Source organism: Lepisosteus platostomus, unplaced genomic scaffold (assembly GCF_059453375.1).
Source record: "Lepisosteus platostomus isolate fLepPlt1 unplaced genomic scaffold, fLepPlt1.hap1 Scaffold_96_H1, whole genome shotgun sequence".
NCBI classification, from domain to species: Eukaryota; Metazoa; Chordata; class Actinopteri; order Semionotiformes; family Lepisosteidae; genus Lepisosteus; species Lepisosteus platostomus.
Genome location: NW_028291708.1, coordinates 109,226 through 181,314, shown reverse-complemented (window position 1 = coordinate 181,314; position 72,089 = coordinate 109,226). Strand labels below are relative to the sequence as shown.

At 41.6% G+C, this 72,089-nt stretch overlaps 9 non-coding genes across 9 annotated transcripts; 7 read left to right on the top strand and 2 right to left on the bottom strand.

The window, feature by feature from the left end:
- The first annotated feature begins 3,699 nt into the window (after window positions 1–3,699).
- On the top strand, window positions 3,700–3,773 carry trnan-guu (transfer RNA asparagine (anticodon GUU)). Its single transcript has one exon. It is a non-coding gene; the product is annotated as a tRNA-Asn (tRNA).
- Window positions 3,774–21,974: 18,201 nt separating this feature from the next.
- trnan-guu (transfer RNA asparagine (anticodon GUU)) lies at window positions 21,975–22,048 on the bottom strand. The gene has a single exon. It is a non-coding gene; the product is annotated as a tRNA-Asn (tRNA).
- A 1,574-nt stretch (window positions 22,049–23,622) lies between these two features.
- On the bottom strand, window positions 23,623–23,694 carry trnaw-cca (transfer RNA tryptophan (anticodon CCA)). Its single transcript has one exon. It is a non-coding gene; the product is annotated as a tRNA-Trp (tRNA).
- A 6,761-nt stretch (window positions 23,695–30,455) lies between these two features.
- On the top strand, window positions 30,456–30,527 carry trnaw-cca (transfer RNA tryptophan (anticodon CCA)). Its single transcript has one exon. It is a non-coding gene; the product is annotated as a tRNA-Trp (tRNA).
- Window positions 30,528–32,136: 1,609 nt separating this feature from the next.
- trnan-guu (transfer RNA asparagine (anticodon GUU)) lies at window positions 32,137–32,210 on the top strand. Its single transcript has one exon. It is a non-coding gene; the product is annotated as a tRNA-Asn (tRNA).
- A 1,440-nt stretch (window positions 32,211–33,650) lies between these two features.
- Window positions 33,651–33,722, top strand: trnaw-cca (transfer RNA tryptophan (anticodon CCA)). The gene has a single exon. It is a non-coding gene; the product is annotated as a tRNA-Trp (tRNA).
- An 11,602-nt stretch (window positions 33,723–45,324) lies between these two features.
- Window positions 45,325–45,397, top strand: trnak-uuu (transfer RNA lysine (anticodon UUU)). Its single transcript has one exon. It is a non-coding gene; the product is annotated as a tRNA-Lys (tRNA).
- A 2,432-nt stretch (window positions 45,398–47,829) lies between these two features.
- Window positions 47,830–47,901, top strand: trnat-cgu (transfer RNA threonine (anticodon CGU)). Its single transcript has one exon. It is a non-coding gene; the product is annotated as a tRNA-Thr (tRNA).
- Window positions 47,902–58,094: 10,193 nt separating this feature from the next.
- trnan-guu (transfer RNA asparagine (anticodon GUU)) lies at window positions 58,095–58,168 on the top strand. Its single transcript has one exon. It is a non-coding gene; the product is annotated as a tRNA-Asn (tRNA).
- The last annotated feature ends 13,921 nt before the right edge of the window (window positions 58,169–72,089 follow it).

Sequence of the window (72,089 nt, the reverse complement as noted above, 5' to 3'; positions counted from 1 at the left end):
TCGACGGCCTGGAGATACCGGGAGGCACGGGGGAAACCCTGAAGATCTACCAGTACGCCGACGACACGACGCTGTTCCTGAGGTCGGACAGGGGGTTGAGGAGGGCCCTGCAGGTCATGGAGCAATACTCCAGAGCCTCGGGGTCGAAGCTCAACCGCCGAAAGAGCAAACTGAAGTTCTTCGGGCCCTGGAAGCACAGGACGACGGCACCGGACGGTCTCGAGCTCTGCATGGAGCCCCTCAGAATACTGGGGGTTTCCTTCCAGAGCCGGGACAACGAGACCAACAACTGGACCGAGAGGATCGCCAGGGTGGCTTCGTCTGGGGCGGCAGGTACGAGTTCATCACGAGAAACCGGATGTGTCAGCCGGTCGAGGAAGGGGGTCGAGATGTCCCACATTTCCCCCTGAAACTCGACTGCATCTTTTACTGCAACCTCTGCCGGGCGCTGCGGGAGCCCATCGGCCACAAGTACCAGTACTTTGTCAGGCTGTGGCTCTCCATCCCGATGAGGCACTTGGTCCAGTGGTCAAACACTGGGCCCAAGGCAGAGAGGCTACCAAAGTTCTACACCCACGCTGTCAAGTGGAGCTCTGTACAAAGAGGTGAGGGGGCATCTGGTCACTGACGAAAGGCTGCAAGTTCCCAGACAAGTCTGGGAAAGGATGCAGCCTAAAGAACTGGACAACGAACTGAAGGACCTCAACTGGATGGCCGTACACAAGAGACTGGCTACCAGAGAGGTCCTCTACAGACACTTGCTTACCAGGAACCCGCATTGCCCCCGGGACACGTGTTTCGTCGAGGAGACTCAGGAGCACGTGTTCTGGAGCTGCCCCTTCGCCAAGGCGGTGTGGGGCAGAATGGACAGCACCATGCAACTCCTGGGGACGGGTTGCGGTGCTCAGTTACCAGTATATTCTGCTGGGGCTGGCACCTACCGGACTGGACAGAGGGACGCAGTTCCTGATATGGCTTCTGCTGACCCTCACAAAAAAAGGCCTGTGGGACGCGAGGAACAATCTCATCCGGCACAACATCGAGTGGGGAGCGAGAGAGCTGGAGGAGAGGATCCTGGCGGACCTCAGGAGAAGGATGAAGCGCGACGTTGCTAAATGGGGTTTCCCCACGGCAAAGGAGCGCTGGAAAGGCCTATGGACCCTGTACAGGGATTAATGGTTTACAGCAAACGGTAGGGTTTGGAGGGACTCTCATAATAGCGCAAATCCGCCCACCCTTGCAAAGATTGATAACGGACAATCACCGCCGTTCCGCCGTTGTTTTAATTATGTGAAGTGATGATGTGTGAGATGTTTTCTTTTTGAGATGTGTTTTTTTCAGAATAAAGTATATTTTATAAGAAAAAAAATATGCGAGCTTACTGCCTCCTACGGGCTCTGTATTTGTTAGCGATACAAGACCGGCCGTGGAGAAATGAAGTGAGGAGGGTGTGTACATTAAAAGGCTCATAGCGTCCCTGGAAGGGCTCAAACCACCACCCTTTTTGTTAACAACTGAGCCACAAAGACGCATGTACAGCTTAACACTTCCCGGTCTCAGTGAAAGTGATACACTCCGTAAAATTTCCAGAGATTCATTTATTTTAAAAGGAAAATCACTAACAGCGGCCGAGATCTACTGGAGTTTTTTTCATTCTATACTGCGATTTCTGAAGGGTACCCTGTGAAAATACGAGTTTTGACGAGAAGGGATGGACATATAAGGTCAAAAGGCTTGGGGAATTGAACTTTAAGGTGAAGACTGCGGGTTCAGTAGCAGCAGAACCTGATCAGTATCAATTGACTCCGATATACTTTGAAAATGAACTTGGGGATTTAGAGTCAGACGTGCTACCGTTGCACCATGGGGTACTTAATTTAAAAAAATAGAAAAAACAATCAGTGTTCCTGGATCTGTAATTGAGAACAACACCTACACAAGAGCTGCGCATGAAGAATAAAATGTGGTCTGGGAAGAAAAGACTCTTTGGAAGAGCTGCGCTCTTCACAGATTTTTCTTTGTGAAGCTGATTTGTCTCCTTTGGGGAATTCAAAGGCACAGACAGCCGTGACTTCATGGCCCAATGGTAGCGTGTCTGATGCCAGATCAGGAGGCTGTGTGTTCAAATCATGTCGAGGTCAGCTGTTACTTTTTCAGGTTCTGCTGGTCCTGAACACGGAATTCACACCATGCAGTTGAGTTCTATCTGTACACCACATAGATAATCTAAACAAAATAGAGCAGTACAGGACACGCAGTGTGGAGCTCACACAGGCTTACAGTCTCCAGCATTGGAGTGAAGGGGGAAAAAAAGAACTTTGTTTGTTTTTTTTTTTTAAGTGAAAAGGCACAGTTCACATCTGCTTAACATCACGTCCAACTTTAGAGACAGCTACATCAGATAATGGAATCCCGGAAGTTTCAGATAACTTTTTTTAATACAGGTTCAAGCAAACCTGAAAGTTAATGTGTTTCCGGACACCTTTGTTTTATTAAAAAGTGTCTGAAGCCTGAAAATGTAATTTGAAAAAAAAAACCGCTATTGGACATTAGCAGCTGCTTTTAGTAACGATTTGCTATTTCATGCTGGAAAACAAAGGAAACAGACCCAACGTTTGCTTTCAGGTGCGGTTCATTACATAATATACATTATTACTGAGGAGCTTGAATAAAATTTACACGAGCCAGGTAGAAGTCGAACCTACAATCTTATGATCCGAAACCAGACGCGTTGTTTATTAAACCGCTGGCATTTCACATGACCTGAATTCCCCCATAGGGTGCTCAGCGTCGCTACTAGTTATGCACCGCTCCGTCTAAAATTTCAAAGTGAGAAACATGTGTTTTCTGATTTTTTATGAGTTTTAAAATATAATCTCTTTAAATCAGACAAGGGGTTTATGTTTCGCACTGAAATTCCGATTGACTGAGAATTCAAAGAAAGACTGTTTTCTTCCACAACACCGTATAATTATCACATCCACCAAACTCTCCAAACCTTGCTGGTTGAGCAATTGCTCCGATAAATTAGGTCACGTATCATGTTAAATCATTTCTTCTCAACAGAACATTTCCTGGTGCACGTTTTCTCCATGAAAAAAAAGACATTTTTCCCTTGCACGATTTCTCGTTTTTTATCAAAGCGTACAGAAATAAAAAAGAAGAAGAAATAGTGTCGCAAAAGAACTCTGTCGCCCTTGGGAGATGTCAAACGCATTGGACATGAAAAATGCCGGATAAAAGCCAGTTCTCTTCGTTTCTCAGTGTCGGGGCTGCTATGTAAAAGAGGCAATTTGGTCTGAGAGCAGGCTCAGCGCTTACTGAACGCAGATGTCTCAGAGCGGTGTGTCCAAGTGGCTGTAAAAGGTGATGGGTGTCCTGTCACCGTAGCCTAGTTGGTTAAAGCGCTTCTCTATTAAACAAAAGAACCGAGATTCAAATCCCAGCCGTGTCTTTCTTCCTATCTTGCAGTACAGAACGTACCATTTCGGGCAATCACAAAGGGCTTGATTTCGTTAAATGCATGTGTTCATTTCCTTTCTGGAAAACTTGTTTTTTTTTAAATTCACACAGCTTGCGATAAATGAAATTCAATTCTTGGTTAACAGTGCAGAAGAAATATTACCATCTGGAAAAATAAAAGGTAAGAGATTTTTTGTAACCGAAAACTTCTGATTCGAGAAAAGACCACACCAGTCAGTCTCTGTGGCGCAATCGGTTAGCGCGTTCGGCTGTTAACCGAAAGGTTGGTGGTTCGAGTCCACCCAGGGACGGGGTTCTTTTGCAATGTAAACGTTGTCTTTAGTCGATTGGATTTTTCAGCGAAACCATAACCATTTTAATATTTGCAGGAAATGCGAGTGTTTAACACGTGTCAGGGTCACCGAGAAATGTCCAATAATGCCCAACATTGCAACTCCCCAGAAAACCATATTCACCCAAAACAAATTATCGTCGAATCTTCATTTATACTCCAGTTGAATCCTCTGCTGAAATATTTTAAAAATACAATGCAGGTTTGTTTGAGACTTGACAAGCATTGTTAAGATAGCACTGTGCAGTTGGATTTTGATATTTTGACATATTTACCTTAATTTAAAACAAATACTATACAGTCTATTGTAATTTTAAAATATGTGAGCCGAGGATGCAAAAGGGTGAAAGGGAAAGGTCAGAGGGTATAGTAAAAACGAGGTTAGGATTGGTGGAGGTGGTAGGGGTGTTGATGGTTTTTCTCTGTAGAGGATGATTGAGTTTTTTATCCTTCTCTGAAGTGAGAAATTGGAAGAGTTGGGAGTTGAAGGATCTGATGAGGTTAGTTATAAAAGGAAGTTGATGTGGAGCTGTTAGCTGTAAAACTTCCTAACATCTTTGATGTTGTCATCAAAGATAAACTGCAGTAAGCAAAGATAAAGAAAATTATCTTTGTTTACTGACCTGTCTTTCTCACACCTGAAGAAGGCTCCACGGCCAACATGTTATGTTTCCTTTCTTCTCTTTTCAGCATGGAATAACCTTTTACTTGTTCATTTGCAGCCTACGCATGCTGACACAGCTACTCACCTGATATATAACATTCCTATAATCGCAACTATGAATGTCCACTGTGGGTATTTTTTCCATTATTTATTTTGGCATTGAAGCATATTTTATGTAATACCGAAGTGTCATAATCACTGAAAAACATTTTTTCATTTAGAAAGAATTTAAAAAATATAAATCACTATGAATTACATTTAACCTGTTCTGATCTAGGTTTTCTATATACTTTACCATGCCATGTTCAGAATGTCACAACGCAGAAATGCAACAGAAGTTTTGTAATTACAAATCTTCTCTTACCTTAGTGTCAGAATACTAAGATGTTTTGGTAACGAGTAAGGAGGGAAAAAGTAATTCAGCAGAAGGGGTGCTATTTTGTTGACTATAAATCCTCACATGCCATGTTCAGAGGGTCATATTAAAAAAAGGTACAGTAAATTTTCTTATACTTCATGATTTTCATAATTTGTTACATTGTGTCTCACACCTTTGTGTCAGAATTCTGAGATGTTTTTTTTCTAAACGGGGGCCATCGCAATACAACAGAAAGAGCAATTAGCTTTTCCCTATGAATTCTCTCATACCATATTCAGAGGGTCATATTTTAAAAATGGTACAGCAACATTTCCTGAAGTTCAGGATTTTGAGAGTCTGTTACATTGTGTCTCACACCTCAGTGGCAGAATTGTGAGACGATTTTATAATCAGGAGGGAGGGTCATAGCAATAAGCAGAAAGTGTCATCACCCTTTGCTCATCCTCCGTTAACCATATATTCTCATATGCCATGTTCTAAATGTCCCATTGTAAACTGCTATAATAACATTTCTTGCAAAATGCAAGATTTTGAGACTTCACGTTTTGCCTTTGTCTTATTTACTTGTTGTCTAACATGCCAGTTTGTGTTATTGTGAGTTTTGAAAATTGGTTTTCGATTTTCTGAAATGTGTTTCATATAAAAATGCAATTTGGATAATCATTACTTACATATTCCCCTTTACTGAGGATATGTGCAGTAATCCACTCGGATTAGTATTTTTAAAAATTACTATAGAGAGCCATCTACAGGCGAAAGGCGGCATAACATCACAGCAGCAGCATTTAAGGTGGAACAAAAAACGCGAATAAGAAGCTGGCGAATAAGCAGCCAACTTCAGCCTCGGTAATGCAATAGGATTGGGTGAGGTAGAAAAATATTTCTTCCTCTGAATCCAAACATTTTTGTAGGTGTTCTAGGACTTCTCGCCTCAGATAAAGCTGCCAATACATCACTTATTTCGACTCTATCAATATCAGCAGTGTTATCAGTACTGAGCCCTAAGTGTAGGTCCTGTCATCATATAAAAACTTGAATGTATCGACTGCATTCACCTGAAAAAATCTGATAAAATTGAAAAATACATCGGAAACAAATTTGCTTGTTTTTTTTCAGATCCAGAAGAGAATCATCATGAGACTCAAAACAGACCTGTTAGTAGTATAAAGCGACACCTTTCGTCAAACTTTTGACAGGTACCACGCCCCCTTTTCCAGCCAATGGTAGTCTGCGGTGGTTGGCTGTCCCGCCCCCTTGCCAGCCAATGGCGTGTTGTTATTTGTGCATGTCCCACCCCCTCAGGAGCCAATGGTGTGTCGTTGTTGGAACTCCCGCCTCCCCCCCAGCCGGTCGGTCCGGAGCCTCAGGGTCCCAAAGCCCCAAGGCAGTGCATCCCTCGCTTTAGGTGTGTGAAAGTGTGTATTGGTTTGTAAGGGGACCATGTCTGCCGTGGGGTTGAGTGCGCTCTATTATAACCCTAGGAAATCGGGTAGTTACGGCGGCGCAGGGAGTCTGGTGCGGGCCGCGAGATCCCGGGGTGTGAGCGGCGCTAGCTAGCCGTGGCCGGGTGGCCGAGTGGTTGTCCGGCCAGGCTGCTTATACGCTGCACAAGCTGAGTCTCAAAAGCAGCAGGGGTGCAAGCACACACACACACACTGACTGCGTAAAGTCTCACGGAAAGAATTCGCAGGACAAACACCATGTGAAATGTGAACCGCTTTATTTCAACAGGGGGTTTTCAAACACAGAAACAGCGCAGCAGCACTTTTTACACAAGTTACAGACTCCAGTTTGCAAGTATGTGAAATGTGAACCGCTTTATTTCAAGTGGGGGTTTTCAAACACTGAAACAACGCAGCACACACGCGTTACTGGCTCCTGTTTGCATTCAACAATTAAATGTTGGTGCGGAAAATTAGTTCGGTACACGTAACCACCACCCCAACATTGCTGAGAAACTTTGCGGCATCTGAAAAAGCATTCATAAACCCCTTCCGCTCCCCGTGTCTAAAGCCATGCGAACCACACTGGGCGATCTGATCTAGCAGGGCAAAAAAATTTGCCTGCGTAATCAGCGGGATGGTGTTACCACAGGTTCTGTGCAAAAGACGCTGTATTTTGGAATACACACTGTAGAACCCCCCAGTGTTGTTTTCTGTTTGGGAGTGTTAAAAAACCTTATTTTAAAACTGCTTAGCTTTTAAAGTTAAAAGCGACTGGTCTGTGCGCGGGTCTATAGGCCGTTAACCACGCCGCTTGACCCAGTAGCGCCACCACAGCCGTAAAGGAAACCGGTGTAACAACATGTCCGTGTAACTTGTTCCGTTCACCTGCAGCCCTGTGTGTAAGGATGCACCACATGTGTGGCGTTTTTATCATAGTTATCGTAGTTTTCTGATTTTAACAGTTTAGATTTCATTGATTGTTGTGTTGAAAAGTCTTTTATTTTTAACACCGTGTAGTTTTCTGATTTTGAGATGTGGATTATTGGCGTGGTAATAAAAAATCTTTTATTTTTTCACACAGCCGCTGTATCGACGAGCGGCAAAACAAATGTGGCGGAAACGTTGGACCCTAAGGTGGTGACTGCATCGGAGACGGCTGTTAAGACCCTGACCAAAGCCAGACGTGTCAAGCCTGCGGAGAAAAATCATAACGCGCCTAAAGACTTGGTGTTGGGTGATGTGCTAGATTCAGTGCGCGGTATTACACAGTCACTATCAACGGCGATCAGTAATGAGGTGGCCAAAAAACGAGCTTTAGAGCATCTAAGAGCGGTTTTAGCCGGTGTACAGACCTTGTTTCCAAAACAGATCCAGGTTTTCATCGCTAACCTCTTAGATATAATTTCTACAGAAGATGCCGCTCTAAGCTCAGGATTTCAGACCATGATGATGATATTTCATGCTTCATTGGTGCAAAACCCCGGTGATAAATGACTAAACATGCGGTCTAAAAAGTGTTTAAAAGACCGAGCACTTGCCAACAGCAAGCGTTTGTACATAAATAAAAGAATTAAACTGGCAAAAGCATGTTTGTTGCGTCGTCAAAGATTCAGAGAGAGGCATCAGATTTCCCAAGGGCCGCCCGAACCACACAATGAGAATGCCGTGGTAGAAAATAACTTAAGGCCCGAGGTTGTTGTAGCAGAACAGGATGTCGGTAACCGAGAACCGGTTGTACTGAACGATCTGAATCAAGTTGGTAGCGGTGCAGGGGCGAATAGAGACCCCTTAGTTTTCCTGGACCGTATACGTAGTTATAACAGGTCTTATAATAATTTTAGAGCAACAGAGCACCATGAAGAATTTCGTTTTGTTAATCTCGACAGAATAACCTCGTATGTACAGGCTATAGACGCTGTGCATGGTGCAGTCCAGAGAATATTGGATGAACTTTCTCCAAACATCGGGGCAAATGATTTTGTATAGCTGCGTTTGACTGCGGGTGGTTTTAACAAGCCCTTGTTCTCACGCAGGAGACATCCCGGAGAATTAAATGCTGCCGATTTTTTAAGCCACATCTCGGACCTCTTACAGAGCCACACAGAGGTTCTCACCAATGATAGCCACCGCTTAGTGGTGACGATAGTTAGGAATATGCAGGGGGGTGCCCGCCGAAGATTTAAATCCGTTCTGTACAGCCGGGTAATTGCTCAGAAAAAAGCGCACCTTATCGACTTACATTACACGGACGGTAATCTGTGTTTCGCCGGGTGTGTGTACGGTTTGTTGAATGAGGGTTGTACCGATGGGGAAATGTTACAGGGCGCTAAACGAATGCACAAAGAGTTGGGTTTTCCAGAGAATCGGAAAATTAGTTTGTCAGACATTACCGCTTTTGAAAAACATTTAAAGGTGGTCATTAAAATTTTGTACCACGACCAGGGTGATTGGAAATATTTTACAACGGGGCCCACACCACCAAATTTCTAAAATACTTTTTGTTCTACTGCATGAAGAGCATTTTTATGGGGTTTTAAATATTAAAGCTTTTGTGGGGGCGGCGTATTTTTGCACTAACTGCCATGCGGCGTATAGCCACAAGAACGCACATGCCTGTGTTAAAGCTTGTAAAACCTGTTTAGATCCCCACTGTTGCAAAATTGATGCCGAAATTCAGAATTGCCCGGCCTGTAAGGTCTTTTGTCGTAGCTCTCAGTGTTTGGCGAGACACTTGCGGAATGTGGCGACGGGTGTGAGTAAGTGTGAGCGCAGGGTCTTTTGTGAGAAATGTGGGGTTTATAACCTCGCAAGTCCCAAATGTAAAGAGAAACTGCTCGCGTTGTAACAACGTGATCGACACCCCAGACACAGATTTGTGCTACATACCGCCTTTGGACAACCCCTAAATTTCAAACAAGTACATTTTTTTCGACTTTGAATGCAAGCAAGAAACGGGGACACACATACCAAATTACGTCCACGCCCTTCATATTGACAATAAACGAAGCTGGGAATTTTATGGTGAAACTTGTCTAAAGGATTTTGTGTGTAAATTTATTGATAGACGTTTTGAAAACCATACGTTCATATCGCACAATGGCAAGGGATATGACAATTACCTAGTAATCAGACAGTTGTTAGCTGAAAAGATGGACGTTGAACTAATTAATCAGGGTGGCAAGATAATGTGTATGACTGTAAAAAGCTCTGAACATCAGATTTATCGATTCTTTAAACGTTCTACCTATGAAATTAAGCAAACTGCCGGCCGCCATGGGGTTCCCTGGGGCTAAGGGGAATTTTCCACACTTGATGAACACTTCAGAAAACCAAAATTATGTCGGACCGATGCCGCCGCCAGAACTTTACGGCGTTAACTACATGCTGCCGAGCGAGAAAGCCGAGTTTTTGGTTTGGTAAGAACAATGCAGGGGAAGTGTGTTTAACTTACAGAGAGTTGAAACGTTACTGCCAGTTGGATGTGGCAACTCTAAGAGAAGGCTGTATCAGGTTTCGGGACGAGGTCATGAATATGACCAGACAGACACGCGTGACTGAGTCAGGGGCCGCCTGCCTTGTGTGCATCGACCCCTTTCAGTTTGTGACCATCGCTAGTGTCTGCATGGCTATGTTCAGACTTATGTTTTTACAGGAAGAGACGATTGCGTTGCTACCCCATGAAAATTACCACCGGCAGCAAAAATGATTTTCTACACCCAGCATTCAATGGCTTATGTACATCGAACACACAGAGCCCGTTAAAATCCAACACGCGTTAACCACGGCCGGTGAGTTCAAGGTTGGCCCATATTTTGTGGATGGTTATGCTGTAATTGACGGAGTGCCGACAGCCTTTGAGTTCAACGGTTGTTTTTTTCACGGTTGTAGCGTTTGTTATTGTGAAAACGATTTTAATCCGCTGACAAACACTACTTTTGGTTGGTTGTACAGAAAGACGATGGTTAAAATTAATTTTCTCAAAATGAGGTTTTAACGTGCGTGTTTCGTGGGAGCAAGAGTTCAGAGACATGCTTGTTGAAAATGGAGACTTGGGTAAATTTCTAACAGCTGCGCAGTTACCAGAGCCTCTGCAACCGCATGAGTCGCTTTTTGGGGGGAGAACAAATGCGATTTGTTTGTATTACACAGCGCAGCCCGGTGAAAAAATTCATTACTATGATTTCACCAGTCTGTATCCGTTTGTGAACAAAACTAAAAAATAAAAAATACCCACTGGGGCACCCCCGAATAATATATAACAACTTTGGAGATTTAAAACGGTATTTCGGTTTAGTGAAGGTGAAAGTTTACCCACCCAGACGTTTGTACTTTCCAGTTCTTCCAACCAAAATTGACAAAAAACTGTCAACACTGTCGTACATGTGGTGAAACAAAACAGACCACCCCCTGTGAGCACAGTGATGAAGATCGCGCCTTGACTGGTGTCTGGTGCACCCCGGAATTACAGATGGCCTTAGATCTGGGGTATAGAGTGTGTAAAATGTACGAAATTAGGCATTTCGAAAAGGCCTCACACGATCTTTTTACCGACTACATCAAACTGCATCTGAAAGGGAAACAGGGAGCTTCGGGGTTTCCAGAGTGGTGTACGGATGTTGCGAAACAACAAAGATATATCAGCGAATATTATGAAAAAGAGGGTGTCCGGCTGGACCCCGGCAACATTAAAAAGAATCCGGCCAAAAGACAGCTTTCAAAAATTGCCTTGAACAGTTTGTGGGGGGAAGTACAGACAAAGAGACAATTTACCACAGACCACCATTGTGAGAAACCCCGATTAATTGTTCAGGTACTTATTTACGCCATATCATGAGCTGACCAGCGAAATCGATGCTGGACAACACATCAAGTTTGTATCAACAGGGCCCAAGTCGTATGGGTACAAGCTGTCTGGTGGGAAAGCCTGTTCACATTGAGCGTAATAATGGTGAAAATGTTAACTTTGAGAGTCTGCGGGACTTGGTTTTTGACTATGGCGTTAACCCTTATGCTGAGTGCCGGGAATTTAAACATTTCTATTCAACAGCCGATGATCGTGCGTGTTAAAAAGGATTGGCACATTGAGAGCCGGACCTTAAAGAAAACCCAAAAGGTGGTGTACGACAAGCGGGTGCTGCAAGAAAATTTGACATCATTGCCCTACGGATATTAACACGATGGATGTCAGGTTAAAACACCCTTTTTCAAGCATTTTGTCCAGACCCTCGAATTGCGGTAAAAGTTATTTTATAAAACAGCTCTTGGAGAACGGTGATACCGTTATGACTCGTAAACCCGAAAACATAGTCTGGTGTTACAGCTGCTGGCAACCTCTATCCGCTGAGTTGCTTGTGAAATTTCCATACATTCAGTTTATAGAAGGACTACCGACGTCGTTTTCCGACGACCAGCTACTGCCACCGGGTAGAGTAAATTTGATTATAGTTGATGATTTGATGGAGTCTGCGTGTGAAAATAATGAGATAGAAAAAGCTTTAACCAAATACGTACACCACCGAAACCTCAGCATCATGTATATGATCATGTATATCATCCAAAATGTGTTTTGTCAAAGCCGGAAAAGTAGAACCGTAGCGTTAGATACAAATTTCATGGTGCTGTTTAAAAACCCTAGAGATAAACTACAGATTATAACCCTGTCCCGGCAGATGTACCCTGGTAAAGCCAAATTTTATTTGGAAGCGTTCAATGACGCTACTAAAAAACCTTTCGGTTACTTGTTGGTGGATTTAAATGCCGACACCCCAGAAGACTATCGCTTGCGAACAAGTCTTTCCCCCCCAGATGTACCCACGTCTTATGTATTTAAAAAAAAAAATTAAAGTCAGTGATCTTGCAACCATAGACTCAGTAAAAAAAAAACACATTCGGTCCGTCGACATGTCTTCACGAGTTCAGTGAAACCTGACTCTTACATTTTCTGGTGAAAGCCAGCCCCAGTCAGCGGAAACCTATTCTCTGTGGGGCTTCAGGTGATCTTGTACAGGCAATAGCTAAAATCACCTTGAACACCTTGAAAGGGAACATACCGTTATCTGCTTAGCAGTTTGGGACCCTGAAGAGAAAGCATAAGCTTTTAAAGACTGTCAAAAGGGTCTTCCCAGTGGGCATTGATTCGTCGAATATACGTATATTTACGGCGAAATTACGTCTATACGTATATATACGTCGCCAAACCATCGTTGAACTCACTGTAGTCTCTCATGTTCACCAAGTCGGCCTGCCACTGCCAGTCCATTTCAGGTACCAGCGTCCTGTTTCTCTTAAAGCTCACACGCCGCCACACGTGGCGCTCACACCTGGGGAAGTCATGGCCCTCAACAGACTCCCCACGCTGCCGTAACTCCCCGCTTCCTTAGGGTTATAATAGAGCGCGCTCAACCCCGTGGCAGACATGATCGCCTTCCAACCCTCGTCACTAATATGTGCTTTTTCGAGGGGAATGCGGTGGCGGGTATTTGGACCTTGAGGCTCAGGACTGCTCAGTGGGGGAAGGCGGGACATCCGCTCCACAATGACACACCATTGGCTCGGGTGGAGGGAGGGACAGCTGACCATAACAACACACCATTGGTTGAAAAGGGGGCTGGACATCCGCCCACCACAGCCTCCCATTGGCTGAAAAAGGGGGCATGGTATCTGTCAAAAAGTTTGACGAAAGGCGTCGCTTTATACTACTTACAGGTCTTACTTAATATTATTTTGATTAAAAATAGTATTTTAATAAGCAATAAATGGCACATAAAATAGTTTGAAAGAGAAGACCACATAAAATCAACTACAAATGTGGGAACTTGTAAGATTATAAATTGCATGTAGCACATTAGCAACACTACAGTAATGCTAATATAACAATAGTATAAGAAAATCCTGATCCAATTCCTTTCAAATGTTGATACAAAATGTGAATGACTTCAGAAGTGGGTATTGGGTCTCCTGATGGAGATCAGAGATGAACTGAGATGTGTGGGAAGGTGTACAGAACCGTTAGACTCCCAGTTCCACATCAAGAGGCTGAGCACAATGGATGAGTTCTGTACACACGAGTGAGTCCTTGCTGCTGGTATGATATTACTGTATATTCTCTCTGGTGTAGAAAATATTCACTAGTATTCTAGGTTACAGATGGGTCATAATTTGACAGCCTACATTTGATTAATAGGATCCATCTCTGGCATACTTTCTTATTTTTAGTTTATAATGTATAATATTACTTATCTTTTAATGCCAAAATAAAGTGTTTTACATAATGTTCTATGTTCTAAAACGTTACTACAATTTAACTTTGAAATATGGTGACTTTGTATTCTAAGACTGAGCAAATACTGCAGAAAAGTGCAGTTAATATGTAAAAATGTGTTAGTTCCATTGAGTAGTCATGGGTAATGTGTATGTCTGATTAGTTGATTGATGAAGATCCAGTAGTAAAAAAACTTCTAATATTATTTCAAATATATTATTTCCAAATAAACCAACTTTGGAGAGTAGGTGGCAGTGATGTCAGAGGGAGTGTGTTCACAGTGTTGTCAAGGTATTGCTTATTGATTTTTAAGATGTTTTTACATTACATTTTTACTTTGATCAAGTTAAAATATGCACAAAATTTAGTTTATAGATACCTATGTGCTAAGCACTGAATTTGCAAGGTGTAAAGCTGCAAAACTGTCTTTTAAAGTATAAGGATTACAGTAGTACATTTGATCCTAAATATTTGAGTAAAAAAACATTGACTGGAAACTCACTTGAAAAACATCTAAGCTCAGTGAGAATTTGTTTTTCAGACAAATGACAAATGAACTGATGATGGAATTCAACTTCGCTGGCATAAACTGGAAAGATCAACGACAAAAGAGGGGCCTGGGAGAGACAAATCTTTATAGAGTAATTAAAGGTACTCTTATTTTATGTTGTACTTTCAAACTTTGGGTACTCTTTAATTAGGACAGACTATTGGTCCATTATTATGATGCAAGCTAAACTTAATACACTGATTAAGCTTTGAGCTTAGTAAACCTTAATGGTTCTTTCTTGAGATTAATCATAATTTATTTGAGTACTAATATTATAAAATTTTCTCCTAGCTGCAGTGCTGAAGTCCCACCCAACAACAACAGAAAATGAAATAAAGGAGCACAAAATGCTTTGTTTGAAGATTGCGTACGCAAGGCAGGGGGCCTGGAAGTATGGACACTGAAAATGATAAGTTGCTGGTTCTAACTGTTAGGACAATAAGAGAGGGCTTTGCAAATGGTGAACAGTAAAAATTGGTCTTAACTTCACATTGTAATCATATTTTCTTGGAAATATAGAAGTTATACGTTTCAAAATTTACATCTGAATTGAAATGTGTTTTTGACTTAAATATTAGCATGTTCAGGTAATTAGTTTGTGTTTGTCTTTACTATTTATATTGCCATGTTACAAGAATTTGTAGCTAAAGTTCACTAGTTGTGTCTTTTTATAATTAGCCTTTGTTGATTACAATATTGTATATCATGTATAATTTGAACTACATATTTTTCAGGTGTTTGATTATTCTGAAAATTAACAAATTCCTACACTAAGTCATTGGCTTGATTTATGCCTTGATTTAAAATCTCTTTGATGTATAATAGTCCTCTAAAGTTATCTGTATAATAGAACTCCAACCATTTATATATAATGAACATATAATCATAGATGTATAATTGACGTATAACAATATACGTATATTAGAATTTCATTCTAGACAAATTATGGACCACATTTATACGTCTAAGGTATTCGTTTAATAGACTTATATTCTACATCTTTTGCCCTCTGGGCCAATTGCTGTTCATGAGCTCCTAGATCCACTTGTTCCCAGTGGAACCAGCCTGGAGCAGCAGAACAGAGGTTTTGTTTCATTATATTGTCTGCCATTGTAAAACAAGTTATCCCTTAGGGATAAAAACTCTCTCTCGAGTCATGTGTATCTCCTGTATTTGCCCCATATTCCCAGGGCTCATCTCTCAGCTGAGTGATCAATAGCTGAACTCCACATTGGGGTACAACAGAGCCTGCTGTGGAATTGGGCAGGGGAGGGCCGGTTGTGCTCCTGAACTAGTCCCCTCCTCTCCTACTCTCGTATTTGAATCACAGTCTATAAACTCCAGCCCTATTGCTTTTTTATTTATTTTGTTTAAAAAACAGCTCTGGTGAGTTATGTATTTAACAATAACATTTCACAAATCTATCCAAAACAATTCTGGTACAATTCTTTTTTTACTCGAAGGTCTTTAGCTTAGTGGGCAAGACCTGGGTTCGAGCCTATACAGTGAGGCATGAACTAGGGTGGGAGTGGCAGGGGTACAAGCCCTAGAAACCAAATCCCTTACAATAAGAGAAGGGCAGACAGTTAAATGGGGATAATTTCGAAGTTGCAAATATGAGATACCATAGCACGGTTTTTTTCACTCCCTGGCGAGACGGGCTTCCATAGTTATGTGTATTCTTGATATATCAGAAGGGGGCACTCTTCTCTTTACCGCACGTAGTCCCGAATACCGTGTATGGAGTTTGCGTGAGTGAGGTCAGTAACGAGCTTGATCAGACCCAATCTACTGCTTTCATCCAAAACAGCCCTTTATTTGGGCTTCAAACACTTAACAACATTGACATATTTAGACAATGTCTGCCTGGAATTTCCTCCCCCTTAAACATTTGTTATATCTCTGCAGCAGAACATAGCAGGAGCCTGGTTCAGGTCTTAAATTGAAGCTAGCCCCCTTGGCTTTGAGTGTGAATAGTCAAATTTCTTAATGTGCCCACTCAGCAGACAAACATATGAAAAAAAAAACAGCTGGTGAACATGTTTTTTTGGTCTTCAGAGGTCATATTTTTCAACTATATGCATGTCAAGGGCCTGGGAATGATTTGAAAACCTTGTTCTAGGTAACTACTAGATTGGATAAAAATCTGGGACAAATTGATCAATTAGAAAAAATTCTACATCATGTTTTGTGAAGACTGGACCTGGAATGACATTAATAAATTAATACAAAATCATGAAAATAAGAATAAAAACCATTGCAATTGCTATAAAAACCTTTAGACACTGCTAGAGAGCCTTTATCTGCTGTTATGCAATGAAAACAAAACCTCAGTTAACTTCTGGTGTGGAAAAAAAGGAGCACTGATAAGAAACTGATACTGACACGCTGGGCTGGCCAGGTGTTTTTATTGGGATTCTGCTAGTTCATTAATTTATTGGTTTATTGCATAGTACTGTCATGTCTGTGGAAACAAACTTTATGGTTTTGTTGTGGTGATATTGGAGAATACGTGCATGTGAGAAAATTTGTAGAGCGGTTTCAAACAAACGTTATCTCAAATATAAAAAGTGTCACCTGGGGAGACAGGAGTACCTCCCCCGGTGACCTCGATACGGACTACCTCCACCTGTTACCCCTCACACTCAATGTTTCAGAAAAAGGGTTTTAATTTAAGCTTTGCCCAGCAGTGTTTGAGCAGAGAAAAGAAACAGAAGCGGTATTCGCGCCGGTCTAGCACAGTAACCACTAACTCAAATAATTCAATAATAATAATAACAATTATAATACTAATAATAGCGAAAGAACACCGACTTCTTCTTAAAAAAAACTATTAACATAGTGCGTTTCCAACACTGGCTGGAGACTCTGTGTGTCCGGGCTCAGCGGTTATATAGGACAGGACTCGGCGAGCTGCAGGTGAAACTCATTGCTCTGCGCTCCCCGTGCGGAATGCGCGTCTCCTCCCTCCAGACTCGTCACACCGCCTTCATACTCTTCAGCGGGGGAAAAAAAACAACAAACTCACCTTTACTGTCTTCATACATGCCTCTTAAATCCCAGAGTCAGTACTGGGTTTCTCTGTTCGAGGTTACAAGCAGAAACAATAAAAGTGCTGAAAGCAGGAAGTTATTTTTGCTCGTAGGCATAAACGTGTAAAAATACATTTTCTGATTCCTAAAACCTAATAAAATCCACGTACAGTAAGTCTCCCTTTTGTTCCCAACGCACATAACTGAATATAAACCAGTCAAGTTCAGGTATTTTTCTGCTGAATATGAATACACTAGTTCTGGCGCAGCTGTTACAACAAAGATACTTACGAACTATTTTTTTCATACGAGCTACTGCCGTTTTTAAATGGAATATTTTTTCAATTCGCTAAATCACACGAAACACCAACAACACTCATCGTAAGCATCTGACCAATCACATTCCTGAATTTTAAAAGTATTTAGTATTTATTTTAACTTGTTTTTTTAAAAAATATACACCTGTTTTACATATTCTTGCCATTTTTGGCATATTGTAAGTGGTTTGTAACTTCAAATTGATAATTCCTGATCTTTATAACTGTATCATTTCTTTTTACCTTGTTTTAATATGTTTTAATTATTTTTGCATTTTATAGAACTTTTTAATATATTGTGAGCATTTTAGCAAAATTTTTAAATAGGACTATCAATGCTCCTGACTTTTAAACCTGTATTTATTCTGACATTATTCTCTCCAACTGCAGATGAGGAGGGATGCATTTGATTTTTAAATTGGTTGATTTTGGGGGAAAATGTACATTAATTTCTTTGTACGTATCAACAGTGGGAAACTTGGCATTTTGGGATGAATTGCAATCTTTACTGCAAGGCCCTGAGACTGATATAGAAATGATGTGAGATTTAAATGACACGTTTGATAAATCAGACAGGCCCAGTACAACATCTAAAATGGCAGAACCCTCTAAAGTACTGAAATATTTTAGGCACATTCATAATCTACAAGATGTTTTGTGGTTACTGTGTCCTGCTACCCTTTCATATTTTTTAGTGTGCATGAATGTGTCCCACTTCTTTTACTAGTTTTTAAGGAAGATTCTGAAATATCTGATTACGAGATCAAGCCAGAAAAAAAATGATGACAATTAGTAGGAAGAAAGATACAATGTATTGACAATGTAATATGCTTTAAAGGATTAAAAGGAAAATAAATACTTTATCTATGCAAACTAATTCAACTGAACTCCTCTAAACACTATAGCCCGAAGAATTGCCGAAGCACAATGTATCACTTTGGGTGACACTAAAGGAAGAGGAACACAACACTCAAAACCACAAACAACTTATTTTCAACAGCAAAAATATGCTTGAAAATATTTGACAAAAAAAAGAAACCTTACACGCATGGAAACCAATATTTATCTGCTAGGGTAGAATGCAGCAGAGAACAGTAGGGCAGAAGGTTAGTGTAACTCTATAGTGCATCACAGAGGCTGGTCTCTTCCCCTCATTATGCAGGCTGACTTGTTCACAGTGAACTGTCCTCCAGCGATCCTCCTCGTCAGCTGCAATCACTGACATCAGACATGATGTTAATACTCTGACAGCACTTTGGCTGATTTAGTTAATGCGTTTTCCTATTAAACAGGAGATCTTGAGTTCAAATCCCAGTGGTGCCTCTCTTCCTGTCTTGTCTTATAGAATGTATCACTATGGATGATCACGTGCGGCTTGATTTTGTTAAATGCAAGTTTTCATTTTCTTTCTAGAACAACTTGCTTTTCATGAAATTCATACAGCTTGCGAAAGATGAAACACAGATCTTGCTTATCAGTGCAAAACAAATATTACAGGCCGGCAAGAATAAAGTCTTTTTTTTTTACCAAAAGCTTGCAAATGGAGAAAAGGGTTGCACGTGAGTCTCTGGGAGCTGTTAATTGAAAGGTTAGTGGTTCGAGCCCATTTCTCATTATTCTACTTAATTGGATTCCTTAGTAAAACCTTAACCCACTTGATATTTGCAGGAAATGCAGTTGTTTTGTGTGTCAAACTACAACAAGTAAACAAGTGAGTACATTAGTCATTATCACTGGGAATGACCAGTCATGGCCAGCATTCAAGGGAATCATATTCAGCCATGGACTTTGACCTTCAAATGGCTGGCGGGAGAATTCATTTATACTCTCGTTGCACCCTTAGTTAAAATATTTAAAATTACAATACAGATTTGTTGGAGAACTTGAAAAGCAAAAAAGACAGTTGGACAGCATGATTATGTTAGGACTGTACATTTGTATTTCAATACTTTTGTATATTTATCTTAATTTTAATATAGATGTAACCATAAATGCTGTTCTATATATATATAAAGATTGTTGTATTTTATAATATTTTAGCAGAGGGCACAAGGGGGTCTATTATACCTTGCGAAACATCCAAGACAACTATAATAGAGGCTCATATTTTTTTTAAAAAGTGCTTTAAAAGAAAACCAAAATTTGTATGATATCATCCCTTAATACCGACGTTCAGTTGAAGGATTTGAAGAAGCAACACAGATAGGTGAGTACATTGATTTTGGACCCATGTTTGCATCTGAATAATCTTTCCTCCTGGAAAGAATTAAAAACAGGTCTGTTTTGAGTCTCATGATGAGTCTCTTCTGGATCTGTAAATTTGTTTCCGATGTATTTTTCAATTTTATCAGATTTTTTCAGGTGAATGCAGTTGATACGTTCAAGTTTTTCTATGATGACAGGACCCACACTTAGGGCTCAGTACTGATAACACTGCTGATATTGATGGAGTAGAAATAAGTGATGTATTGGCAGCTTTATCTGAAACGAGAAGTCCTAGAACACCTACAAAAATGTTAGGATTCAGAGGAAGAAATATTTTTCTACCTCACCCAATCCTATTGTATTAACGAAGCTGAAGTTGGCTGCTTATTCGCCAGCTTCTTATTCGCGTTTTTCGTTCCAGTGCTGCTGCTGTGATGTTATGCCGCCTTTCGCCTGTAGATGGCTCTCTATAGTCATTTTTAAAAATACTAATCCGAGTGGATTACTGCACATATCCTCAGTAAAGGGGAATATGTAAGTAATGATTATCCAAATTGCATTTTTGTATGAAACACATTTCAGAAAATCGAAAACCAATTTTCAAAACTCACAATAACACAAACTGGCATGTTAGACAACAAGTAAATAAGACAAAGGCAAAACGTGAATTCTCAAAGTCTTAAAATCTTGCATTTTGCAAGAAATGTTATTATAGCAGTTTACAATGGGACATTTAGAACATGGCATATGAGAATATATGGTTAACGGAGGATGAGCAAAGGGTGATGACACTTTCTGCGTATTGCTATGACCCTCCCTCCTGATTATAAAATTGTCTCACAATTCTGCCAATGAGGTGTGAGACACAATGTAACAGACTCTCAAAATCCTGAACTTCAGGAAATGTTGCTGTACCATTTTTAAGATATGACCTTCTGAATATGGCATGAGAGAATTCATAGGGAAAAGCTAATTGCTCTTTCTGTTGTATTGCGATGGCCCCTGTTTAAAAAAAAAACATCTCAGAATTCTGACACAAAGGTGTGAGACACAATGTAACAAATTATGAAAATCATGAACTATAAGAAAATTTACTGTACCTTTTTTTAATATGACCCTCTGAACATGGCATGTGAGGATTTATAGTCAACAAAATAGCACCCCTTCTGCTGAATTACTTTTTCCCTCCTTCCTCATTACCAAAACACTGACACTAAGGTAAGAGAGTCAAAATCACTCACCACGAACATTTGTAATGACAAAACTTCACTGTTGCATTTCTGCGTTGTGACATTCTGAACATGGCATGTTAAAGTATATAGAAAACCTAGATCAGAACAGGCTAAATGTAATTCATAGTGATTTATATTTTTTTAATTCTTTCTAAATGAAAAAATATGTTTTTCAGTGATTATGACACTTCTGTATTACATAAAATATGCTTCAATGCCAAAATAAATAATAATGGAAAAAATACCCACATTGGACATTCATAGTTGTGATTATAGGAATGTTATATATCAGGTGGGTAGCTGTGTCAGCATGCGTAGGCTGCAAAGGAAAAAGTAAAGGATTATTCCATGCTGAAAAGAGAAGAAAGGAAACATAACGTGTTGGCCGTGGAGCCTTCTTCAGGTGTGAGAAAGACAGGGCAGTAAGCAAAGATAATTTCCTTTATCTTTGCTTACTGCAGTTTAAAGACGTTAGGAAGTTTTACGGCTAACAGCTCCACATCAACTTCCTTTTATAACTAACCTCATCAGATCCCTCAACTCCCAACTCTTCCAATTTCTCACTTCAGAGAAGGATAAAAAACTCAATCATCCTCTACAGAGAAAAACCATCAACACCCCTACCACCTCCACCAATCCTAACCTTGTTTTTACTATACCGTCTGACCTTTCCCTTTCACCCCTTTGCATCCTCGGCTAACTTATTTTAAAATTACAATAGACTGTATAGTATTTATGTTTAAAATTAAGGTAAATATGTCAAAATATCAAAATCCAACTGCACAGTGCTATCGTAACAATGCTTGTCAAGTTCTCAAACAAACCTGCATTGTATTTTTAAAATATTTCAGCAGAGGATTCAACTGGAGTATAAATGAAGATTCAACGATAATTTTTTTTGAGTGAATATGGTTTTCTGGGGAGTTGCAATGTTGGGCATTATTGGACATTTCCCGGTGACCCTGACACGTGTTAAACACTCGCATTTCCTGCAAATATTAAAATGGTTATGGTTTCGCCGAGAAATCCAATTGATTTCAGACAACATTTAGTTGACAACATTGCAGAAGAATCCCATCGCTGGGTGGACTCGAACCACCAACCTTTCAGTTAACAGCCGAACGCGCTAACCGATTGCGCCACAGAGACTGACTGGCGGATTCTTCTATCGAATCACAAGTTTTCGGTTAAAAAATAATAATCTTACCGTTTATTTTGCCAGCCGGTAATATTTCTTCTGCACTGATAACCAAGAATTGAATTTCATTTTTCGCAAGCTGTGTGAATTTCATCAAAAACGGAAAAAAAGTTTTCCAGAAAGAAAATGAACACCTGCATTTAACGAAATTAAGCCCTTTGTGATTGCCCGAAATGATACGTTCTGTACTACAAGATAGGAAGAAAGACACGGCTGGGATTTGAATCTCGGTTCTTTTGGTTAATAGAGAAGCGCTTTATCCAACTAGGCTACGGTGACAGGACAACCATCACCTTTTACAGCCACTTGGACACACCGCTCTGAGACATCTGCGTTCAGTAAGCGCTGAACCTGCGCTCAGAGCAAATTGCCTCTTTTACATAGCAGCCCCGACACTGAGAAACGAAGAGAACTGGCTTTTATCTGGCATTTTCATGTCCAATGCGTTTGACATCTCCCAAGGGCGACAGAGTTCTTTTGCGACACTATTTCTTCTTCTTTTTTATTTCTGTACGCTTTGATAAAAAACGAGAAATCGTGCAAGGGAAAAATGTCTTTTTTTTTTCATAGAGAAAACGTGCACCAGGAAATGTTGTGTTGAGAAGAAATGATTTAACATGATACGTGACCTAATTTATCAGAGCAATTGCTCACCCAGCAAGGTCTGGAGAGGTTGGGGAGTCTGGTGGATGTGATAATTATACGGTGTTGTGGAAGAAAACAGTCTTTCTTTGAATTCTCAGTCAATCGGAATTTCAGTGCGAAACATAAACCCCTTGTCTGATTTAAAGAGATTATATTTTAAAACTCATAAAAAATCAGAAAACACATGTTTCTCACTTTGAAATTTTAGACGGAGCGGTGCATTACTAGTAGAGGCGCTGAGCACACTATGGGGAAATTCAAGTCATGTGAAATGCCAGCGGTTTAATAAACAACGCGTCTGATTTCGGATCATAAGATTATAGGTTCGACTTCTACCTGGCTCGTGTAAATTTTATTATAGCTCCTCAGTAATAGATGTATATTATGTAATGAACCGCACCTGAAAGCAAACGTTGGGTCTGTTTCCTTTGTTTTCCAGCATGAAATAGCAAATCGTTACAAAAAGCACCTGCTAATGTCCAACAGCGGTTTTTTTTTTTCAAATTACATTTTCAGGCTTCAGACACTTTTTAATAAAACAAAAGTGTCCGGAAACTCATTAACTTTCAGGTTTGCTTGAACCTGTATTAAAAAAAAAGTTATCTGAAACTTCTGTGATTCCATTATCTGATGTAGCTGTCTCTAAAGTTGGACGTGATGTTAAGCAGATGTGAACTGTGCCTTTTCTCTTAAAAAAAAAACAAAGTTCTTTTTTTCCTCTTCACTCCAATGCTGGGGACTGTAAGCCTGTGTGAGCTCCACACTGCGTGTCCTGTACTGCTCTATTTTGTTTAGATTATCTATGTGGTGTACAGATAGAACTCAACTGCATTGTGTGAATTCCGTGTTCAGGACCAGCAGAACCTGAAAAAGTAACAGCTGACCTCGACGTGATTTGAACACGCAGCCTTCTGATCTGGAGTCAGACGCGCTACCGTTGCGCCACGAAGTCACGGCTGTCTGTGCCTTTGAATTCCCCAAAGGAGACAAATCAGCTTCACAAAAAAAAAAATCTCCTATGAAGAGCGCAGCTCTTCCAAAGAGAGTCTCTTCTTCCCAGACCACATTTTATTCTTCCTGCGCAGCTCTTGTGCAGGTGTTGTTCTCAATTACAGATCCAGGAACACTGATTGTTTTTTCTATTTTTTTAAATTAAGTACCCCAAGGTGCAACGGTAGCACGTCTGACTCTAAATCCCCAAGTTCATTTTCAAAGTATATCGGAGTCAACTGATACTGATCAGGTTCTGCTGCTACTGAACCCGCAGTCTTCACCTTAAAGTTCAATTCCCCAAGCTTTTTGACCTTATATGTCCATCCCGTCTCGTCAAAACTCGTATTTTCACAGGGTACCCTTCATAAATCGCAGTATAGAATGAAAAAACTCCAGTAGATCTCGGCCGCTGTTGGTGATTTTCCTTTAAAAATAAATGAATCTCTGGAAATTTTACGGAGTATCACTTTCACTGAGACCGAGAAGTGTTAAGCTGTACATGCGTCTTTGTGGTTTGGTTGTTAACCAAAAGGGTGGTGGTTTGAGCCCTTCCAGGGACGATATGAGCCTTTTAATGTACACACCCTCCTCACTTCATTTCTCCACGTCCGGTCTTGTACCGCTAACAAATACAGAGCCCGTAGGAGGCAGTAAGCTCGCATATATAGCTCTCTGTGTATATAATGAAGAAGCAGAGGTTAGTTTCTCATCTGCGCGTTACAGAGCCTTACGCAACTCGTAGTGTACCACGGGGCATCAATCATTCCAGGCGGAAATGGACTCCTTTTTGTTTCTCGAGGGATCATATTAAACATTTCATTAGTATCGAGAGGAGGATCACCATGAAACACAAAAACAAACAGTTTCATTCTGTCTTTTTTAGAAAGTAGCGTTTGTGCTGCATTAATTATATTTTCGTGGAAATATAGAAGTTGTAAATGTTAAAATTTATATTTGAATCGAAATGTGGTTTTGAGTTAAATTTTAGCGGGATCATGTGATTAGTTTGTTTGTCATTACTATATATATTGCCATGTTACTAGAATTTGTAACTGAAGTTTACTAGTTGTGTTTTTATGATGATTAGCCATTTGTTGATTACAATATTGTATATAATGTATAATTTGAACTACATATTTTTCAGGTGTGAATAATTGTATATTTTAAGAATACATTTCTAAAACAAATCATTGGCTTTATTTACTAGTTTCTACACCTATAAAATATTTATTTGATGTATAATAGGCCTTTAACTATATATGTATATTAGTCCTCTAAATTTATCCGTATAATATAACTCCAGCCATTTATGTATAATAAACATATAATCATAGATGTCTAATTGACGTATAATGATATATGTATATTTGAATTTCATTCTAGACCAGTTACAGAGCACATTTATACGTCTAAAGTATGCGTTTAATAGCCATATATTCTACATCTTTTGTCCACTGGGATGTGCCGATTTTAATTTAACAAAGCTAGATACACATTTTCTAATGCAGCCTTCATTACAAGACAGTTTGTTTCTCGAAAGCGTGTTATGTAAAAAAGAGAAAAACGAAAATATATAGATGACAATCTTTCAAAGCTGAAGATTTTACTTTTGAAAAATTGACATTTTATGTATGCAGATGCATTCGCTGGTTCTAGAACTTTGCTGTGCTTCCTGAATCATTTTCAGCGTTATAAAGTGGGTGTAGAGGGAGCGATCACTTTGTAGAGCAGTTGACAGGCTGGAGATGTTCAGACTACTCTCGTTATTTCTCAAATGCTTACATCATTTTTCTTTCACGCTAGGACGCGAGTGTGTACATGGGCTTGGTTTTCGTTTCACTGATTCTCATTGAAGATTTGGGAATTAACGACGAAAGATTCAGTTTGGCAGAAGGTTTGGTTCACAACGATCTTGAAGACACGCCATGTAAGGCAGAGTGTGATGATTTGTACTATAAAAGACCAAGTGCTCAAAGTGACGTCTGCGTTTACCATTTAGACTTTTCCATCTCGGGCACACTTTTAGAAAGCAAAGATAGAGTAGTTGTGTTGAATCACACTAAGACATCTGTTAGCAGAGTGGTGCAGCGGAACCGTGCTGGGCCCTTAATCCAGAAATTGACTGATTGAAACCATCCTCAGCTATGTACATTTTATGCACGATTGATAAGCACACCATCAGTTTAATGAAGTACATTAAAACTGATTTTTCTCTCGTGTGTGTGCAAGCTTCACACTTACAGTACTCTTTAATCTTTACCAATAGCAGATGCCCAAATGTATCTTTGGTTGTTCTGAGATCCTTGATAGTTTCCTCAAATCCTTCAAATGAACATCCATATCAAAGCAATTATGTTTAATTTTATTACAATTAAGGTACATATACAAAATATCAACACACAATTGTATAATGCTCATTTAATAATGATTGTCAAGGATTGTCAAGTTCTCCAACAAATCTGTGTTCTAATTTTAAAATATTTTTGCTAAGGATACAACGGGTGTATAAATGAATTCTCCTGACAGCCAGTTGAAGATAAAATTCCACATGTGAAAATGGTTTTCTTGGACATTGACAGGTACTTAATTGTTTACTTGTAGTTCCACACGAGTAAAATCCATATTTCCTGCAAATTTCAGGAGGGCTTGCGAAGAAATCCCATCAAGTTTTAGCAGAGGTTATGGTTACAGCGGAACAGTCTGAAGCTCGTCCCTTAGTGGGTTTGAACCACCAGCCCTTCATTTAACAGCTGCACAGAGACACACTCCCGTTGCTTTTTGCTGTTCACACGTTTGTAATTAAAGAATTATAAAATACTGACATTTTCCTGCCAGCCGGCAGTATATCTTCTGCACTGACCATGAATAACCAATAACTTTATTTCATCTTTCGCAGTCTGTAATCCACAGAAAAGGAAGTGAATACTTGTATTAAGCTAAATTAAGATGACGGAGATGCACTGCCGTTGTTTTTCTCCACTTTTCGTTAAAAGGAGAAAAATCACTGATATTTTCTTGCGGTATTTCTTCTGTCCTGATTAGCAAGACTTATATTTTATCTTTCAGAAGTTGTATGAATTTCTTGAAGTTCAGAAACAACTTGTTCCACAAAGGAAATGAACACTTGGTTCAAAGTAAATCAAGACATATGTATCTCTCACCGCGTGTGCTCTTATCTGTCCATCTCTCTACTTTTCTCTCACTCTGACAGTCTGTGCAGAGTTTCTGAAGGGGATGTAACACCACTTGGCAAAGAGAAAAATTATCAGAGGCAGAATAATAAATCATTATTCTCTTCTCAGTCTGATTCACAGCTCAGAGACAATCGGACAGAAGCTCCATACTTCTTTTTATCCGTCAATCCAGAACCAGAGGACGTTCAGACAATCCTGGAACAGCCTGGACTCAGGTCACATCTCCCCATTTTCTCCTTCCTCACAGCCACTTAGAGACAGAGAAGAGCTCCTGGTTCTCCTCTCTGTGAACTGGGCTCAAGACTCACTGATCTGTCAGCTGTGGACTCTGTTCCAGGTCAGAAGCAAGAAGCTTCTATTAACCCTTTCCAGGACCTCCAGCCCTTCAGTATTACTTTCTTTACTGTATGTCAATCTCCAAACATGTTTTATAAATGTTTTCTAACACACGTGAGTGTGGAATTATCTTTTAATGTAATAAACACAAGTAGTGACACTCTGGTCAGTACACTGTATATTGATTATTAGTAGCCGATGGGCCAATGACCGTGTCTACAGTAGTGACCAGTTGACCAGTCTATAGCTCTCAGCAGTGGGACTCAGATCACACAGAAGAAGACCTGTCTGTGTGTGATTCCACACCAGCCCAGGGAATCACCAGCTCTCATATGTCTCTCACAGGTGTCTCACAGTCTTATAAATTTACAATTAGATGAATTATTGTAACAGTTATACATTTAATTTAAATAATCAGACTACCTATGGAACTGAGAGCAGGCTGGAAATAAAACCAGGATACACATTTTAACCTCCAGGATCAGGTTCCTGATCCTCCTGGCTTCTATACTCTGATGATTCGTTTAAAACATTTAAATGCACTTATTACAGGGACTTGTACTCGTTCTCTACTGCTCCACACAGGTACGCCTTGTAACACATTCATCTGCGAAGTAAACTATTTTTTTTCCTGTTTAATGAATTTCATTCCTTGGTTTGTCACTCTCCTTTTACAACTGTTATGATTTGCTTCTCTTCACAGCCCGGTGTATTCTTTTTTGGGGGGGATGTTATATCTGTAAGAAAAGCCCCCCAGGCTCCGGACAGGAGTCTCCTCCAGCGGAGACGCGCTCTGCTCTGTTAGAAAGAGCGCTGTAATGTCACAGACACCAGCCTGAGCACCTGGATCAGAGAGCAAGACCGCGGGAGGGTGCGCACGGAGGAGAGTTATTGATCATTTATCTATCGAAAACCAATTAATTCAATTGAAAAACCGTAGAATAAACGATTAACTTCACCGATTGGTGAGTACTGGTTCTTTTTCTGTTTTTGATCCTGTTTTAAATATCTAGAAAACAGTCAATAAAGACTGTATCGATCAATTACCACAGTGTGTTTAGTGTAAAAAATGTTCAAACCGAAATTAAACAATGATTATTCTTATTATTATTTAGGTAACTGTATCCTAGAGCTAAAAAAATCTATTCCAAGTTGATAAATGTATGTACAGTGCCTTGCGAAAGTATTCGGCCCCCTTGAACTTTTCAACCTTTTGCCACATTTCAAGCTTCAAACATAAAGATATAAATTTTTTATTTTATGTGAAGAATCACCAACAAGTGGGACACAATTGTGAAGTGGAACGAAATCTATTGGATTTTTGAAACTTTTTTAACTAATAAAAAAATGAAAAGTGGGGCGTGCAAAATTATTCGGCCCCTTTACTTTCAGTGCAGCAAACTCACTCCAGAAGTTCAGCGAGGATCTCTGAATGATCCAATGTTTTCCTAAATGACTGATGGTGATAAATAGAATCCACCTGTGTGTAATCAAGTCTCTGTATAAATGCACCTGCTCTGTGATAGTCTCAAGGTTCTGTTGAAAGCGCAGAGAGCATCATGAAGACCAAGGAACACACCAGGCAGGTCCGTAATACTGTTGTGGAGAAGTTTAAAGCCGGATTTGGATACAAAAAGATTTCCCAAGCTTCAAACATCCCAAGGAGCACTGTGCAAGCGATCATCTTGAAATGGAAGGAGTATCAGACCACTGCAAATCTACCAAGACCTGGCCGTCCCTCTAAACTTTCAGCTCAGACAAGGAGAAGACTGATCAGAGATGCAGCCAAGAGGCCCATGATCACTCTGGATGAACTGCAGAGAACTACAGCTGAGGTGGGAGAGTCTGTCCATAGGACAACAATCAGTCTTACACTGCACAAATCTGGCCTTTATGGAGTGGCAAGAAGAAAGCCATTTCTCAAAGATATCCATAAAAAGTCTCGTCTAAAGTTTGCCACAAGCCACCTGGGAGACACCCCAAACATGTGGAAGAAGGTGCTCTGGTCAGATGAAACCAAAATCGAACTTTTTGGCCACAATGCAAAACGATATGTTTGGCGTAAAAGCAACACAGCTCATCACCCTCAATACACCATCCCCACTGTCAAACATGGTGGTGGCAGCATCATGGTTTGGGCCTGCTTTTCTTCAGCAGGGACAGGGAAGATGGTTAAAATTGAGGGGAAGATGGATGCAGCCAAATACAGGACCATTCTGAATGAAAACCTGTTGGAGTCTGCAAAAGACCTGAAACTGGGACGGAGATTTATCTTCCAACAAGACAATGATCCCAAACATACAGCAAAATCTACAAAGGAATGGTTCACAAATAAACGTATCCAGGTGTTTGAATGGCCAAGTCAAAGTCCAGACCTGAATCCAATCGAGAATCTGTGGAAAGAGCTGAAAACTGCTGTTCACAAACGCTCTCCATCCAACCTCACTGAGCTCGAGCTGTTTTGCAAGGAAGAATGGGCAAGAATTTCAGTCTCTCGATGTGCAAAACTGATAGAGACATACCCCAAGCGACTTGCAGCTGTAATCGCAGCAAAAGGTGGCTCTACAAAGTATTAACGCAAGGGGGCCGAATAATTTTGCACGCCCCACTTTTCATTTTTTTATTAGTTAAAAAAGTTTCAAAAATCCAATAGATTTCGTTCCACTTCACAATTGTGTCCCACTTGTTGGTGATTCTTCACATAAAATAAAAAATTTATATCTTTATGTTTGAAGCCTGAAATGTGGCAAAAGGTTAAAAAGTTCAAGAGGGCCGAATACTTTCGCAAGGCACTGTAAGTAACAGTTTACATGTATTTTTTCCCGTGTTTATAAATCATAAGTATGGTAACCACGGGGACAGGCGCCACGTCACTGTGCGCGTCTAGGTGTATCTCGTTCATCACAAAGAGCGATGTAACGTCATGGGTAGCAACAAATACTAATACTAGTGTATTCATATCAATATTAATGAGAGTACAACTGGTTGTTTTAATGCTAGTGTTCATGTGAGTATTAATGATGATAGCGCTACTGATAGTTTTAGTTTTAATGTTAATATTCATGTAAATATTATTTATAATTATAGTGTTACTGTTAGAGAATTAACAGTAGTATTATTAGTTTTAATACTAGTTAGTCTAGCATTACTGTTATTCTCTTTGGGGGAATTAAAAGGACTTGTCACGAGTGACCGCGTGGCGCAACGGTAGCGCGTCTGACTCCAGATCAGAAGGTTGTGTGTTCAAATCACATCGAGGTCAGCTGGTGTGTTTGCAGGTGCTGCTGGTGCTGAACCTGGAAATTATACCATGCAGTCAGGTTTTCTCTGTACACCACATAGGTAATCTGAATGAAATAACAGTGCAGTACAGAACACCCAGATAGGAGCTTATGCAGCAGGTCATCTTGAACACGACAAGAGAAAAGGTACACTGCACATCTGTGAAACATCACGTCTGGCTTTAGAGACAGTAACATCAGAGAATGGAAGTTTCAGACTGCTTTTTTGTTACAGGTTCAAGCAAACCTGAAAGTTAGGGAGTGTTTGGTCACTTTTGTATGACAAAGTGTCTGAAGCCTGTAATTATAATTTGCCCTTTTTTAATTGTGGTTGAAATCCACTCCCATGTACCAAGACCTTACAGTATATTCATGTTTACTTAAATGACTAACTTTTGGACTATTGGACATTAGTTGGTGTTTTTTTTTTGTAACGATTTGCTATTTCATGCAGGAAAGAAAGGAACCCAGACCCAACGTTTGCTTTCAGGTGCGGTTCATTTACATAACGTACATCTATTTCTGAGGAGCCTGATTTGAATCACAAAACCCCGGTAGAAGTCGAATCGACAATCTTATAAACCGAAATCAGACGCGTTATCCATTAAACCACTAGCCCATCACGTAAATTAATTGCACCATGGTGAGTTCAGTTCCGCTACTAGTAATACCCCACCCCCATCTTAAATTTCTAAGTGAGAAACGTGTTTTCTACATTTTTTTTTTAGTTTTAAAAAATCATCACTTTTAAGCAGACAAAGCCTTTATGTGTCGCTCTGAATTTCTAATTGATTTAGAATTCCAAGACAAAAGCGTTTCGTTCCACAACGGCGTGAAATGATCACGTCTTTCACTCTACTTCTCTCTAGTGGTAAAGCAGATCTTGCTAGGTGAGCATTTGCTCCAGTAACTTAGGTCATTTTTCATGTTAACTCACTTCTTCTAAACACAACATTTCCCGGTGCATGTTTTCTCCATGAAAAAAGATATTTTTCCTTACATGATTTCTCGTTTTGTTTCATCAAAGTGTACAGAAAGAAGAAAGAAAGGAAAAGTGTCGTTAATGAACTCTGTCCTCCTTGGAAGATGTCAAGCGCATTGGACATGAAAAGTGCCCAATAAAAGCCATTTCTCTTCATTTCTCTTACGGTCAGGACTCCTGTTCCGTGTAAAGGAGGCAGCTTGCTCAGCCAGCAGACTCAGGGCTTACTGAATGCAGATGGCTCAGAGCGGTGTGTCCAAGCGGCTATAAAAGAGGAGAATTCTGCCGGCACCGTAGCTGAGTTGGTTTAAGTACCTGTCTCGTTGACTGGAGATCCTAGCTCCACATCCCAGCTGTGCCTTTCTTCCTGTCTTTTTGTGCAGAAACTACCATCTTGGACAACCACATAGGGCTTGATTTAGTTTAAAGCATGAATTTATTTCCTTTCTGCAACAACTTGTTTTTCAAGAAATTCATACAGCTTGTGAAAAATGAAATGTAATTCTTTGCTATCAGAGCAGTAGGAATATTGCCAACTGGCAAGAAAATGCAAGCAATGTTTATTTTTTGACCGGAAAGGTGCGAATGGAGAAAAGCTTCTCTCATCAGTCTCTGTGGCGCAATTGGCGAGCGCGTTCGGCTGTTAACTGAAAGGTTGGTGGTTTAAACCCACCCAGGGACGATCTTCTTATTATTGTCAATGTAAACACTGTCTCCGCTAAAGCTGAAACCTTAACCCTCTTTATATTTGCAGAAAATGCGAGTCTTTTGCCCGTGTCCAACAACAACACTTGAGACCGGGGAAGTCCAATAGTGATCAACACCGCAACTCCCCAGAAATCCATATTCACTCTTGGAAAAGTATCTTTGAATGGCTTGCAGGAGATATCATTTATACTCCTGTTGCGTCCTCTGCTAAAAGAGTTTAGAAATACAACGCAGATTTGTTTGAGAATTTGACAAGCACTGTTACAGTACCTTAGCACTGTGAAGTTGGATGTTGATATTTTGATATATTTACCTTAATTGTAACATAAATGTAAACATAAATGCTGTACAATCTATGCTGTACAATCAAACACAAATATATTTTGAGTCTCATGCTGATCGTCCTGTGGATCCAAAAGAAAATTTTAAAGCTGATACATTTTCGATTGGAATTTGCATCTAGCTACAACGTCCCTGGAAAAGAGATTTTATGAGTTGTGTGCAATCGGTATCTTTTACTTTATGTATGGTAGTGGAAATAGTTTTAAAAATGTTTTCTAAAGAAGATTGTATTGCCAGGACCTGCCTTTAGCGCTCAGTAGCGATGACGCTGTTGATATAGATGGAGAAGAAATGTAAGATGAATTGATGATCTAAGCTAAAATAGCCCTAACACGCCTCCTGTAACAGTGTTTGTATTCATAGCAAGAAATATTATTTTTCAAACCCGAACGTTGCTTTTGCATTAAGTGTTATGAAACCATTAGCGGTTTCAGTAGCTTCTGAAGACCGCACTTTTCCAAACTGAAGCCTATAAGAACATTATTCAAGATACACCATGGCCCAGAATCGTGCATTGGGACAAAGATTAACATCCATTTAAAGTACTCCCAAATAAAAGATTTGACCGAAAAATTAAAAGAGTAGGCAAGTATTAAAACAAAACCATAACTTCTTGACTTCCAATCTCTTTCCTGGTTCAGGCCATGTAAAATGACATATTCAGTGGACTCATGCCGAGGTTGTGAGTTTAAGCCTCACCTGGAGCAGCCTGGTTTTCTGTCTTGACAGGTAAACAGTTTTTTGTGTTATTTGCTAAATGGAGAGAGGATTCTGTGTTAATTGTGCTCCTCCTGGGAGAGGTCAAGATGAGAAGTTCACCAGGCTGGTGGTAAATATCCTGTCCAGGAATATCGGGGCTGTAGGGGGTCAGATCTATAGATGTAGTAAACACATTAGTGGAGACAGTGTGTCTGCTCTCCGTGAGAGAGCCGGGCGGGAGGAATAATCTGTGGTCTGGGATGAAGAGACCCTCGTTGGAAGAGCGGCGCTCCTCACAGGAGAGAATGAAAACAATCTTTTTCAGGGACGCTGATATTTCTCTTTGGGTGAATTAAAAGCACGTGTCGCAAGTGACCTCGTGGCGCAACGGTAGCGCGTCTGACTCCAGATCAGAAGGTCGCGTGTTCAAATCATGTCGAGGTCAGCTGATGTGTTTGCAGGTGCTGCTGGTGCCAAACCTGGAATTCACACCATGCAGTTGGGTTTTAGCTGTACACCACCTAGGTAATCTGAACAGTACAGAACACCCAGTCAGGAGCTTATGCAGCATTTCATCTTGAACACGACAAGAGAAAAGGCACACTGCACATCCGCGAAACATCACGTCCGACTTTAGAGACAGTGACATCAGAGAATGGAAGTTTCAAACCGCTTTTCTGTTACAGGTTCAAGCAAACCTGAAAGTTAGGGAGTGTTTGGTCACTTTTGTATGAAAAAGTGTCTGAAGCCTGTAATTATAATTTGCCCTTCTTTTAATTGTGGTTGAAATCCACTCCCATGTACCAAGACCTTACAGTATATTCATGTTTACTTAAATGACTAACTATTGGACTATTGGACATTAGTTGGTGTTTTTGTTTTTGTAACGATTTGCTATTTCATGCAGGAAAGAAAGGAACCCAGACCCAACGTTTGCTTTCAGGTGGGGTTCATTTACATAACAGACATCTATTTCTGAGGAGCCTGATTTGAATCACACAACCCCGGTAGAAGTCGAATCGACAATCTTATAAACCGAAATCAGACGCGTTATCCATTAAACCACTAGCCCGTCACGTAAATTAATTGCACCATGGTGAGTTCAGTGCCGTTACTAGTAATACCCCACCCCCATCTTAAATTTCTAAGTGAGAAACGTGTTTTCTACATTTTTTTTAGTTTTAAAAAATCATCACTTTTAAGCAGACAAAGCCTATGTGTCGCTCTGAATTTCTAATTGATTTAGAATTCCAAGACAAAAGCGTTTCATTCCACAGCGGCGTGAAATGATCACGTCTTTCACTCTACTTCTCTCTAGTAGTAAAGCAGATCTTGCTTGGTGAGCATTTGCTCTGGTAAATTAGGTCACTTTTCATGTTAACTCACTTCTTCTAAACACAACATTTCCCGGTGCATGTTTTCTCCATGAAAAAAGACATTTTCCCTTACATGATTTCTCGTTTTGTTTCATCAAAGTGTACAGAAAGAAGAAAGAAAGGAAAAGTGTCGTTAATGAACTCTGTCCCCCTTGGGAGATGTCAAGTGCATTGGACATGAAAAGTGCCCGATAAAAGCCATTTCTCTTCATTTCTCTTACGGTCAGGGCTCCTGTTCCGTGTAAAGGAGGCAGCTTGCTCAGCCGGCGGACTCAGTGCTTACTAAACGCAGGTGTCTCAGAGCGGTGTGTCCAAGTGGCAGTAAAAGAAGAGAGTTCTGCCGGTGTCGTGGCTTAGATGGTTAAAGCGCCTCTTTAATAAACACGAGATCCTGGGTTTAAATCCCAGCGGTGCCTTTCTTCCTGTCTTCTTGCATCGTTTACTGTTATAGACAACATGCTTCTGCATTAAGTTTAATGGAGGTGTTTATTTCGTTTTTGGCACAACTTGTTTTTCAAGAACTCCACACATTGCGAAAGCTAAAATGCTTATCTTTGTTATCAGTGCAAAAGAATTACTGCCAGCTGGGAAGAAAATGACAACGATTTTTTTTTACTTTAGCCAAAAATCTGTGAATGTAGAAAAATACGACATGTGTCAGTTTCTATGGCACACTCAGTCAGAGTGTGCTTCAGTTAAACACAACGTTCGTAGATCAAACGCACCCAGAGACACACTTCGAATTAATCCGATCTAAACATTACCTTCTCTAAATGTGATTGAGTTTCTTTGCACGTCCTTAGCCATCTTGATGTTTGCAGAGATTTTCAACTTTTGACAAGAGTCAAACTACAAGTAAGTAGTTGAGTACCTAAGTCAATATCAACGGGAATGTGAATATAAATGTAAACATCAATATTTCTGCTGTCTCCTGAGAAACACAAGTATAGAGTCAAAACACAACAAATAATGCTAAAAAAATATTCAGTTAACACCCAGATGTGACAAAACACATTTAAGACGTATATCCCCTTTAAATATGTATTTCCTTAATATCAGTTCTCTTCCCTCCCCAGGATACCTGCAAATTCACTATCGCAAAATAAAGGCTGTGTGTAAGTCTTACATGTGTTCTGTCACATCTGGGTATTAAATTAATAGATGTGTTGTGTTATTTAATATGATTTGACTCCATGCTTGTGTTTCTCAGGAGACAGCAGAAATATTGGGGATTTGCGGCTACAGAAAATAATGTGAACTTTACAGGCAAAAGTTAGGTTACCTTAAAGAAACAAAAAACGTATTGTCAACGTGATTTTTTAAGACATTTGTTCGGAATAGTGTATCTTCTCGTGTCTGTGGCTGTTGTCCTACAATAACGGTGGTGAAATAGCAGGAATGTGCGGAAAGAATCGGAGATTGAACAGAAGACTCATCCAGTCGATAGTAAGGTTGTGTAGGACCGCACACCCTACGATGTCAGTGTTGAGTAGTGTGGTTTAAAAGCTTTTTCACGAACCAGGAAGGAGTACAAACCTACAGTCTTCTGATCCGTAATCAGACACATTATCCATTGTGCCATTGGCGTTTGTATTGCATTCCCATCCAGCACCACATTGAGTTCAGAGCCGCTACTATTCATGTTTTGTAGGTGTGTCTAGTTACTACGTCTTTCATTATGTCTGGTTTAAAATAATGTATCGAGGGATATTGACGGTAATATCATACGGATTTTGGTTTTCTTTTGATGGAAAATTGTATTAAAATACAACCCTCTTTCACATTTGTATAATACTTTCCCTTGCATCCTCAGATAAAAATTCTAAATACCAAAAAGTTACAATATATGGAATAGCATTTATTTTAAAATGTATTTTAAAATTTGCATTTATTTAGAGCTTAGTAAAGATAACATTGCTAATATTGATGGAGTAGAAATGTAAGATGAATTGATAGCTTTTTCTGAGCTTAAAAAGTCCTACAACGCCTCCTGTAACAGATAAGGACTCATAGCAAGACAGGACATGCTATTGCATTGCGCATTTTGCAGATACGACCAGTTTCTGGTTCTGGTGAGTGCATTTTTTCCAAACTGAAATTAACAAGAACATTTTCAAGATGCGCCATGTCCCTAAATCGTTCATCAGGACTACTATTAATATCAGGTGAAAGCAGTACAAAGCATAAATTTAACCTAAATATTAAGAGACTATATCTGTCAGCTACTGCTGTTATCACGACCACCAGGCAGTCAAGACCAAAGCGTAAGCGAGCTAATCAGCCCCAGCAGCGGGTGATTATTAACAAACACCGCCGTATGAGTTAAACCACCTGCGCACACTCACTGTGCGGTGCGCACTGCTATTTAAACCATCTTCACCTGCTTCCCTCTGCTCGGTATTGAGTCTACTCCTTGAGAGCTCTACCTGGCGTTTTTCCCCGTACCTCGTTTATTCTGGATTTTGGATTCCCCTTCTGCCTTTTCGACTTTGCACCTCGCCTCTCGCCTCGGACTGCCTGCTACCGGAGAACTTCCTGGATTACGACTTGCCTTTCGCCTTTTGACTACGACCTTGCCTCTCGTTTTGGTTTGTTCGCCTGCCTCATCTATCACCCGTGCCTGCGTCTGCACAGGATCCGTGTATCTTCCCACCAGGGATTCCTAACAGCTGTAAGCCATGTTCAGCCAATGCTAGAAATATTACTGCTCTACTACAGTAGCTAAAGAAAGCAAGTACAACTTAGAAACAGATCACAAGTCGAAGACATAAACCGACAAGGATGGGATTCGAACCCACGCGTACAAAGCACAACGGATTAGCAGTCCATCACCTTAACCACTCGGCAACCACATCATGAAAGCTGCCCCCCCCGGGCATGATTTTGCTCGGCGACCAGGCTCAGCACATCGACCTCAGATGTCTCAGAGCGGTGTGTCCAAGCGGCTGTATAAGAATAGGTAATAGGTTTATTCCATGCTGAAAAAAAGAAGAAAGAGAACACAACGTTTCGGCCGTGGAGCCTTCTTCAGGTGTGAGAGAGACAGGGCAGTATTCAAAGGTAAAGTAGCGGGAGAACAAAGGTTTGAGGGTGGGTACCCACCTGTATAAGAATAGTGTTCTGCCGGTGCTGTGGTAAAGCTGGTTAAAACACCTATTTCATAAAGAGGAGATCCTGGATCCGAATTCCAGCGGTACCTTTTTTTCCTGTCTTGTTTTACAGAACATGTAATTTGGGACACTCAAAGAGGTCTTGATTTGGTTTAATGCGTTTATTCATTTCCTTTGAAGAACAACTTTTTTTTTTTTAAATCATATAGCTTGCGAAAGATGAAATGCGAGTGAATTTTTTTGTTCACCAAAAGTATGTAAATGAAAAAAATCAAGGTGTAAGCATTTCTGTGGTGCAATCGGTTAGCGTGTTTAGCTATTAACCCCAAGGTGGGTTTTTTGATCCCACCCAGGGACGCACTTCTTCCTATAGTAAACATCATCACCGCAAAAATTTAATTGTTCCGCAAAACCTGAACTATTTTGATATTTGTAGTAGTAAACAATTGAGTACCAGAGTCAACATTACCGGGAATTTCCAATAATTTCCGATATTGGCAACTTGCGAGAAAGTTAGTATTCACCCATGGAATTATATGTTCCAGTGGGTGGCGGGAGAATTCACTTATGCTCCCGTTGCATCTTCAGCTAAAGTAATTTAAAATACAACGCAAAATTGTTTGAGAACTTGACAAGCAAAAACGACAGATCGCCGAAGTTGTATTTTAATATTTTCGTATATTTACTTTAATTTGAATATAAATGTTAACATAAATGCTGTTCAATATAATGTAATTTTGTTGTACTTTTGAAATATTTTAGCTGAGGATGCGAGGGGGGCTATTACACCTTGCCAAACATCTAAATAATTGTAAAAGAGGCTGGCATTTTAATAAAACGGGCGATCAAAAGAAAGCTACAAATAGTACGGTATTATGCTCAATATCCCTCAATATTGAAGGTCAAATGAAGAACTTGAAGAAACTCTCAAAGAATCAACGGCAATAGCAGAGGATGTTGATTTTGAACCAATGTTTTCACCTCAATTATCCAGCAGTCATTGCTTGACAGACTTCCTCAAGATATTCGGTGTTCTATACAGAAAATCGAAAATTAAAGGGCTAATGTGCCAAGAGGGGTGGTCCGAGGCAAAGACTGCGTTAGAGGAAGACTAAGCTCCGCACGATAACACGTGTCTAATACTCGGCCCCTGAAAAGCATCATATTCGTTGAACTGCCTACCAGCTGTGACTCTTGCACGAATTTCGCAGTACGTGGGTACGAGCTTATAATTCAGGAATAACAATGGTCAGACGTTTATGGTGGGTTTGTGTTTTGTATTATTTAATGAATGGAAAAAAACATTTTCAAAACTACAGCTCGAATGGAATAATAAAAAAAGTTTATTTGCCTGTTTGTTGTAACAGCTGTGCCAAAAATATTCATCTACAGATGCAGCCATTCAAAGTGCGCGGTACAGACACGTACTGGAGGTAATTGGCTACGGCATCGCGCATCGTGACACAAGATGACGCGGGGTACCGCGGTATGTGATTGGTTGACTGACAGGGGCACTCGTGGTCCGTTGGTCTGTCGTAGAAAGATTTACAGTAAACGTCTTTACTGTGTCCATTGTAGTATTTAATATTTATATGGAATTTTACCTCTGAAGGGAAATCTTAGTGCCTGAGCATAAAAAGAATAGGAGCATATTGCAACGCGTGTGAAGTCCATAAACGATATTAATTTTGGAACTTAAACATACAGTATATGGCTGGTCTCGGTACTTTAAAGAAGACATACACACCAGTATTCCATTTCTCCCTAAACATTTTAAGCATCGAAGACTTTAACTAACGTGATACCGGAGACAACAAGCATACTTTTAGAATTTGATTAAAAGGGAATATAATATGGAATCGCGTATCTCAAGAAATTAATAACGATATAATTATATTCATGTTGCAAAAAAACTGCAGCGGACATAAAAACTCCCTTGCTTTTAACAGAGCGTTCCATAATTTCTAATTACGAAAATGATTTAAACTGCGACACTTATCATTCACCAAGAGCTCGAAATATCACAAGGATCCTCTAGAGCACAGCAAAGACTGTATCAAAAGAATCACGTATCTCAAGAAATTAATAAGATATAATTATATTTGTGTACTGCGACAGGGCTGTTTCACCTCTGTCTTCATGTGACTCGATTCAAAAGCCATTTAGCAAAGAGGGGATGAGAAGAGTGACAAACTAGTATACAGTACAGTACTTCAGATCTTTTTTTCTGAACCGGGGAAAATCTGATCATGTTTCTCTATAACAATAATAAAAAAACATTGCCACACCCGGACTGTTAAACCAACGCATTAGCACGTCAAAGCCCATTGAGGAGCCGGGCGCAATAACTGTTTTGTCGTCCCCTGATTTACTGATCGGCATTAATTACAGAAATCGAGTTCCTCCTCTTTGCAGAGGAACTGGTCCTGCTGTCGCCCACAGAACAGAGGCTGGAGCAGCACTGTCAGACCTGGGCGCTGACAGTCAATCTGGACAAGACCAGAGTTATGGTTTTCCAGAAAAAAAGCCAGACCCCCATTAGTCTTCCTGAGATCGTCGGATTATGAACAAATAAAAGCATCTTATTAAAAACGTGTTTGCTTTTGTCTGGGTATTTACTTTGTAATCTGTGGTTTACATCTACTGTATTATTTTGAGATGCCACTTTTAAAGGTGATATGTAAAATAAAGTTTTTTATTATTGTTATAGAGAAACATGATCAGATTTTCCCTGGTTCAGAAAAAAGACGATTAAAATCTGTAATCTTTCCAAGAAGTTTCTGCTTTGTGCTAAGACATTAACAAGTACAACCCCCATCTCTGCGGGAGGGCTGGCTGTGATGAATTAAACCGGTTTCACAGGTATTTTCAAAGTAGGAAGTACAGTAGGACAGCACAAAAAAAACAGACATTGTGTGGTACAGCACGGAGCTCAGTCAATTCAAACAAGTTCAGTTTCAAAAGAACTGCAACGGACATAAAAACTCCCTTGCTTTTAACAGAGTGTTTCATAATTGCCAACTACAAAATTTATTTAAACTGCGACACTTATCATTCAACTAGAGCTCGACTATCACAAGGATCCTCTAGAGCACAGCAAAGACTGTATTAAAAGAATCGCGTATCTCAAGAAATTAATAAGATATAATTATATTTGTGTAATTCGCATAATTATATAATGCCAGCAAACTCTTGTTTTTATGTCCACTATAACTACGCTGGGCAAACGTTCCGAGGTCAAATTCTTCCAGCAAGGGGGTACCTTTAAAGCGGAGACGACGGCACCAAAATTTTTTGGCGCGCCTTCTCTTTAAAGCCCTGGCCAAATATGAAGACAGTACGTACAGTTATAATTCAAACGGAATTAAAAACTATACATCCCAGTTACCATGGTGGTGCTTGTGATCATTGCGTTTGACCAACGAAACAGGGCGAAAAATCAGTCACATGACTTTGGGGCAGAGTTTCGAAATCTTAACCTATCAGCAACAAAGCGAAATTTACACGATAGGCTACCTCAAACTGTCAGTTACACGACTGTGTATGTCGACATTATGAAAAAAATGTTTCAGGCATTGATGTGAAGGACAAGAGAGCTTTCACTGGCCGATTATCATTATTATCATTATAATCATTATTATTAATAATGATATTAATTTAAGGGTCTAAATATCTAAACATATGTATCTGTATAGCAGGTAGTATCACTGTATTCCACTTTCTTTGGAAAAACAGATTCACAACGCAAAGCTGTATTGCTGTGTAAAAAAACCCGGTTTGTAATGAGCTGCTGAGCTAAGAATAGGAATGTTCCTGCTGGCAGAGGGGGTGGAAAGTGCCTGCGGTCATTTAATTAGTATTGCAATTCGCACTGATTCCCTTGCAAAGATATGGACTTAAGAATATTCGTGCCTGGTCAAAAAATGGCATTAAGCACTTAAAATTAATATGGTTAATAATAGTAAACTGTAACATGCTGTAACAACATCGGCTAAACTGCGAAGAAAATGCTTTCAGAGAAAATGTTTCAGGTGTGAAGAACATAGATCTCCAATGCAATTTCAACCAAACCTGTTCCCACACACCCTGCCCCCACTACCATTAGAATATACACAAAGCACTCAAATCTTTCGAGCTAATGATCAGGTGACCCGAGAGAGAGCGAGAGAAACACCAAGGGGTGCAGAACCAGGGAACTATTTACATGGAAAACGGGCGATCTCCCCAGACTGTCTGCCCGTTTCACTGTTACCTGGATACCTCTTTATTTAACTCACTAACACTGATTTTTAGTTTAGAAGGATTCAAGTAGGGTTTTAGATGAAAGGCAGCGACCTTAATCTCTGACCAAGGTAAACGTTTCATTTTTTCAAAGAAATGTTTGTTAAAAAATAAAGTCATAGTTCCAAGGGATTCAATCACAGACCATGTGACATGGGAGTCAGGAAACTAACACACAGCACCACCGGATTTAATAACGCTATAAAAACACTATAAAATAATGTGACTAGGCACAAAACAAGTTTACAGCACAGTACAATAATAAATGCTGACCATGACTTCAGAAGCATAAATTGCCTTACACTCAATTTAAACACAAGCTGTCTTTAGCCCTCTAAGCTGGTTCATACAGAAATGTAGAGATCCAGGCTCAGAACACACAGCTTCATTAGCGAATACATATGCAGGACAACTAGAGAAGACGCTTTACAGAGGATGGATTTTTAGAAACATCCCATCAGTGACATCACTGAAGTCAACTCCTAGGTACTGTAACTGTCGTGTGGATAGTTTCACAAGAATCAGACAAAGGTTTAAGCATCGCTTGTTCTAGATAAAACTGCAAAAAAAAAACCAACAACCCATAATGTACTTCTTTGCGGCTCTGTTTGCCCAAATCATATATTCACAACGTGAAATCTAAAATCCGCAAAATCCGCAATATGGAAACAGAACCTGTGTAATTGTTGATAGATGATGTACTCGTAACATTTTTACAAGACGAACTACAACATTTAAAAAATGACTTGTATGTACTTGATATCTCTAATCAATGCACGGTGACATTGTTAAAAGCAGAGTCCCAGCACAAAATGAAACTAAAATGCATACCGTTTTGCGCTTCTTATTAGTTGCTCAAAAGTAATTTGACCGTATGAAATACATAATATAAACCTAGAAACATATATGTGAGCAGTATTTACGCACTGTAGTATCGGTGTTAAGACATACCTCTCAAATACTGTAAATCAAGTTAAAAATATCTCAAGACCGATTCTGGTCATAATGAAACCATGTTTCGTGAATGTTTTCTTTAAAGTACCGAGACCAGCCATGTACTGTATGTTTATGTTCCAAAATTAATATCGTTTATGGCCTTCACACGCGTTGCAGTATGCTCCTATTCTTTTTATGCTCAGCTACTAAGATTTCCCTTCAGTGGTAAAATTAGATATGAATATTCAATACTTAAACGGCCACAGTTAAGACATTAAATATACATATACATACTGTATACAGTACAGTTTTCATACTGTAATATGTTTACGTTCCTAAATCAATCTCTTTTATGAGCATGTGAAAGGCATGGTGAATCGGAGATTCTCAAAAATTACTGTACTTTGCATGATTGGAAACAAATGCGTGATTGCGAAATGCTGTGGTGTTACTTTTAACAAGACGGTCAATGAAAAAAAGAACGTTGACCAGGGCAATACTTTGAGTTTACACTTACAGCTTGTCCAAGGTCATTCATTATTAATACTATTAGTAATATCTTCTTTAAAGACTTTAATGGCCACAGCTCAAACATGAGAGGTTGAGCTTTATTAGCTCCACCTTGCCGAAATTCCGGATACTATTATTTTGCTTGTCATATTATAGGAGAATTTACGGTAACTCGTGGTATTTACCAGTAGCTTGCGGTAGACTGCGTACAGCGTACCGCAAAATAATGCAGTATCCCCCGCGCATTTTGAATGGCTGCATCTGTACATGCGAAGCATGCGCTCTACCACTGAGCTACATCCCCGATGGAAAAGGTAATGGAACAGACTTGTCCAGATGCTCACTGATCACAATCCACCACTCACGAAGAATGCCTGCAGTTTCCCACTTTCGCGTTTCCTCTACTACAGAGTAAATTCATGGGAATGAAGAAATAAGGAAGGAAAAATAATCGCATTAAAGCTTCAAGAGACTGGGAACAAATTAATCTATTATTTTTGTATCCAGTCACACGTGCGACGGTGGTTAATTCCCAGAAGTGCTTTTTTTCTACCTCCTTACTCGACTGTCTTTCAATTCTGTTTTATTTGAAAGCTTTTTGCATCTTTTAAGTGCTCTTGATTAAACTATGCATAGAAAAACAGCACTACGGATGATTTTCATGGACCGATGCACACTTGTTCTGTACAACTCAAGTGATAAAGCCCTGTCTGCAAGTAATGTAGAAGAAAATAAAAGGGTGAAACAATGCCCCAGCCACAGGAATGGTAACGGGAAGGATCGTGTTCTTATTTGATAAGTCCTTTTGAGATGTCTTGTCAATGCACACAGGCGTTAGAGCTGAATAATTTACTTTTAGTGGTGTTTTTAAACAAAGATGGAACATGTTATTTCTATACCAGGAAGAAAGGAGCAGACTTTAACTTTAAGAGGCAAAAACGACACCTTATCAAAGCTAATATTAATTAAAATGACATCACAACAAAAGTGGAGCCTTGAGTGAATAAAATTAGTTTTCATTAGTTGTGTCTCCATAACTTTGTAGGTGAGAGAGAGGATTGTGATAATTTGCAGGTGCTTCTCGGAAGTGCGTTGGTGGTACAGGCGCCTTCCAAATAATTGAGTCGGGTTTGAATCCCAGCCAGTACAAACCCAAATCTTTTCAAGATAATTTGTGGTCCGCTAACACATCTTTTGAAACACTACAACAGGTAACACCCCGTGTGAAACATCATGAACATCTGTTAAAGCCTGAGTTTTACATACTCTAACGTAAATAAACGTTAGTGTCTTCCGGTGTGTGAGCCAATTTCTCCAAAAAAATATTTGTTAGTCTGCCGGGAGGCTGTGCAAGGTGTTATAAAATAGAATTTCCAAAAGACAGGCTCCCTAAGCTTAACATCAAGGCAGAAAAAATGCTGTTTTCTCTACAGAAATGCTCTTTACATTTCAGCAATGTTGCAACTCCCTTTATAAACGTATACAACCAAGGCATTGAAAGTTTTTTTTTTAATTATTGTTCCAAAAAATGTTCCATTTGTTTTCTTTTTAATGTTGTTGATTAAAAGATTTTATTAAATGTGAAAAAAATCTGAATGTGAAAAAAGGTCAAAATGCTATTGAAAAAAATCAGTAATGTGAGGAAAGATGGATTGTGGGAGCCCCTTAACTACCCATGTCATGCTGTATTTCTCACTCATTCTACTGGGAGTGGTGCCGTCGCTTCATGATAAAGTCTGTCAGTGGTCATTCCAGACGGGTCAGGTATGACTGCTCTTCGGCACAAGAGACACGTGACTTCCGAGGATCCCGACAGTGTCGGCGTCTTTTCAGAGCCCGGATAGCTCAGTCGGTAGAGCATCAGACTTTTAATCTGAGGGCCCAGGGTTCAAGTCCCTGTTCGGGCGGCTGTGCCGTTTTTAATTCTATTGTGAATGTCATTCTGAATAGTCTTTTATCTTTCACTCTTCTAGCTTTACTGTGGTTTAAATGTCCATTACTTGTATTTACAGTAGTGTATTTAGTGTTTCATTTCACAAACCGAAAATGTTCAAGTAGATCTTGTCACTCTACTCCACGTAATCATCTAAATTAAATCACAGTAGAGCACAGAACACGCAGTGAGGAACTCACACAGTGAGTACTCTTGAATACGACAAGAGGAAAGGCACACTGCACATCTGCAGAACATCATGTCCGAGTTTACAGTGACAGCAGAGGTTGGAAGCGACGTAGTGTTTTAATACTCGCTCGCTGAACGATCTCTCAAGAAACCTCGGTGGAGATTTAACGGGTGTCTAATAATCACGTTCAAAAAGATGACGATAAGTTTTTTTTTTAACTAGGTAGCCTTAATGGCAACACGGTGTGAGTAGATCTTAAAGCAGCTGCAGACAGAATACCCGTAATGGCAACACACTGCTTTGAGTTCGGCTTTTCTTATTTCTTCTGCAGAACCAGTGGTATCGGAATATACTGATCCGCATAAGAAGCGCTTTCGGTTTCTGATCATTTTTAATGAGCGCTGCTCTAAGTACCACAGGCAAGATGGCTGGTGGTCTAAGGCGTTGCGTTCAGGTCGCAGTTAACCCTGGAGACGTTTGTTAAAATCTCACTTCTAATAAAGAGGTCTTTCTCGTTAGAGTAGAAACGATAGAAGCCTTAAGCTGGAAAAAAAATCACAACATCTCGCATTTCACGTGTTTAATGTTAACTGTCTCAGTGGTTGCCTCGGTGATTGATGGCTCTTCTCCCTCGCAGGGTGACGGCAAACTTCTTCAGAGAGGGAGTCTCCCACGCATGGCTTTTCTTTATCAAGAGCTGAGACAACAGAAACAGACTTCAAACTGACATGAATTACTTCTTGAGCGTTTATGACCGTCTTTAAAAGCTGAGAGCAGGTGAAAAAGTATTTGGAAATGAGGAAATGACTGCTGACAGTAAACCGAGCTGATGCTCAGCTGCAGACAAGCGCTCCTCGTTAGTATAGTGCTGAGTACCCCCGCTTGTTGCGCGGGAGACTGGGGTACGTTTCTGTGACAGGGCACTGGTTTAATTTTTTAACAACCTGAGTTCACTTAAAAAGTGTGTACTGTGTACTACGTTTCGGACTAGTTACTGCGGTAAAATATGGAGATCATCTCCAGCTTTGAGCTCAACTGCAACAAGAAGTCATGCTAAATGTAGTATAGTGAGTAGACATCGCGAGACAACAGAACGAGAGAGTAGAAGGCGGGAATATATGGTGTAAGGGCGTGATCTGTGTAGTTAACAAAATAGTTAAAATAATATAAAAACATCTCTTTATTAAGATACACAACATTTATGGCGACGAGAGATGAGTGCTTGACGGACTCAAAGCGAGCAGAACACTGCAGATTTTAGTTCTCTTGCTGGTAGAAACGAACTTCTGAATTTTCGGACTTTTCGTTTAGCTTGCGCATTGGAAGATATGGCCGCCGCGCCGAGAAGCTTTGCTTATGCCCGGCTTTTTCCACCGCTTCTACTGAACCTCGGAGCTCCGGATTTGTATACGGAATACAAGATATGGATGGAGTCGTACAGATTTTTTTTAAATAGCCGGTGGATCTACAGAAGCTGAGGATGCCGTGAGACGTGCTACATTACTGCACTGTATCGGGGCTTCCGTGCAGCAGATTTTTGCCAACCTCCCTGGAGAAAAAGACTGTAGCTGCCTTAGACGATTCCTTTACACCGCGGAGAAATGTGGTTTTGGAACGGCATAAATTTAGGCAGAGAACTTAGTCTCAGGACGAATCTGTTGATGCTTTTGTGACTGCACTAAGAGAACTGGCTAAATTTGTGACTTTGGAGTATTGGAAACTGACATGTTAAGAGATCAACTTGTGGAAAAATGTGCACATAAGAGACTATAAATTGCTGCAGGAGGAAGGGCTGACTTTAAAAAGAGCTCTTACAGTCGCTAGAATTCATGAAGCAGCTCAAGCAGAATCAAGAATGCTTTCTGACCACAGTGACAAAGTGACACTGAACGGGGCACTCGCTCAAACTTAACAAACAAAAGCCGAGCAGCAGGACACAGTCATGCTAGAGAAATAGAAGAACAGGGGACGGCTGACATTACATGTTACAGGTGCGGACTAACAACGCACAAAGCAGATGAATGCGGATCGTGAACAGCAAAATGTCTACACTGCAAGAAAACAGGACATTGTGCACATGTCTGCAGAACATCACGTCCAAGTTTAAGGACAAGTATCCTTTTTATTGTTCTTGCTGCCTCCGGTTTACATTTGGCGATGTAAACCAGATTCAGAAAAAAATAATTTGAACAACCTTATTCCCATGCTTACTCGAAGGCGCGGTGGCCAAGTGGTAAGGCGTTGGTCTCGTAAACCAAAGAGCGTGGGTTCAAACCCCACCCGTGCCTGTTTCATTTGTCACCGCTTTTCTTTAGTTTCAAAGTCTTAAAAAAACTCGCAATGTAGGGATCTCAATAGTAAGAGAACATAACTTTCGCCAGTGATTAGTATTCTTGCATATCCTGCCTTGTTTTTTAGTCGACAAAGCTTGTTTCTCTTCACACCCATCTTCTGAATGATCGCCTCAGCATTGGGAAGGAACGTGCGCTTTGTACAGCCCCCGACTCCATGGTCTGATCACAAACAGATCGGGTGAGCTGTCAGTCCAGGTTGGAAGGAACGTTCGAAAGCACTAAAAATCTGACTTAGAAACGAGAAGACCGTGTTTTTTTAAACGAGTAAACGATAAAAAAATATACTGCCTGCAAGACTATGTCAAGTTCAAGTTCAAGTTTAAAGTTCAAGTTTATTGTCATTATACTCATACACAGGTATATGGTATAACGAAATGCTATTTAGCAAGCTCTCGGACATAAGTAGTACAAAGAAGAAAACACAACAACAATACAATTGTATAACAAAAGAAAGACAGAGACAACAGCCGATGTGCAAAAAACAACAGGCAGCGTGCAAAACAACAAAAAGGTAACAGGTTATGTGCAAAAACATGCATCAAAAGAATGAAATAAAGGGATAGAAATGATGGGGAGTGAGCTTTTGACATGTATGGTAGAGGTAGATTTTCAATGTGTGTTTGGGTTTTTGGTAAGAAAGAAGGCACCGTGAGGTTCAGATCATAGGTGAGAAGTGAGGAGAGAGTGAGAGAGGCTGGGAGTTTAATAGTTTGATAGTGCGGGGTAAAAACTGTTTCTGAGTCTGGTAGTCCGGACCCGAATGCTCTGGTACCGTTTTCCATGTCATGCTAAACGCCACAAATTGTGTTTGTCCAGTCGTATCAATCATCCTAAAGTTACAGAAAATTGGATGCGACTGGTGCAATCAGCACACATTTTTTCAGGATAGTCGAGCAGTTTAAAACAGCAAATTCACAGCTTCGTGTCTTTTAAGCTTTGTGTTTCACTCTCCAAATAGAGGCAGGGGTTCAAATCCCACTCCCGACAGTCAGGCGTTTTACCCTGTCTTTTTTGCCTGCTTTTACACTGTTTCAGTCTTGTTGTGCTCGCTGACAATCACAGTACGAGGAAAACGGAGAAACTGCTTAGCAAAAACATAACGGACAGAAAAAAGCTTCATAAACATGTGAATGTGATTAGCAGCAGTAAGGTATGCATTCAAATGTTTAAGGCTGGTTTATAACAGCAGCAGAAGAAAGGTGCAGCACAATGCAATTTGTGAGAATTCACGGGTTTTTATGCTGCTTGGACTTCTTTCAAGCCTATGAGGTGACCCCCGTTTTATTTTCATTTTCAAACTTCAGAACCGAATAACAAAAAGGTTTCATGTGTGACAGCATTCCGTTGCAAATACCGTTTCCACGATGTATTCAGCGACGGGAATGAAATATTTTAGTGCTGGCTCAAATGCGAGGCATTTCAGAAAAACCTGGAAAAGCAACGCTTACAGTAAATGACATATCTAAAGCGTGTAGTCAGCATGAACAGAACAACGCAATGCTCTGTAAAAACGATCTGAAGCCGCAATTACTCTTTTATCTCGGGCAGTTCATTCCGATACGATGTTTCCGCAGACTAAATGAAATGCCGAACTCCAAACATGTTGTTGCCATTATTGTACTCCTGCTGAAAGAAGAAAGAAAGAAAGGTGTCCTAAATGAACTTTGTCGCCCGTGGGAGATGTCAAGTGCATTGGACATGAAAAGTTCCCGATAAAACCCATTTCTGTACGTTTCTCTTAGTGTCGGGGCTCCTATTGAATGTAAAGGAGGCAACATGCTCAGCCAGCCGACTCAGCGCTAACCTAACGCAGGTGTCTCAGAGCGGAATTATTCAGAACAGGAGCCTCTACTTCTTTGTATACTGAGCTTTCGGGTGAACGTCAAAGTGAAAGACAAATTCGCAATTTTCACTTTTTGATTAAGGAACAAGAAAACACCATCCTTCAAACTGGATTCAGACCAGGGACATAAGACATACTCGCTGTTTTTTCTACAGTTTTAAGAGCTAGCAACTGAGCTATCGAGAGGTCTAAAATAAACGTTTTGTCACACGCGTAGCCCAATGTAGTGTAGTGTTCCTCTTTATTTAAATCCCAGTTCGACATCAAAATACTCACTCCCCATAGTCTCGTTTAGTAGAAGAAATGCAGGCTTCTACTCTATTAACGTCAAGAGTTCTTCTAAAACATTTGAAGGGATATCAGTGCAGGCGGAAATTGACTCTTTTTCTTTATGATTTGGTCATATGATTTTTCTTCATATGATTTGGTTTTGATTTTGAATCGTTATATTATTAAGTTTGTGCTTTCTCTGTTTTTATCGTATTGTGAACTTATTTTTTAAACAAATGCTTACAAAGGCAAACAGGGCACACAGTACAAGCTAAATACCCCAGACTGCGTGTAAAGTCCTCCTTGAGGTATGCTTTCAAAATAGCTGCACCAGGCACTTGGACACAGATAAACACAGGGATTTAAAATTCAGGAATATGAATGGTCAATTGCATACAGTTGGGTTTTTTTCGTTTTGTATTTAGCGATTTGTGTATAAATCTTTTAACAATTCATTAAAATGCTAACAATATGTAAAATAAAAACAACAGCAACGTTAAATGCCAGGGAGACGGGCAGTTTTTTTTTACAATCAGATTCCAATCTCTAATGCTGTGTTTGAGAGCTGTGTGTGAGAGCTTACTGTACATAACTTTCCTTTTCTCACATTTTCTGAAAACTATTCCAAAGGGGCACCTGTCACGGACGTCCAAAGGGACTAGCCATGGGGAGTAGGAGAGCGGAAAAAGACCCATATGCGTAGCGGCGAGACGGGAAAAAGGCCCGGGCTCATTAGTGCAAAGAGTTCAGGAATGCCGTAAAGAAACCTATGCCTTCTCGGCCTTTTGGCTAAGATCAAGTTCAAGTGGCATGCCCGCAGTTCTTGTCTTTCCAAAGGTCTAGAAGGCGATCGAAGATTCTGAAGAGTGCTTGAGCTGGTATCGCTCTAGGTTGAGCCTAGGGGGTTAAGGCCAAGCAGCAGCTGAGCTGGGTGGAATCCGGCATCAACGTTCTCTCTCTCTGCTCTCTCCTCTCCTCTCCCCTCCCCCTTTCTCTTGCTCCGCCTCCTTGGCCTCTTGCCTGGAAGTGGGTACACGTGGCCTGCCCGCGGTGCTTGCTTTCTTCCTCGAGACTCGGAAGCGCTATCCGCTCCCTCTCTCTCTCTCCCTCTCTCTCTCCCTCTCTCTCTGCCTCTCTCTCTGCCTCCTTGGCCTCTTGGCTGGGAGTAGGTACACGTGGCCTGCCCGCGGTGCTTGCTTTCCACCTCGAGGCTCGGAAGCGCTATCCGCTCCCTCTCTCTCTCGCTCTCTCTCTCTCTGCCTCCTTGGCCTCTTGGCTGGGAGCAGGTACACGTGGCCTGCCCGCGGTGCTTGCTTTCCACCTCGAGGCTCGGAAGCGCTATCCGCTCCCTCTCTCTCTCGCTCTCTCTCTCTCTGCCTCCTTGGCCTCTTGGCTGGGAGCAGGTACACGTGGCCTCCTGAGGGCGTTGACGGTTTCCAGCACCCCCCGGCTCGCTTCAACATCGGAGCCGACAGGGGGTACCTCTACTACCCCAAGATGCCGGATTTTTGCAGCAAGTGCAGACAGTCCGGCCACAAGACAAACACATGTGACATCGTCAGATGTCACAACTGCAATGAGGACGGGCACCTGGCAAAAACCTGCCGGGCAGCCAAAAAGTGCGACGGATGCGGCGCCGAGGGACACCTCCTTCGCCAATGTAAGGTAAGCAAACCTTCGTTTGCGCAGGTGGTGGAAGCCGGCAGGCAGAAACCGGTCTCCAGACAAAGGGAGAGGGCTGAGAACGAAGAACCCGCACCTCCCCCGCTGAGAACCGAAACTGCCGAGGCAACACCCCCAGCCGCATCGGTGCCACAAGATGGCCGCCAGGAAGAGGGACAAGACGGCCGACCGGAGTAAGGGTCCTGGATAACTCCCAGCAAAAAGGGAAAGCGATAGCGGGAGAAGAGACCCAGGGTGGACCCACTTTCGGAAGGACAGAAAAAAAGAGTGGTAAGGGAAAACCGTTTCCTCGTCCTAGAGGAAACGGAACTTTCTTCCCTCGAGGCCCAGGAACAACCGGAGGAGGCTCCCCAGGAAACGGAACCCCCCTCCCCCGAGTCCCACGGACAAAAGGAGGAGGCAGCCCAGGAAGAGGTAACCCCCTCCCCCGAGGCCCAGGGACAACAGGAAGAGGCATCACAGGAAGTTGGAACCCCCTCCCCCGAGGCCCAGGAACAACAGGAAGAGGCAGCCCAGAAATTGGAGCCCCCTTCCCCCGAGGCCCAGGAGAAACTTGAGGCCCCCGAAACTCCCGGAGAAAGGGAAGAAAGGAGCCTTCCCGAAGCGGTGGCGGAGAGTATCCTCGAGGACGACGAGGATTATTTCGAAGCCGGCCTGGAGCCCGGACTGATGGTAGGGCTGGACCTGTCCAGCATGTTTACATTTCAGTCCCCAGCGAAACCTGGAGGGAGCCCAGCATATTCCCCCCAGGACCCGAACGAGAGGAGTTACATCTAGGCTAAACAGTGCCCAGATGTAGACTCCCAAGTTTCAACTGTAAGTACAGAGAGGAGGTTTAACTTTCACTAGTTTAACCATGACTGTGAAACTAACCTTCCTAACAACTAACGTGAGAGGGCTGAGAGACCCCGTGAAAAGACGGGGAGTCTTTCATGATCTGGCCTCAAAGTCTTTCTCAGTTTGTTTCTTACAGGAGGTCCACCTGAAGGATGAAAGCGACAAGCTGACATTCACCAGGGAATGGACGAAGGGAGAATCATGCTGGAGCGTAGGAGGGGTCCACTCTTCCGGAGTGGGAATTCTCCTCGGAAACCCAGAGATGACGCTGGTTTCCTCCTTCTCGGTGGTGCAGGGCCAGATCCTGGTCGCAGACATCGACTGGAGGGGGCAGAAGTTGAGAGCAATTAACGTCTATGCTCCAACAGAACCCTCTATCCTGAAGGAAGTGTTTGCTGACCTGGCCAGCTGCTGCACCACCAACAGACAGATGGTGCTCGGCGGGGACTTCAACGTCGACCGGGAGAAGGGGAGCGACGCTAGCTCGGCAGAGCTGGAGTCGCTACTCAAGCAGTTCTCCCTGGTAGACGGCTTCAGACGGTGCCGCCCTAACGACGCCGGAACGACCTGGAAAAACTCCCTGGGAGTGTGCACCCGCCTGGACTACATCTTCCTGCACACGACCTGCTCCCTGGAATCGGCGACGGTGTCCCCGGCGTGGTATTCCGACCACGGTCGCTTGACGGTGGTGGCTAACACCAGCCTGCCGGCATTCGGTCGTGGGTACTGGAAGCTGAACTGGGAGATACTGGAGGAAGACGACTTCAGGGCACTGTTCCGGAAAGACTACGCGAGCTGGGTTGATCTGAGAGACGGCTACAGCTCCGTGGTGGAATGGTGGGAGTCGGTGAAGGACGGGACCCGAACCCTGGCGCAGACGTACTGCAGACGGAAGGCGGCCAGGGAGAGGACTGAAGCTGCACGTCTCCAGAGGCAACTCGAGGAGGAGTACAGCTCGGCTAACGGGGGAGGAGCCTTCAATTCAGCCCGGGCACGGGACCTGAAGGAGAGGCTCCGCAAACTGCACACCGAGAAAGCCAAGGCTTTCCTGGTCAAGGCACAAAGGGAGCATTATGAAAATAATGAAACCTGTTCCTCCTATTTCTTCAACCAGGTCCGGGGAGCCCAGAAAAAGAGGGTGATCCACAGCCTGAGACGGGGAGATGGAGAGGAAGTGCTGGACGAGAGCGACAAAGTAGAAGCAGCCACCGCTTTCTACACGGAGCTCTTTTCAGAAAAGCAGACAGAGGTGGAGGCAGGCGATGCTTTTCTGGAGGGGCTGAAGGCACGAGTACCGGAGGAGGTGAGGGAGGACTTGGAGGGTCCGATAACGGCCGAGGAGCTGAAGGCGGCGTGCTTGTCCATGGAGAATGGCAAGGTGCCGGGGCCGGACGGACTCCCCAAGGAATTCTACACCTGCTTCTGGGACACCCTGGCGGCAGATCTGGTGGAAGTGGTGCAGGAGATCTTCCGCCGGGGGAAACTCGGAGACACCATGAGGGAGGGCATCATCTCCCTGCTCTTCAAGGGAGGAGACGCCGCCGACCTCAAAAACTGGAGGCCGATCACGATGCTCTGCGTGGACGTAAAGATCCTGTCCAAGCTCCTGACCGGCAGACTGAGAACCACCCTCCCCCACATCATCCACAGCGACCAGACGTGTGGAGGGGCGATCCGTCAGCTGGAACCTCCAGCTGACCAGAGACGCCATCGCCTGGGCCGAGGACCGGAACGTGCCCATGATGGTGGTCAGCCTGGACCAGGAGAAAGCCTTCGACAGAGTGAACCACAGCTATCTGTTCAGGGTGCTGGAACGCTTCGGTTTCGGAGAGAGTTTCAGCCGCTGGATTCAGATTCTGTACTCTGACGTGGGCAGCAGAGTGAACGTGAACGGAATCCTGGGGGATTTCATTCCCCAGGAATCCAGAGTACGACAGGGCTGCCCCCTTTCACCCCTTCTCTATGTTCTCTTCACAGAGCCCTTAGCAGAGGCGGTGAAACGGGACCCCATCATCGACGGCCTGGAGATACCGGGAGGCGCGGGGGAAACCCTGAAGATCTCCCAGTACGCCGACGACACAACGCTGTTCCTGATGTTAGACAGGGGGTTTGAGGAGGGCCCTGCAGGTCATGGAGCAATACTCCAGAGCCTCGGTGTCGAAGCTCTACCGCCGAAAGAGCAAACTGAAGTTCTTCGGGCCCTGGAAGCACAGGACGATGGCGCCGGAGGGTCTCGAGCTCTGCACGGAGCCCCTCAGAATACTGGGGGTTTCCTTCCAGAGCCGGGACAACGAGACCAACAACTGGACCGAGAGGATCTCCAGGGTGAACGCCAAGCTGGGTCTGTGGAAAACGCGGTCGCTGTCCTACACAGGGAAAGTGATGGTGTTGAAAGCAGACGTCCTGCCGGCTTTGGTTTACCTGGCGGTGGTGTACCCGCTGCCGGCTAGACTCAGACGAGCGCTGCAAGGGATGATCTTCGACTTCGTCTGGGGCGGCAGGTACGAGTACATCACGAGAAACCGGATGTGTCAGCCGGTCGAGGAAGGGGGTCGAGATGTCCCACATTTCCCCCTGAAACTCGACTGCATCTTTTACTGCAACCTCTGTCGGGTGCTGCGGGAGCCCATCGGCCACAAGTACCAGTACTTTGTCAGGCTGTGGCTCTCCATCCCGATGAGGCACTTGGTCCAGTGGTCAAACACTGGGCCCAAGGCAGAGAGGCGACCAAAGTTCTACACCCACGCTGTCAAGTGGAGCAGGAGGTACGAGGCCACGAGACGGCCAGAGCTCTGCACCAACCACAGAGCTCTGTACAAAGAGGTGAGGGGGCATCTGGTCGCCGACGAAAGGCTGCAAGTTCCCAGACAAGTCTGGGAAAGGACGCAGCCTAAAGAACTGGACAACGAACTGAAGGACCTCAACTGGATGGCCGTACACAAGAGACTGGCTACCAGAGAGGTCCTCTACAGACACTCGCTTACCAGGAACCCGCATTGCCCCCGGGACACGTGTTTCGTCGAGGAGACTCAGGAGCACGTGTTCTGGAGCTGGAGCTGCCCCTTCGCCAAGGCGGTGTGGGGCAGAATGGACATGTGTGAGATGTTTTCTTTTTGAGATGTGTTTTTTTCGGAATAAAGTATATTTTATAAGAAAAAAAATATGCGAGCTTACTGCCTCCTACGGGCTCTGTATTTGTTAGCGATACAAGACCGGCCGTGGAGAAATGAAGTGAGGAGGGTGTGTACATTAAAAGGCTCATAGCGTCCCTGGAGGGGCTCAAACCACCACCCTTATTGTTAACAACTGAGCCACAAAGACGCATGTACAGCTTAATACTTCTCGGTCTCAGTGAAAGTGATACACTCCGTAAAATTTCCAGAGATTCATTTATTTTAAAAGGAAAATCACCAACAGCGGCCGAGGTCTACTGGAGTTTTTTCATTCTATACTGCGATTTCTGAAGGGTACCCTGTGAAAATACGAGTTTTGACGAGAAGGGATGGACATATAAGGTCAAAAGGCTTGGGGAATTGAACTTTAAGGTGAAGACTGCGGGTTCAGTAGCAGCAGAACCTGATCAGTATCAGTTGACTCCGATATACTTTGAAAATGAACTTGGGGATTTAGAGTCAGACGTGCTACCGTTGCACCATGGGGTTCTTAATTTAAAAAAATAGAAAAAACAATCAGTGTTCCTGGATCTGTAATTGAGAACAACACCTACACAAGAGCTGCGCAGGAAGAATAAAATGTGGTCTGGGAAGAAAAGACTCTCTTCGGAAGAGCTGCGCTCTTCACAGATTTTTCTTTGTGAAGCTCATTTGTCTCCTTTGGGGAATTCAAAGGCACAGACAGCCGTGACTTCATGGCCCAATGGTAGCGTGTCTGACGCCAGATCAGGAGGCTGTGTGTTCAAATCATGTCGAGGTCAGCTGTTACTTTTTCAGGTTCTGCTGGTCCTGAACACGGAATTCACACCATGCAGTTGAGTTCTATCTGTACACCACATAGATAATCTAAACAAAATAGAGCAGTACAGGACACGCAGTGTGGAGCTCACACAGGCTTACAGTCTCCAGCATTGGAGTGAAGGGGAAAAAAAGAACTTTGTTTTTTTTTTTTAAGTGAAAAGGCACAGTTCACATCTGCTTAACATCACGTCCAACTTTAGAGACAGCTACATCAGATAATGGAATCCCGGAAGTTTCAGATAACTTTTTTTAATACAGGTTCAAGCAAACCTGAAAGTTAATGTGTTTCCGGACACTTTTGTTTTATTAAAAAGTGTCTGAAGCCTGAAAATGTAATTTGAAAAAAAAAAACCGCTATTGGACATTAGCAGCTGCTTTTTGTAACGATTTGCTATTTCATGCTGGAAAACAAAGGAAACAGACCCAACGTTTGCTTTCAGGTGCGGTTCATTACATAATATACATTATTACTGAGGAGCTTGAAAAAAATTTACACGAGCCAGGTAGAAGTCGAACCTACAATCTTATGATCCGAAACCAGACGCGTTGTTTATTAAACCGCTGGCATTTCACATGACCTGAATTCCCCCATAGGATGCTCAGCGTCGCTACTAGTAATGCACCGCTCCGTCTAAAATTTCAAAGTGAGAAACGTGTTTTCTGATTTTTTATGAGTTTTAAAATATAATCTCTTTAAATCAGACAAGGGGTTTATGTTTCGCACTGAAATTCCGATTGACTGAGAATTCAAAGAAAGACTGTTTTCTTTCACAACACCGTATAATTATCACATCCACCAGACTCTCCAACCTCTCCAGACCTTGCTGGTTGAGCAATTGCTCCGATAAATTAGGTCACGTATCATGTTAAATCATTTCTTCTCAACACAACATTTCCTGGTGCACGTTTTCTCTATGAAAAAAAAGACATTTTTCCCTTGCATGATTTCTCGTTTTTTATCAAAGCGTACAGAAATAAAAAAGAAGAAGAAATAGTGTGGCAAAAGAACTCTGTCGCCCTTGGGAGATGTCAAACGCATTGGACATGGAAATGCCAGATAAAAGCCAGTTCTCTTCGTTTCTCAGTGTCGGGGCTGCTATGTAAAAGAGGCAATTTGCTCTGAGCTCAGGTTAAACGCTTACTGAACGCAGATGTCTCAGAGCGGTGTGTCCAAGCGGCTGTAAAAGGTGATGGGTGTCCTGTCACCGTAGCCTAGTTGGTTAAAGCGCTTCTCTATTAAACAAAAGAACCGAGATTCAAATCCCAGCCGTGTCTTTCTTCCTATCTTGTAGTACAGAACGTACCATTTCGGGCAATCACAAAGGGCTTGATTTCGTTAAATGCATGTGTTCATTTCCTTTCTGGAAAACTTGTTTTTGATGAAATTCACACAGCTTCCGAAAAATGAAATTCAATTATTGGTTAACAGTGCAGAAGAAATATTACCATATATTACCAAAATAAACGGTAAGAGATTTTGTTTTAACCGAAAACCTCTGATTCGAGAAAAGAACACACCAGTCTCTGTGGCGCAATCGGTTAGCGCGTTCGGCTGTTAACCGAAAGGTTGGTGGTTCGAGTCCACCCAGGGATGGGATTCTTTTGCGATGTAAACGTTTTCTTTAGTCGATTGGATTTTTCAGCGAAACCATAACCATTTTAATATTTGCAGGAAATGCGAGTGTGTAACACGTGTCAGGGTCACCGAGAAATGTCCAATAATGCCCAACATTGCAACTCCCCAGAAAACCATATTCACCCAAAACAAATTATCGTCGAATCTTCATTTATACTCCAGTTGAATCCTCTGCTGAAATATTTTAAAAATACTGTGCAGGTTTGTTTGAGACTTGACAAGCATTGTTAAGATAGCACTGTGCAGTTGGATTTTGATATTTTGACATATTTACCTTAATTTTAAACATAAATACTATACAGTCTATTGTAATTTTCAAATATGTTAGCTGAGGATGCAAAGGGGTGAAAGGGAAAGGTCAGAGGGTATAGTAAAAACAAGGTTAGGATTGGTGGAGGTGGCAGGGGTGTTGATGGTTTTTCTCTGTAGAGGATGATTGAGTTTTTTATCCTTCTCTGAAGTGAGAAATTGGAAGAGTTGGGAGTTGAGGGATCTGATGAGGTTAGTTATAAAAGGAAGTTGATGTGGAGCTGTTAGCTGTAAAACTTCCTAACATCTTTGATGTTGTCATCAAAGATAAACTGCAGCAAGCAAAGATAAAGAAAATTATCTTTGCTTACTGACCTGTCTTTCTCACACCTGAAGAAGGCTCCACAGCCAACATGTTATGTTTCCTTTCTTCTCTTTTCAGCATGGAATAATCCTTTACTTTTTCCTTTGCAGCCTACGCATGCTGACACAGCTACTCACCTGATATATAACATTCCTATAATCGCAACTATGAATGTCCACTGTGGGTATTTTTTCCATTATTATTTATTTTGGCATTGAAGCATATTTTATGTAATAGCGAAGTGTCATAATCACTGAAAAACATATTTTTTTCATTTAGAAAGAATTAAAAAAATATAAATCACTATGAATTACATTTAACCTGTTCTGATCTAGGTTTTCTATATACTTTAACATGCCATGTTCAGAATGTCACAACGCAGAAATGCAACAGAGAAGTTTTGTAATTACAAATCTTCTCTTACCTTAGTGTCAGAATACTAAGATGTTTTGGTAACGAGGAAGGAGGGAAAAAGTAATTCAGCAGAAGGGGTGCTATTTTATTGACTATAAATCCTCACATGGATTTGTGATTTGTGATTTGTAATTTTGTGTCTCTTACCAAAGTGTCAGAATACTAAGATGTTTTGGTAACGAGGAAGGAGGGAAAAAGTAAATCAGCAGAAAAGGTGCTATTTTGTTGACTATAAATCCTCACATGCCATGTTCAGAGGGTCATATTAAAAAAATGGTACAGTAAATTTTCTTATACTTCATGATTTTCATAATTTGTTACATTGTGTCTCACACCTTTGTGTCAGAATTCTGAGATGTTTTTTTCTAAACAGGGGCCATCGCAATACAACAGAAAGAGCAATTAGCTTTTCCCTATGAATTCTCTCATGCCATATTCAGAGGGTCATATTTTAAAAATGGTACAGCAACATTTCCTGAAGTTCAGGATTTTGAGAGTCTGTTACATTGTGTCTCACACCTCAGTGGCAGAATTGTGAGACGATTTTATAATCAGGAGGGAGGGTCATAGCAATAAGCAGAAAGTGTCATCACCCTTTGCTCATCCTCCGTTAACCATATATTCACATATGCCATGTTCTAAATGTCCCATTGTAAACTGCTATAATAACATTTCTTGCAAAATGCAAGATTTTGAGACTTCACGTTTTGCCTTTGTCTTATTTACTTGTTGTCTAACATGCCAGTTTGTGTTATTGTGAGTTTTGAAAATTGGTTTTCGATTTTCTGAAATGTGTTTCATACAAAAATGCAATTTGGATAATCATTACTTACATATTCCCCTTTACTGGGGATATGTGCAGTAATCAACTCGGATTAGTATTTTTAGCCGGTGTACAAACCTTGTTTCCAAAACAGATCCAGGTTTTCACCGCTAACCTCTTAGATATAATTTCTACAGAAGATGCAGCTCTAAGCTCAGGATTTCAGACCATGATGATGATATTTCATGCTTCATTGGTGCAAAACCCCGGTGATTAATGACTAAACATGCGGTCTAAAAAGTGTTTAAAAGACCGAGCGCTTGCCAACAGCAAGCGTTTGTACATAAATAAAAGAATTAAACTGGCAAAAGCATGTTTGTTGCGTCGTCAAAGATTCAGAGAGAGGCATCAGATTTCCCAAGGGCCGCCCGAACCACGCAATGAGAATGCCGTGGTAGAAAATAACTTAAGGCCCGAGGTTGTTGTAGCAGAACAGGATGTCGGTAACCGAGAACCGGTTGTACTGAACGATCTGAATCAGGTTGGTAGCGGTGCAGGGGCGAATAGAGACCCCTTAGTTTTCCTGGACCGTATACGTAGTTATAACAGGTCTTATAATAATTTTAGAGCAACAGAGCACCATGAAGAATTTCGTTTTGTTAATCTCGACAGAATAACCTCGTATGTACAGGCTATAGACGCTGTGCATGGTGCAGTCCAGAGAATATTGGATGAACTTTCTCCAAACATCGGGGCGAATGATTTTGTACAGCTGCGTTTGACTGCGGGTGGTTTTAACAAGCCCTTGTTCTCACGCAGGAGACACCCCGGAGAATTAAATGCTGCCGATTTTTTAAGCCACATCTCGGACCTCTTACAGAGCCACACAGAGGTTCTCACCAATGACAGCCACCGCTTAGTGGTGACGATAGTTAGGAATATGCAGGGGGGTGCCCGCTAAACGAATGCACAAAGAGTTGGGTTTTCCAGAGAATCGGAAAATTAGTTTGTCAGACATTACCGCTTTTGAAAAACATTTAAAGGTGGTCATTAAAATTTTGTACCACGACCAGGGTGATTGGAAATATTTTACAACGGGACCCACACCACCAAATTTCTAAAATACTTTTTGTTCTACTGCATGAAGAGCATTTTTATGGGGTTTTAAATATTAAAGCTTTTGTGGGGGCGGCGTATTTTTGCACTAACTGCCATGTGGCGTATAGCCACAAGAACGCACACGCCTGTGTTAAAGCTTGTAAAACCTGTTTAGATCCCCAGTGTTGCAAAATTGATGCCGAAATTCAGAATTGCCCGGCCTGTAAGGTCTTTTGTCGTAGCTCTCAGGGGTTGGCAAGACACTTGCGGAATGCAGCGACGGGTGTGAGTAAGTGTGAGCGCAGGGTCTTTTGTGAGAAATGTCGGGTTTATAACCTCGCAAGTCACAAATGTAAAGAGAAACTGCTCGCGTTGTAACAACGTGATCGACACCCCAGACACAGATTTGTGCTACATACCGCCTTTGGACAACCCCAAAATTTCAAACAAGTACATTTTTTTCGACTTTGAATGCATGCAAGAAACAGGGACACACATACCAAATTACGTCCATGCCCTTCATATTGACAAACGAAGCTGGGAATTTTATGGTGAAACTTGTCTAAAGGATTTTGTGTGTAAATTTATCGATAGACGTTTTAAAAACCATACGTTCATATCGCACAATGGCAAGGGATATGACAATTACCTAGTGATCAGACAGTTGTTAGCTGAAAAGATGGACGTTGAACTAATTAATCAGGGTGGCAAGATAATGTGTATGACTGTAAAAGCTCTGAACATCAGATTTATCGATTCTTTAAACGTTCTACCTATGAAATTAAGCAAACTGCCGGCCGCCATGGGGTTCCCTGGGGCTAAGGGGAATTTTCCACACTTGATGAACACTTCAGAAAACCAAAATTATGTCGGACCGATGCCGCCGCCAGAACTTTACGGCGTTAACTACGTGCTGCCGAGCAAGAAAGCCGAGTTTTTGGTTTGGTAAGAAGAATGCAGGGGAAGTGTATTTAACTTACAGAGAGAGTTGAAACGTTACTGCCAGTTGGATGTGGCAATTCTAAGAGAAGGCTGTATCAGGTTTCGGGACGAGGTCATGAATATGACCAGACAGACACGCGTGACTGAGTCAGGGGCCGCCTGCGTTGTCTGCATCGACCCCTTTCAGTTTGTGACCATCGCTAGTGTCTGCATGGCCATGTTCAGAGTTATGTTTTTACAGGAAGAGACGATTGCGTTGCTACCCCATGAAAATTACCACCGCCAGCAAAAACGATTTTCTACACCCAGCATTCAATGGCTTATGTACATCGAACACACAGAGCCCATTAAAATCCAACACGCGTTAACCACGGCCGGTGAGTTCAAGGTTGGCCCATATTTTCTGGATGGTTATGCTGTAATTGACGGAGTGCCGACAGCCTTTGAGTTCAACGGTTGCTTTTTTCACGGTTGTAGCGTTTGTTATTGTAAAAACGATTTTAATCCGCTGACAAACACTACTTTTGGTTGGTTGTACAGAAAGACGATGGTGAAAATTAATTTTCTCAAAATGAGAGGTTTTAACGTGCGTGTTTTGTGGGAGCACGAGTTCAGAGACATGCTTGTTGAAAATGGAGACTTGGGTAAATTTCTAACAGCTGCGCAGTTACCAGAGGCCTCTGCAACCGCGCGAGTCGCTTTTTGGGGGGGAGAACAAATGAGATTTGTTTGCATTACACAGCGCAGCCCGGTGAAAAAATCCATTACTATGATTTCACCAGTCTGTATCCATTTGTGAACAAAACTAAAAAATACCCACTGGGGCACCCCCGAATAATTTATAAAAACTTAAATTATTTAAAACAATATTTCGGTTTAGCAAAGGTGAAAGTTTACCCACCCAGATGTTTGTACTTTCCAGTTCTTCCAACCAAAATTGACAAAAAAACTGTCAACACTGTCGTACATGTGGTGAAACAAAACAGACCACCCCCTGTGAGCACGGTGATGAAGATCGCGCCTTGACTGGTGTCTGGTGCGCCCCTGAATTATGGCCTTAGATCTGGGGTATAGAGTGGGTAAAATTTATGAAATTAGGCATTTCGAAAAGGCCTCACACGATCTTTTTACAGACTACATCAAACTGCATCTGAAAGGGAAACAGGAAGCTTCAGGGTTTCCAGAGGGGTGTACAGATGTCGCGAAACAACAAAGATATATCAGCGAATATTATGAAAAAGAGGGTGTCCGGCTGGACCCCAGCAACATTAAAAAGAATCCGGCCAAAAGACAGCTTTCAAAAATTGCCTTGAACAGTTTGTGGGGGAAGTATGGACAAAGAGACAATTTACCACAGACCACCATTGTGAGAAACCCCGATGAATTGTTCAGGTACTTATTTACGCCATATCATGAGGTGTCAGCCTGCAAGTTTATCAATGAAAACACAGCCTGTGTTATGTGGAAACACACTAAACACTAAACACCACTATATAGGCCATTCAAACACTAACATTTTCATCGCTAGCTTTACAACCGCCTTTGCCCGCTGGGAGTTATACAATCTGCTAAATGCTTTGCAAGGCCGCTGTCTGTACCACGACACAGATTCCGTTATCTTTGTGAGCCGGGAGGGTGAGTGGAATCCGGGGCTGGGTGACTATTTGGGTGAGCTGACCAGCGAAATCGATGCTGGACAACACATCACCGAGTTTGTATCAACAGGACCCAAGTCGTACGGGTACAAGCTGTCTGGTGGGAAAGCCTGTTTAAAGGTGAAAGGCATTACGCTCAATGTGAACAATTGTGAAAAAGTTAACTTTGAGAGTCTGCGGGACTTGGTTTTTGACTATGGCGTTAACCCTTTTGCAGAGTGCCGGGAATTTAAACACATTTCTATTCAACAGCCGATGATCGTGCGTGTTAAAAAGGATTGGCGCAGTGAGACCCGGACCTTAAAGAAAACCCAGAAGGTGGTGTACGACAAGCGGGTGCTGCAAGAAAATTTGACATTGTTGCCCTACGGATATTAACACGATGGATGTCAGGTTAAAACACCCTTTTTCATGCATTTTGTCCTGACCCTCGAATTGCGGTAAAAGTTATTTTATAAAACAGCTCTTGGAGAACAGTGATACCGTTATGACTCGTAAACCCGAAAACATAGTCTGGTGTTACAGCTGCTGGCAACCTCTATACGCTGAGTTGCTTGTGAAATTTCCATACATTCAGTTTATAGAAGGGCTACCGACGTCGTTTTCCGACGACCAGCTACTGCCACCGGATAGAGTAAATTTGATTATAGTTGATGATTTGATGGAGTCTGCGTGTGAAAATAATGAGATAGAAAAAGCTTTTACAAAATACGTACACCACCGAAACCTCAGCATCATGTATATCGTCCAAAATGTGTTTTGTCAAGGCCGGAAAAGTAGAACCATAGCGTTAAATACAAAGTACATGGTGCTGTTTAAAAACCCTAGAGATAAACTACAGATTCCAACCCTGTCACGGCATATGTATCCCGGTAAAGCCCGATTTTTTTGGAAGCGTTTGATGACGCTACTAAAAAACCTTTCGGTTACTTGTTGGTGGATTTAAATGCCGACACCCCAGATGACTATCGCTTGTGAACAGGTCTTTTCCCCCCAGATGTACCCGTGGCTTATGTATTTAAAGAATCTAAAAGTCGGTGATCTCGCAACCACAGACTCAGTCAAAAAAACACGTTCGGGCCGTCGTCATGTCTTCACGCATTCGGAGAAACCTGACACTTACATTTTCTGGTAAAAGCCAGCCCCAGTCACCGGAAAGCTATTCTCTGTGGGGCTTCAGATGATCTTGTACAGGGAATAGCTAAGCCTGCTAAGCAGTTTGGGACCCTGAAGAGAAAGCATAAGCTTTTAAAGACTTTGAGTCAAAGGGGTCTTTTTCTTAAAAGAAAGAGACTCTTGGTGAACCAGTCCGGCAGTTTTATCGGGACACTGTTGAGTATTGTAGTACCATTGATTACGGAGCTTCTACAACACCGATAATGGACCACAATGAAAAAAAATGTACCTTGTACCTCAAAAACAGCTTGATCGACTCCTAGACTGGTCCGGCAAAGAAACCGATGTGAGAAAAATAACAACCCGCAGGTTGGATGACGAAATGAGAGACATTTTTTAGAACTCGCATCTGCCTGAATATGAAAACGTGAAATTATATAATCAGCTGTTACAACGGTATTTGACATTAGTATGCCAGGAAGTTTCTGAAGAGGGGACTTTAACTGTTGTACGACCCGAAAATGCACCCGCCGATCTATCACACGCATTACCACAACAGCCGTCATCGACCGATGCTGACTTTGGGTATATTTTAGACAGTGCATCTCAGTGGTTCCAGAGAAATGCCGAGATATTGTTAAAGACTGTGGCACACAATAAACCGTTAATAGCCGGGAATTAAAGAAAATTTGTGTACAAGGGGGCACCCGTTGAGGGCTCTCACATGATTGATCTTGTCAGGGCTCTCACACAACAGCAATCAGTTGAGGCCGGTAAGAAGCTAAAAGATTGGGATGTGTTCACAGGGGCAATGGCCGAAATCAACGTACCGGGCACCTTGCTAGCCAATGCTGGTAACTGAGAGCTACTAAAACTCAAGTCTGCCCCACTGTGGTGTGCAGCGTCTGTCAAAACTTTAAAACCCCATGTCCCACCCCCTTTTCAACCAATGGTGTTGTTATAGGGTGGATGTCCCTCCTTCCCCCACAGAGCAGTAGTGTGATAGAGAGGTTTAACCAAACTATTAAAACAAAAATGTGGAGGTACCTGACACACAAAAACACCTTTCGATATATCGATCTGTCTGATCTTATTTACTTTTATAATCATAGTTACCACATGACTATTAAACGACCCACGGCTTCTGTTACGACTGATAACTCCCTTGAGATGTGGAGAACCGTCTATGGCGAACACTTTAAGCGAAAACCGTCAAAGTTTTCATTTAATGTAGGTGATCATGTGCGGGTGTCCAAAATAAAAGGGAATGTTTGAGAAGGGGTATGAACAGACCTTCACAGATGAAATTTTCATTGTCAAAGAGCGGACCACGGCTCTGAGACTCTATTACAAACTGCAGGACTACGCAGGCGATGACATTAAGGGCTCTTTCTACACAGAACAGCTACAGAAGATAAACCCCAATTCTGAGAGCGTCTTTCGCATCCAAAAGATTAAAGCAGCCAGGGGGCATGAAAAAAACAAACAGATTTTGGTAAAGTGGCGCAGATAGAGCGATAAATTCAATAGTTGGGTAAAGGCTTCCGAGGTCAAAGAAATATAGAGGTGCTGAAAAATGAACCCCAATGTCTTCTAGGTTACGCTGGCCAGTAATTCATCCTCAAAGATGTTTCCAAAGAACACCAGCGCGTGCTTCACAGAGCATCTGGCAAAGGCGATTGACCTGGACAGGGGCTGGGAAGTGGGTCTGGTCGAGCTGCACTATCCGCATACGCTAAACACGTTTGATCAAGATGAAGATTTTCTGTCCATATAGTCTAATCGCTGATGAACATGTACCTTACCTAGAGGGTACTACTGCAATATCGATCAGCTCATACATGAAATAAAACGTGCTGTGGAAAAAGTTCTGTTAAACCTCTCTATTACACTAACCTTCACATCACTGGCCATAATGAATTGTTCAATATTCTCACATTTGAGAAAATTTTGGAAGGTCCTGTTAAGAAATTCTTTTCTGTCATCAGTTTGTAGCATTTTAGGAGTACGACCCTCTTGAAATATATTTCGGAAATCACTTGTCACGACACCTCCAGACTTATAACATGTCTATATGTGAGGAGATGTAACAGAAACCATCGTTGAACTCACTGTAGTCTCTCATGTTCACCAAGTCGGCCTGCCACTGCCAGTCCATTTCAGGTACCAGCGTCCTGCTTCTCTTAAAGCTCACACGTGCTGGCTTGTGTAGAATATAAGCCAGCTGGCCGGACAACCAGTCTGATACCCGGCCGCGGCTGGCGCTCACACCCCGGGAAGTTGTGGCCCTCACCAGACTCCCCACGCTGCCGTAACTTAGTTGGCAAGACCTGGGTTCAAGCCTATACAGTGAGGCACGAACTAGGGCGGGAGCGGCAAGTGCACAGGCCCTAGAACCTGAATCCATTACAATAACAAAAGGACAGAATTAAATGGGGTTAATTTCGAAATCGCAAATATGAGATACCATAGCGCGTTTTTTTTCCACTTCCTGGCGGAAACGGGCTTCCGTAGTTTTGTGTATTCTTGATGCATCACAAGGAGGTACAGATGCAGCCATTCAAAGTGCGCGGTACAGACACGTACCGGAAGTAATTGGCTACGGCGTCGCGCATCGTGACGCATGATGATGCGGGGTACCGCGGTATGTGATTGGTTGACCGACAGGGGCACTCGTAGTCCGTTGGTCTGTCGTAGAAAGACTTACAGTACAGTAAACGTCTTTACTGTGCCCGTTGTAGATATTGAATTTTACCACTGAAGGGAAATCTTAGTAGCTGAGCATAAAAAAAATAGGAGCTCAGTCAATTCTTATGGAATGTGTTTCCTTTCTTCTTTTTTTCAGCATGGAATAAACCTGTTACTTGATTCATATGGATGCCTGGTTCTGCCGGGGATTCAAAACATTTTTTATTTTATTTTTTTAAATCGGGTATCAAAGGGAATAGGCAGTATAACCCTGTTCATGCACAAACTGTGGCATGTTACATTGATTTGGGTGTCTCCTCTTGCCAGAGAGCTCTAAATTGCATTTTGAGCGCGGTTTTTGACTTTTTTTAAAATTGCATTTTGGGCACGGACAGCACATACAATGGTTAATGAACTGCGCCAAGAAATTTAAAATAGTATTCTTTAGGTGTGAGGGTAGGAGTGGACCGCAGCAGGCTTAATCAGCAAACCAGGAAAACAAAGAACAGGACAGGTGAGACGTGTATCCAGAAAGCGAGTGATCAGAAAAAGGAAATGGTGTTACGCCCAGGTTTTCGACCCAATTGTTTTAACTTGCTAATGCATCAGACACATTTCCTGGCGTATTGTGTTTTAAATAAAATAGGAGTGTCTTTCCCTGGCATTAGCTCATCGGTATAGTGTAAGTTTTATCTGTACCATATCATACAGTATATAGGTACAGAATTCAAGCTGCACCACTGTATCGCTTTGGTAAGGAGATGGACAATGACCAAAATCACGAAGACTCTCTCACACCAAATAATGAAGATGAAAAGAAACGGGAAGTCAACACGGGACATTGTACAGCAGTTGGCTTTGATGGACATCTTCGTTTCTGAAAGCACAGTGAGAAGGCATTATAAAGGGGAGAGGAGGCAAAGAGAATCTAAACCGAGGACGATTCAAAGGTAAATACATTTCTAAAAATACCTTTCTTGCATGTAAATACAACTACGCACATTATTTTTAAAACTAACTGTTGATCTCTTTTTTTTCAAGTCCTATTGTGCGAGCTATCGACAAACTGACTGATGAAAATGATGAGCTACCGGCGATGCAAGTCCAAAGACGGCTCTGGGCTGACCTCGGTGCGACCATTAGCCCGACATCGATAAGAAGAGTACGCAGGAGGCTTGGATGGAGATACAGAAAAACCAACACATGCCCCATGATAAGACTAAAAAACAAAGAGGAAAGACTCAAGCAAGCGCTCCAATGGATTGAACAGGGGGAGGCATTTCAGGATGTACTTTTTACCGACGAAACAACAGTGGCTCTGGAACAGTTTTCAACAATGGCATTTTGCAAAAAGGGGAGACATGTGGACAAGCCAAAGCCCAAACATCCACTGAAGGTTCACGTCTGGGGGGGTATATCTAGAAGAGGCCCGGGACCACTTATTTTCGAAGGAATTATGGACCGTGTATTCTTCGAGGAAGTCGTGGTCACACACCATGCCGCCCCATATATCAGGGAGCAGTTTGGATCAAGGCACCGTCTCTTTCAAGACAACGATCCGAAACACACAGCAGCAAGGGCGAGGCTTATAGCAGAAGGAGTGAACTGGGTGAAAACTCCAGCCGAATCACCAGATCTAAATCCGATAGAGATGGTTTGGCATTCGTTGAAAGACTACGTTCGGAAAACTGCTAAGCCCGTCACAAAGCAGGAACTGATCGATGCGATCTATAAATTCTGTGAGGAAGAACTGAACGAACAAAATTGTAACAATTTCATTAACAGGCTGTTTCGTGTTCTTCCTAGGATTGTTGACCAGGGTGGAGGACATTCGGGAATGTAAGTCTGAGAAAGAGTCTCACATTTGTGGACAGTCTGTCCACAAACAAAACATGTAAAAAAAATGTAAAAAAAACAATTACTTTTTGTCAATGAAAACCGGTGTGTGTGTGTCTCTCTCTGCTGGATGTCCCTCTCACTCTCTGCTGAATGAATAAAAGCATTTTATTAAAAACGCATTTGCGTTTGTCTGGTATTTACTTTGGTCCCTTTTAACTGTTTTTCCATCTACTTTATTGCTTTGAGATGCCACTTTTAAAGGTGAAATGTTAAATAAAGTTTATTATTGTTATAGAGAAACATGATCAGATTTTCCCTGGTTCAGAAAAAAAGATCTAAAGTGCTACACATAACTTTCTTAATTCGATGTATTTAAAGCAGTGAACTACTGTAGGTGTAACATAACATTCAGACGTACAATCGAGAATAGTTTTGTGGTGTTTGTTTAGATGAAACGTATAACGTAACAAAATTAAAGACGATTAAAATCTGTAATCTTTCCACTTGTACTGTATGTCATCGGAAAGTTTCTGCTTTGTGTAAGGATGGTATCAAAAAGCAATCTTAAGTGGTGAGAAAGCTGTGCTCAATGTATTTAAGGGACTTAAAAGTAAAAGGAGATGCTTCATATTGCTTGACTAATTTTAAAAACTAAGTTTTAAATGCAGACGCTCCCTCGGTGCCGCGCCGGGTGTAAATATCAAAATATACATTCGCCCCAGGCAGAGGCCGAAGAGCGCCCGGCTGGGGTGCGTGGGGAAGAGCATTACAGGAATGAAAGGCGGGGTATAGGAAGGTGTTCAGTCTGGGCAGGTATAGATTACACTTTTCTAAAACGTACTTGAAAAATAAAAATGATTACAATCTAATCCTTCCACGTTTGATCCCAAAATCCCAAGAGATATAAATCTAAATGGGTAGAAAGTTATGCTGAAAGTTTATTAAGATACTTAGAAGACAAAGATACTGTATCAATTTATGTTGCATTAGCCTGATTATGATAAAAAAAACACAATTAAACACACGTTTGCGATTTAAATCAATATAAATGTTTATATTGTAACGCATACTGTCCAGCCTCCATTTCTCTATAAAAATTTACTCTATTACACACACACACAATAGAAGCAGGAAGCAGAAGCAGGGACCGTTGTCAGAAGGCAAGAAGGTGACTATTCATTGTTATCAAAAATGACTTAGAATCGATCATGTTGTGATATTTTGAAATAAAAAAAAAGTCAATTGACTGTCCATACTATCGCTATTCTATTTTTTTGAAGTAATGTTTGTTAAGAGAAAAGTCCAGCACCAGCTGGATTTGAACACACAACCCGTGAGTTGGTAATCGGGCACGTAGACCAGTAGGCTACAAGGGAAGTCACATGAAGAGAGAGGCGAAACAGCCCTACACAGCCCTGTCGCAGTACACGAATATAATCATATCGTTATTCAATTTTTTTGATACGCGATTCCATATTATATTAGCAGAAAAGCTTAAAACTACCACTTTTTCACATGCTATTTCACATGCTAGTTAAATACTTGGATGCTTAAAATCGTTAGGGAGAAATGGAATACCAGTGTGTATTTTTCCTTTAAAGTACCGATTCCTGGAATCTGACTGGCTGACACCCTTCTGAAGTGATTCCATAAAATCTGGTATACGGAAAAGAAAGCGTTGATACATACAAGTATCTTTTAATACAGTCTTTGCTGTGCTCTTGAGGATCCTTGTGATATTTTGAGCTCTAGTTGAATGATAGGTGTCGCATTTTAAATCATTTTCGTAGTTAGAAATTATGAAACGCCCTGTTAAAAGCAAGGGAGTTTTTATGCCCGTTGAAGTAAAACAAAATGCCTGACAAAGTATGGCTTGGACAGATTCCAAGTGCTTGTACAAATGTGCTAAAGAAATTATACTTTGAGTATACAGCTTGTCCAAAATCATTCATTATTAATACTATTAGTAACATCTTCGGTAAAGGCTTTGATGCATAAATATTTCTGATAAAGGTAGGTTGTGTATTTTTGTCCAACTGAGCAATCTTGCTTTAATAAAATATACGAACATTTTAATGACTGATGATTAACATGCTGTAATACACAGTTCAAAATTAAAAGCTCAAATGCTGTACATGAGAGGTTAAGCTCCCCCCGGCGGTTTTACAAGGTGACGCGGATAGTTTCCGGCATGGCATCAAATGACGTGATTAACTGCGTGATACTGCGTGACACCGCGACACGCCTACCGGGGTATGCTGCGGAATACCCCACCCATTTTGAATGGCTGCATCTGTACTCTTCTCTTTACCGCACGTATGGAGTTTGGGTCTGATCGAGCTCGTTACTAGTCACTCACGCAATCTACTACCTAATCCAATACAGCCCTTTATTTGGCTTTAAACTCCACCTGTTACCCCTCACACTCAATGTTTCAGAAAAAGGGTTTTAATTTAAACTTTGCCCAGCAGTGTTTGAGCAGACAGAAGAAATAGAAGCGCCATTCGCGCCAGTTTAGCATAGTAACCACTAACTCCAATAATCCAATAATCCACTAATTATTATTATTATTATTATTATTATTATTATAAAAGCAAAAGAATCCCAGCTTCTGCATAAAAAAAAAAACTATTGATATAGTGCATCCCCAACACTGGCTGAAGACGCTGTGTGTGTCCGGGCTCAGCGGTTATATAGGACAGGACTCGGCGAGCTGCAGGTGAAACTCATTGCTCTGCGCTCCCCGTGCGG